Raw genomic sequence first — 72,089 nt, 5'->3', positions numbered from 1 at the left:
TCGGGAAAAAATAAATTTTCCTCGAAGGAAAGTGAAGGAGATAAAACTATTTATTTAACAAACACATGGGAAAGGAAAATAATGCTAAATAATAAAATCTCTCACTGTGGAGAAAAAACCTGGGAAAGTGTTAGAGTCCTCCCTTTGGTCTCCTCAGAGCTGGGGCTTGGCCCAGGACCAGGCCCTCTGTGCTCAGTGGAAAGTCCTCCTGATGTGCTCTGATGTTAAAGCAATCAAGCAGTCTAGTAGAAAAGGGAGAAAATCTGAAATTCCAGGGAAGGAAAAATTAAACTCTCAATCTCTCTCCGGAGAAAAAGCACCTGAACCACTGGCCAAAAAAAACACTGTCCTGGGCACAGCAAGCTGGGTGCTTCCTCCCTCCCCTGCTGCAGCTGGGAAACAAACTATATCTGTGTGACCTTGAACAAGCTGCAAACTGCTTTGAAAAAGTTTTGCTCAGTTTTTTTTCCTTCCCCCTCTCAGGCTCAGTTTAGAGGCATAGAAAGGCACAAAAATTAATTTCTGGGCATAGGCAGCAATATGGGATACACATCATAAGGTCACCCCAAGACAAGTACCTTCTCATTTGTTGTGGTCACTAGTGCAGAAAGAACATGAGAAGATACACTGGGGAATGGATGTTTTGTACAATTATTTGAAATATAGGATTATGGCTAGGAGATTGCAAGTCACAGTGATACAAGTAACTCGCCAGTGTGGTCTCTGCCTCCAAACTAATCCTAAGAATATTCCAAAACCTAAAGTTGGACAAATTAGGAAAGGCTGCAGACCTGGGCAACAATGGCAAATTGATTTTACAGAATTACCCAGGAAAGGGGGGGTTTCGATACCTATTGGTGTTAACAGACACCTTTTCAGGATGGCCAGAAGCCTTTCCCACTAGAACAGCTAAAGCACAAGAGGTGACCAAAGCACTGTTGCAAGAAATAATACAATGTTTTGGAGTTCCAGCCACTATGTCTTCAGATAGAGGGCCACATTTTATTTCAAAAATTGTGCAAGAAATCAGTCACCACCTGGGAATAGATTGGGAGTTACATACCCCATATAACCCTCAGTCTAGTGGCCAGGTGGAAAAGATGAACCATTTGATCAAACAAAAAATTATAAGATTGAGGCAAGAAGCAAATTTGCCCTGGCCCCAGGCTCTCCCATTGGCATTGGTGCGAATTCAAACAAAACCCAGAACAAAGGAAAAACTAAGCCCGTTTGAAACTTTATATAGGAGGCCATATGCAGTTCAGGAGGGAACTTCACCCATTCAGGTGGGGGAAGAAACCCTGCACAAATATATGGTGGCCTTGAATAAACAACTTAGAGAAATTGAAAAATAGGTGGCTGGGGCCCAAAGCAGAGAATTAGATGGGCCAGTACATGATGTACAACCTGGAGATTATGTGTATGTTAAGTCTTTTGCAGAGAAGACTTTGGAACCGCAGTGGGAAGGACCGTTCCAGGTGCTCCTCACCACCTTCACTGCAATCAAGATCAAAGAGTAGAAGGCCTGGATTCATCACTCCTGGGTGAAGAAGGCCCCTGAGAGAGTTTGGGTGGTAACGCCAGGCGATGGTGAACTGAAGCTGAAGCTGACCCGAAAAAGCGATTGATGAACTCAGTTATGATGGACATTATGTGGAAAGTTGGGACTTTACTAATTATTCTTACAATTGTAACGAGTTAAAGCAGTATCACGCCAGTCTAACGCGACTGAAATATACCGATGCTAGGGGAAGGCATATGATCCTCACTCTCGGAAGGCTTTGAACAAAATGCTCAGAGTCACAAACGCAAGCCTGTGGGAAGGAAGAGATGTTTGGGGATGTAGATATGCATTTGTGCAAGATGGGTTTCATGAGGCTTACCATCCGCCCATGAAACTTACCCGATTTAGCCCTGAATGCTGTGACAAATGCTTGAGCAAGTGTCCGGAGTTTAGGCTCAAAATAGAGGGGTGTGCAACAAAAGCATATGACATTGATTTTAATATCACCCAAGTATGTACTGAACATTATAAAGATCAAATTAAAGTGACCCCACCAGTATCTAAGAAAGTGAAAACAACGATTCAGGGAAAAGGAAAACAGTCCATGGCCCCCAAAATCAGCAAAATTGGACCATATGTGATCAAAAAGACAGGGGTTCAAAGACTGTTGACTAGCCCAAAATGGTCTTTGAAACGAGTAGAAATGGGGATGCAGGTAAAATGCACCCCATTTCTCAAAAACCCTTTTATGAATTGGAAGACTTAGCTTCAAAACCATATGTCTTATAATTTTAAAACAAAAAGAGATCGTACCGGCTTATTAGGAACAGGATTGGGGGTTTTAAACACAATGGACTCAGAAGTGCTAATGAACAAATTGACTGCAGTAGGGAGTGACTTAATTAAATTGCAGCAACTGTTGCAATCCTCCTTGCTGGCCCTAGGTGATAACCATTGGAAACTGTCCAAAATATTACCAGATTGGGAGAATACAGAAGGACAAGACCATGAATTGATGATTAATGCACTAGGTACAACCAGTAAAAATGTTTCTTTGGCTCTTGGATGTACTCAAGCACAATTGTGGATGCAGTCAGTGGCTGCCGCAGTCATTAGGGAAAGTGGGGAAGAAATATTTCCTGCTGAAATTTGAAAAATTGTTCGAGATAATGCCTCTGAAATAGAGAGACAGTTTCAATCTTGGCGGATTTGGGTCAATTTCACTTATGACCCCGTAATGAGTGTGATAACAGCCTTTGTTCTGACCATACACAATGCCTCCACCAGCATGATACATCCAATAGCCACTTTAGGACTAAATCATGAGGGAACTGTATTATACCCCTCTGAACATAGAATGTGGGCACGAGAAATTAAAGGGCAGTGGCAAACCATTAACCTAGAGCCCTGTTCTATGAGGGAACAGTTAAAGTACATATGTGAAGAGATTTTAGAAGAAGATAAAGATACTTGTTTGGACACAGACCAAAGCATTTGCCATTTTGAGGTGCATTCCATTAACCAAACAACTAGGCTGGTGTATACCGGAAAAGATTGCCTCAGAACAGCATGTCCCACCATAATGACAGACAATCTAATTGTAAATGAGACCCGGTTTAATTTGTGTATTTGCAATTTTACGAAAACTGAAGGATGTGATTTTTCTTATCAGGCACCTGTAATATCACACCAGTATATAAAGGCGAGCCTGATTACTGTTCAGGAAGTCTTGCCTGTGCCTATAGGAATGAATCTGACCCTAGTGGCTCATCTGCTAAAACATCAAGAGCAGAGACAAATTTTAGAAGAAGTCAAAGATGGAAGAAAGAAGACTTTGATCACAGTGCATCATGATACAGAAACTATCAAAACAGTTTTTAAACTATTTGAAGGACACTTGTCTCATCATTGGTGGGATGTTGTCTTGGTTTGAAAGACAGGTGTCTGCTAAGGAAGGCAGGAGTCTCCCTTAGAATGGTAGATGCAACCCCCCTTCCCTCCGAGTTATCATAATTTTGAAATCAAGGGGCTTTTAGGCAAAGATATGGGAAATAGGAATAACAGTTCTTTACTATTATATATCTATATGTGTATAACAATTCAAACAAACAACAATAACTATGGCAGTAACAGCAAACAATCACAAACCCAGTCACAGCCTTCTCGGCTGTCAGGCCCTTTCCCCTTGGGTGCAGTTCCAGTCACAGCCGGCAGGGGTGCTGGCGGCTCCCGGTGAGCAGGGCAGGTGTGATGGTTCCCCCGCGGCTGCAGGGGGCGCTCCGGAGCAAGCTCGGGGAGCACGCAGCACTGGTGGCCTGGGATCCCGGGGAGGGATGGAACAAAGAAGCTTCACAAACCCCTGGGCAGCCAATCCCAGTGTCCGGCCGGACCCTCGGGAACAGCAGGCTGGAACGGCAGGGACGAGCACAAATCCCAGGTGGTAGACGAGATATATCAAAACTGCGGAGCTGCAGTGGGAACCCCCCGGAGGTCTGGGCAGGCAGGGCCAGCAGGGCTACAACGTAGCGAAGGCTCGAAGCAATGGCGGGGGCAGGGCAGCCGCAGCCCAGCTCCCAGCGGGGCAGGGAAGGCGGGCTTGGGATCCCGGGGTCTCTCCGATAGAAGGAAGGCAGCCAAAGAAGCAGCCTCTCTCTCCGTCCAAACGCTGGGAACTGACTGCCCACAAACCTAGGTGAAAGAGATGCACCCCTCCCTCTCTGGCCAGGTCCTTTGTTTTCCTTAAGCACCCAGCAATTAGTTCCCCTGGCAACATGTATGGGGAAAATTCCTTTAAGAGAAAAACAGGAGGAGAACTAAAACCCCAACAGATGTGCTTTTCAGATGCTCACCAACAGCAACTGGTATACTTAATGCCTTGATTCATCTTATTGTATTACTCAGTAAGTTTGATTTTATCTGTTGTGATGCTTGTTTGGTATTGGAGGATGCTGCAGAGACTAGCAGCCCTAACATCACTATCCAAAGCGTATGGTTTAGTCTTGAATGAAAAAAGGCTGACGGTGCAGCTTGGATAAATGAAGAGGAATCTTTGTACTGAGTAAAAGAACTTACTCACTGTTAAAAGAGAAGTGAGGAATGAAACAGATTTAAAAGAAACAAAGATTTTAGTTATAGACTAGCTGTGTTGAAATTAGTTAGAATAGGAAGGAATTCGGGCCCAGCTAGAGTTAATTAAAATAGTTAAGAGAGCTGGACCTGAAATGGTTTTCAAGATGTTAGTAATTGATTACTAAATAATTGATGATCTGTCATTTGTATGTTTGTTTAGCTGTGCTTAGAACAAGGAACAGAAACATTGATAAGTTGGTCTAGAGAACAAGGACAATTACCAATTTCCTCCCTCTGTGAGAACCTATTCAAAAGTCACGCAAGAGGAAATTTAGAGGTCACTAAAGTGATTAGGATTGTTAAAGGTCACAAAGGCAAAAAAGGTCAAAATGAGGGAGAGGAGCTTACTTCATCTATTTGGGACCACTGACCCAATTCGAGACCACCGACTCAATTCAGAGCACACACTATGCATGCTTAATGACATTTAAGCTCATTTCCATATGAAGCAGAGAATGGGAGGTGTTAATTTTATGAATATGCATTTGTATTTTGGATATTCATGATTTTTGTAAATAAAAAGCTTTGTGTTTGCTTGTATCGGGGCTCTGCGTCTTAGGGAGCTATCCCACGCAGTGCCTTGCGCCAAATAAGCATGCACTTTCTAACTCTAAACCGTTAGAGTCTTTGTCCATCTCAGTTGGATATCGATACTAGATCTATATTCATATTTCAGTAAATCAGAGGTACCTGGGCGTTCCCACCTAGCCTGAGTGTATATTAACCCACAGGACTTTGTGTTTCATGGGCTTTCCCCCACCCCCAATGGGTCAAGACTGTGACCATCACTGACCAATGAACATCGAAATTGCAACAATCAAGTCTCATCGCTGGATCCACAGGTGGTGATTATGTATCTTTTTACTCTTATACTTTATTTTCCCTTATACATTTTCTTAAGCGTTATTTTTATGCTTTTATATTGCATTTCTAACCAAAATGGTTACATTTTAAAATTTGCCAAGCACCTTATTCTACCTTTAAGTTTGCAAGTAAAAGTTTGTTACTGAACCTCCTGACAATGTTGTTGTTTCTCCTGTGCACCGCCCAGAGTAAATCAACCTACCCCTAAACCTGCCAAGCAGACAGGGGCATAACAGTGCCCTACAGGGATCAGCCTGCAGTACTTCTTAAGCTATGATTCAGGCACCTTGTGGAAAATTTAGAGCGAGCATGGGGGGGGGGGGGGGGTGGGAAGAGTGGGGGAAATCTCTGCAAAGAAAGTTTTACTCACTGGAAAAATCAGCATCAATAAAGCACAGACAATTGATGATTATGAAATATTAACAGCATGCTTCACATACTTTGTGTTTCTCTGAAACACAACAAAGAAGTTTTGTTTCTCTGGGTATAAATAATTATCAATATAAAAGTTCTAGGATTAAAAGACCCTAAACCCACATCACACACTTCTTTGTTTATAAATATAAAAATTTTAAAGCTCCTCATTCAAGGTTCATAATGTTCTGAAATGTCAGCCTGCTAATTTTGTTTGAGTGAACAATTTCCTTAACCTCTGATGGCAGGGAGAAGATAAAGGTACTGATGCGTTTTCTTGGTCTTAAAATCAAGAGTCATGCACGGTTAGAAGGGGAAAAGGGATTTTACCTTGGTAATTATTTTAAGGATCCGTAGGTGCACACGTCCAGGTCATATGCATCGAAATGCACCCCGCAAAAAATGCCCCCCACAAAAGATCGGGTATAACATTATAGGTCTTACTAATTAGCATGTCTATCAAAGATTCCCCAATGAGAGGCTCAAGTGAGCCCACTCCCCAAGGAGCCTTCCCCTGGATGGTTCTATCTTAGTTTATAGAATGTGTTCTGGAGAGGACCTTGGGGTCTGGGGCACACTTATCCCTAGCTATGAAGCTTCTAAAATGTTTAGTCTCTTAGCTTGACAAACAAGTCCAAGAACGTAGGGAAAAAGCACTAGGAATACAGAAGTTGTAAAAAGGTATAACAGGGGTATTAAAGAAAAGGCAAAAATCTTCATGGCATCATTTCTCCCCTTTTAGAGACTAACAAAACTCTACCTTGTCTAGTCCTACTCTACTCTATTCTTTACCCGCAGAACCGGTTTACACAACCAGCTGCTCCACAGGCAATTACACAGATAATAACTACAATTACAGCTATTATGAATATTTCTTTTACCCAGGCCCACTTTGGTAACCAGGAGGTGAGGGTATCAAAAATATGACCAAATTTTAAGGTGTTATTTCTAGAAGCTACTTCATGTAGAATTTGAGTTCTTTTTTGAATTTCATCTAAATCTTTCTTAATTCTTCCATTAAAATGCCAATCAATGGCCAGTGACCCCTCCCATCTAGGGGTGGTAACTGAGTACAGATCCAGAAATTGTTATTAAGAATTTTGGACACATTTTGGACCACAGTCTTATGCAAATCATGGGGTGAACACTGAACCATGGTTACCAGTTGGGCAAACAGCAAACATGTAAAAAACAGTTTAAATTGCATCTTTCTAATTTGTATCAGTCTCTGCCTTCTTGGTGATTTCGGGAGCAGAAGCTTTCTTCATCCTGGAGTAGTGAATCCACGGTCCCTTGCCAGCAACATTCACTGCAGTAAAAGTGGTCAGCAAAACTTGGAATGGTCCCTTCCACTTGGCTTGCAAGGGGTTGCTGTCCCACCACTTGATGTAGACCCAGTCTCCAGGCTGGAATGGATGAGCAGGTGTGTCCAATCCTATTGGTTTGGATAACACGACGAATCTCTGGAGCTTCTGCAAAGTGGAAGTCAGAGCCATTAAATACTTATGCAAATCATTTTTACCTCTCATATGAATTTCTCCTGGGATATGTGGAACCTGGTATGGCCTGCCATATATTTCATAGGGACTTATGTTGTCCCTTCGCCTTGGCTGTATGCAGACTCTCAGCAAGGCTATGGGCAGGGCTTGAACCCATGTCATGGATGTCTCTTGACAAATCTCGCAAATCTGGGTTTTGAGGGTCCTGTTCAATGCGTTCAACTTTGCCACTTGCCCGGGGACTGTATGGTGTGTGCAGGTCCCAGGTAAGTCCCAAAATCCTGATAACTTCCCCAACCACCGTTGCAACAAAATGTGGTCCCCTATCTGATGACGTTCCCAAAGGAACCCCAAATCTTGGTATTATATGTTTGAGCAAAGCTTTCACTACTTCTTTTGCTGTGTTGGTGTGACAGGGGAAAGCCTCAGGCCATCTGTAGGGTATACCCAGCCAATGCCCTGGAGGGATGTCTGCTGAGATAAGGAGATGGAGCAATCTCCCAGCAGGACTCCCTGGGAGGGCAGCTAACTTTTTAGATACGGCGAGAAAAGGCAGACCCAGAATCCCCTGGGAGACCCTATGCAGATCCTTTGAACACATTGGCCTTTACCCTCTGGCACCCACCCCCTGTATCCCTATAAAAGCTAGCCCTCAGCCCCTGCGGGAGGGAGAGCTCTCGTCCCTAGCCTCCCCTTCACCGGAGTATGGACCAGGAGTACAGACCAACAATAAAGCAACTTCGTGCAGAACAGCTACATGAGCCTCTCGTCTCTCTCTGGTCTGGCCTGGAGGCTGCCCTGCAGAGCTGAGCTGAAATCACGAGCTGATAATCACTAAAGAGCTGATAGCTTCTGCACAGGCCCTCCTAGCCAGCAGCTGAGGGAAGACACCGGGCCTCAGGAAGGTGATTCCTTTAGGGACCATCTCCCCGGATAGGTCACCTCTTCCTCGGTCAGAGCTACTGACCCCTCACCAGCTGTAATAACTGGGGCCCGAACAGCCATTGGACCCCGGACCTTGGACTCCTGGCCTGAGCTGTGTCTTGACCATGCCAAGACAGAACCAGCCGTTTGTGTGCTGATCCTCTGAAAAAAGTACCTACGTTTTAGTAGGGCCTTTTGGACTGGCACAGTTCGAGACCCTCTCTCCTCATCTAGGACAGAAGTCCCTGAGGATCGAACTGCCAGACCCCCCCCAGCAGACTTTATTGGACTTCAACAGGAGCCAGCCTCACCAGAAAACGGGATTTGTAAGTTTAAATTTGGGGCTCTCCTCTTTTTCTCGCACGCAATACTTAAAGTCCTTTTTGGGTTTTTTTTCTCTTTTTCTGCTGAGGGAGGAACTTCAATGGGAAATAGGCAAGCTAAACCTAGCCTTTCCCAATCTGAGAGAGACCTATCCCTCTTTCTTCTAAACCTTCTCTTAAAATCTGACTTTAAATTCTCTAAAGGTGTTCTCTCTAAGAAAAATCTCAAATCTTTCACTAATTGGATATCTCGAAATTTTCCTGATGCTACCACAGACTCTGTCCTTTCTGATCCGTTCTGGGACAAAGTGGGGAAGAAACTATTCCTCTCACGCCACGGGAAACCTCTCTGTTTCCAAATTCATTCCTTTATTTCATTTAATGTTTAAAACGTGCTGTGCGACAAACCCACCTCAGCCAAACCCGTTCTCTGCCCTTCCCCCCTCCCACTCCCCCTCTCTGCCTCCGGCAACGGCCAGCCAGAGCGCAGACCCCGCCTGCTGCCCCGGCCTTGGCCCGGCCGGGGTTCCGGCCACCCCACTTCCCTACCCCGATCCCCTATTTCCAGCAGTTCTCACATACCCAAACCCCCCCACTCGCCCCCTCGATCCCGCTGCTGTAGATACAAAAATGCTGCTAGCAAGGATTTTCTTGCTATTTTCTAAGTCCGTGAGAGACTTTTCTCTCTCACAGAAGTGGTAGCAGAGTATGTAAACAACCAAGCCACCTGCAACCTTGAAAAGTCTTGTTTATGGTATAGTAGAAAAATATTTTGACAATGAATGTTTTAGGATTTTAGCCAATCACCCCAAGGGGTGGCTGATCCTTTGTCCAATTAGACTATGAAGAAAAAAGTCTATCAAAGAGTTTGTAAAATAATTAAATGAAGCAATCTTGCTGCACAATTCCTGCCTGCTGGATCTTCTCTCCTCCTCCTCCCTATGGCTGTGGGACACGGTGATATACCCTAGGGCCCAGGCCTGCGGTAATATTTGGTGCTGCCCGACGTGATCTGCATGCTGCAACGTGTCCTGCTGCTGCGAGTCAAGCCGAATTTTTCTAGAGGTACACTGTTCCCCTTCCCTCCTGGGAGGTCCGACAGGACTGAGAAATGGCGAACAGCAGCTCACAAACCGACGCTGTGGTAATGGTCTGGAAAGGTGTGTTTAGCGTATTGCAAACCTCCATTTCTGAGAACTCAGTTTGGGAATTATTAGATTGGGCTACCTTAAAAGGGATTTCCATGGACAGAGATACTGCCCTGGACTTTTCCTTATGGCAGGAACTTGGCTGTGCTGTCCGGCATGAACTCCCGTCTGGGGACCCAGCAGTGTTAGAATTATACCAGACCTGGCGTTCATTATTTATGCTGCTGACAGACCTTGACTGTAGCAGCCAAGCTGGCTTGCCTATTTCGGTGATGAGTGACGGAGGAATGTCCGAGGGGGCAAATGATGGTGAATCCAAAAAAACACCCTTGGCTCCACAGGCAGAGCCTGCGCCGCCTCACCCTGCACAGTCGCAGGACTCCGCGGCCCCCAGGGACCCCGCGCCAGCAGAGGCGGAGGTGTCGGGGCAGCGGGAGGGCGCACAGTATGCTTTGCCGCTCAGCTCGGCAGCGGCCACAGTTTATCCAGGGCCGCGAATTAGCGGCTTAGTGAATTGGACCCCCAGAGCGGCTCCTAGCCCGTTTGCGTATGCACCAACAGAGCCAAAATCGCCTGGATCTAACTTCTTAACCGGTGTAGCGCCAGGCGTGCCTGCTCCGAAACTGTCTGGGTGTGGTCCGCTGACCTCCTTGGTGCTGGACTGTTCTGCACCGCTGCAGAACTGAGCCATCGACCTTTTAATACAGCATCTGCCTTTGCTGACAGAGTTACAGAACATATCCCGGCAGCTGGGAGAATTGCTCAGCCTGCAAAAACAGCTGTTGCAGATAACAGAGGCACCCTGCCGTGCGGGATCCACCGGGCCCGCGCCACCAGCACCGCCTGCGCCGCCCGCAGGAGCCGCGGCTCCAAATCAAGGAGCGGCGTGGCCGGCGGTGAACCCGGAAGTAGCGCTGCCGGGGAAAACCCGAACGCGGCTGGGGAGCAAGTGACAAGTGCGGTGCCGGGCGCAGCTGCAGCGCAAGGGCCAGCAACGGTGCCGAACGCTGCCGCGGAGCAAGAGATAAGCGCAGCGCCGGGCGCGGCTGTAGCCCCAGAGATGGCGGCAGCAGCTCCAGTACCGGTTCGGTCAGGACTGGCCGAGACAGCATCCCGTAAAGAGACTGCTGTAAAACCTGCAGCGCTGCCAGCTGTGGTCTGTGCTGTCTGTTCTGGCTCTAGCGAACTTAGATAAAGTGCCCCTCTCCGTCCACCTCTGTTCGCTCCCAGCATCTCAGAGTTGCCTTTGCCTGATGATTCCTTGTCAGGAAGTGAGGCAGATGAGGTTCTGGCCCCAGGTTGTAAGGCGGCTGTAGCCGCGCGGCAAAGGAAAAGGCTGCGCCGGCCTCGCCCCGGACCTTTCAGGACGGCATGGTAACAGTGCGACCGACCCACTACAATCGCTTCTTAGAGTCAGTTAAAATGCGAGCATTGGAGGAGGGTGACTGGAGGTTATTGGAAATACTTAGAATGCCAAATAGATTTGAGGATTCTGGGGGTAATCGAGAAGCTGTTACACTCCATCCACAGGCTGTGCCAGAAGTTCAGGATGGTAGTAGTGACTCCCCAAAAGGGGAGATCCAAGCTTTCCCAGTGTATAAGGCTCTCCCAAATTCAGGGGAGCATGACAAGCATGAGGTGATTGCTTGGAAGGTTGCCCAGGACCTGCAATCCAAGGTGGCACAACATGGGCTAGGTTCTGCTGAGGTTATGCAGATAATAAGGGTGATAAATACAGATTTGCTTGCTCCATTTGATATCAGACACTTAGGTCAAATTCTATTTCAACCTGTACAATTTGGAGTTTTTGAGAAAACCTGGAGAAAGCTGGCCGGCAAGACTGCATTAGCAAATTTGCAGCTCCCTGCTGCTGATCCTAGACAGACAGCAGGAATGGATGCTTTGATGGGGACTGGTCCCTTCTCTGATCCCAGTCTACAGGGTGCTTTGTCCTCTAGCGTCCTGCAGCAAGCTCAACAGGTCAGCATGGCCACCCCGTTGAAAGCCATAGAGTTGTCTGCACCTAGAAAGCGATATACTGAAATAGTTCAAGGGAAATCAGAGTCATTCCTCTCTTTTGTAGAGGAAGTTGCTGCTTCTCTCGAGAAGCAGGTTGAGGATGACAGGTTAAGGCAGTTGTTGTTGAGGCACTTAGTGAGAGATAACGCAAACGAGGAGTGCAGAAAAATCATAGATGCTTTGCCAGGGGATCCTGAGGTAACAGACATGGTCGAAGCCTGCGCTGAGGTGGGATCTGGGAACCAGAGAAGGTCTGCTTTGGCTGCGTTCCTGCAGCCTGTTCACACATCTTCTGATCATGAAGCAAAGCAACCAAAACAGGCGAAAAAACGGAAGCGGCCTAAGCCGAGCCAAAAAGAAAACACACCGATCCCCCAGTGCAATGTTGTGGCAGGCCAGGGCATTGCTCAGACTGTTGTAGATCCCTGACTCATGCCGATGGTCAGCCTTTGTCAGGAAACTTCCGCCGGGGTGCAAGGAGGGAGAATTGCTCTCCGATGCAGTCACTCCCCCAGAGAGTGGCACAGGTACAGGCACAGGCTGACCCAGCCACCCTAAAGACAGTACCCAGGGATCAGATGGTTTTGACGTCCACACTGCAGCAGCAGCCATCTTAGACTCTAGCGGTATATATAAGATTCCCTTGGGTGCATATGGACCCTTAGCCCAGGGATCCAGTGCAATGCTGGTGGGAAAACCTGATGTTGCCCATCAAGGAATCAGTGCACTAAGGAGTTATTGACGCTGACTTTAAAGGTCAGATTTTGCTATGGTGTCCACGCAAAACCCCCCTGTAACTATTCCTGAAAAGACCTGCCTTGCTAAATTAGTGACTTTTAAGTCTTGTGTCCCCAGGATAGAACAATAAACTCACGAAGATAACAGCAGTGGATCTACGGGACTTCCGCAGGCCTTCTGGACTGCAGACATCTCTGACCAAAGGCCACAGATGACATGTACCCTGATCCTGCCAAACGCCCGTCCACCCCAGATTCAGCTTCAAGGTTTGATTGATACGGGTGCTGATGTAACTATCATCTCCTTCTCTGCGTGGCCTCCCTCATGGCCTTTAGCCCCGGTGGGATCGGCCATGGCAGGAGTAGGAGGAACCACACAGAGCTATTTAAGCAAACGGCCTGTGGTGGTGAAGGACTCAGAGGGGCACACAGCTACAATTAGGCCTTATGTTACTACCACTTGCCTTAACCTTTGGGGACGGGACGTGTTGGCAGCTTGGGGCGTACAGATTGGGACAAATTTTTAGCAGGGGTCACTGTGCACAAGGGTGCACAGTAACCTACACTGCCTTTGCAGTGGTTGATTAACACACCAATCTGAGTCAGGCTCTGCTCAGTTAGTTGAATTAAGGGCTGTTACCATGGCTTTTTGATGATTCTCACAGGAACCTTTGAATTTGGTTACTGAAGCTGACTAGCAAAAGCTTTGTATACAATCAATCACCTTACAGTACCACAAAATTCAAATAATCCTGTTATTCTGAATCATTTCTTCTCATTGCAGTTTTCAAGTGAGACACAACTGACCCGGGCAAAAGCCTGGGTATGGAATTTACTCACTAACCAGTGGGAAGGCCCTCATGAGCTTATCATTTGGGGTCCTGGGTATGCTTGCGTTTCCACAGATACTGGGGTACGGTGGCTACCTGCAAAATGTGTTCGCCCTGACCTATGGCACCAGAGGCAGAACAGGGAACCTCCAAATGATGACCAGAACGCCAACCATCCAAATGGCGACCAGAATGTAGATCGTCAGCCTAATGACTCTTCTGATGATGACCAAGATGTCAACCATCAGGCAGATGGTCCTTCTACAAGCAGAGACTGGGATGGTCCTTCCATGAGCAGAGACTGAACTTTAAATTTCTTGTTATGGAGTCAGATAGTTAAAGCCTTAAGGACATATTTAGAATTAATAACTGATGTAAATTTCTATTTGGGATTAATAGTAGAGTTGTTATCTTATCAAACAAAAAGGGGGAATTGTAGATACAAAAATGCTGCTAGCAAGGATTTTCTTGCTAATTTCTAAGTCCATGAGAGACTTTTCTCTCACGCAGAAGAGGTAGCAGAGTATGTAAACAACCAAGCCACCTGCAACCTTGAAAAGTCTTGTTTATGGTATAGTAGAAAAATATTTTGACAATGGATGTTTTAGGATTTTAGCCAATCACCTCAAGAGGTGGCTTATCCTTTGTCCAATTAGACTATGAAGAAAAAAGTCTATCAAAGAGTTTGTAAAATAATTAAATAAAGCAATCTTGCTGCACAATTCCTGCCTGCTGGATCTTCTCTCCTCCTTCTCCCTATGGCTGTGGGACATGGTGATATACCCTAGGGCCTAGGCCTGCGGTAATACCGCTGCCAACACCCAGGCAGTGCGCGCGGGACCCACCCCAGACCCATCCCCCCTCCCCGGGACGGACAACTCTGAGCCCTCCCCCAGCCCAATCTTTCTGTGCCTCTGGTATTTCGCAGCCCTTCGCGCACGACACCACCCTCCCCCCTCTCGCACTGGCTCCCGGTGCCTCTGACTGCCCCCACCCCACCGCGTGCCTGCTCCCCACTCCTGCCACTTCCCTTCTCCCTGCTGCATCCCTGGTCCCCGCAGCGTTGCCCCCCACCCCAGCACCACTGCGGCGGCCCCGTCTCAGCAAGCTGCCCCGCTGCTCCCCGCCCCCGCACCCACGCAGCAGGCATGGTACAACACAGGGCTGGTCCCGCAGAGCCCCGCGCATACAATGTGGGGCACGGAACAAGCGTCACGTCCCCTGCCAGCGTCTGCCCCTCTCGCCGCTGGCACGATGCAGGTATCCGCGCCACCGCCTCAGGCTACCGCCCGTGGAGTAGAATCTCCCTCCCCCCTTCCCCCACCAGCAATAACCCTTCCACTCTGGCAAATGCCAGCAGAACCCCTCTCTCCCCCCCCAGCTGCATCTTGCGCAATCCCTGTTACTCCCTCTCTTCCTGCACTCCCCCTCCCCCTACCACGGGTTCTTGCACAGTCCCCATCTCCGCTCCTGCCCTAGAGCCCAACGCCCCCCCACACCCTCCTATGACGACTCCACACGGAATTGCGAAACCGGCACCACCTGCAACCCGACCTCCCCCAAAACGACCTGCTGCTGTACAACCTCTCCACCCCCATGCTGCCACAACAGAACCCCTTCCCATCCCTCAAAACACCCCCGACCCCCTGCTACTCCTGCCCTGGCTAAAGCAAAGCCGGCATTTCAAAAATGCCGTGCTACACTCCCTGTAGCCCAGCCCCGCCCTGCCACAGCTAACCCCTCATTTTCAGACGACAGTAGCAGCAGCTCTGATTCTGAATCTGAGGACTGATGGGCACAGACACGCATGGAAGCGAACCGGGAGGGAGATTGGGAGCTAGCCCAGAAAATCTCAGCCTTCCCAGTCATTATAGGGAAAGGGAGGAAGGGTGGTCCATCAACTACAAAAACATGGGAACCTATCCCATACAAAAAAGTCAAAGAGCTTTGCAAGGCAGCAAAAGAACATGGGAGAGGGTCGCATTTCTTTAGAAACTTATTGGAAGCCACCTTCTCTGCCTATACATTAGTGTCACAAGATATTAAAAACATTATTAATTGCATCCTTCCCCCTGCCAAATATATGTTATGGGAAAGGCATTGGAAAAGACATTTAAAAACATTGTCTGACACTTATGCTAAAGATGTAAATCAGACAGATTGGACAATAGAACAACTGGCTGGAGAAGGTGACCTCCAAAAACCCTTAGATCAAGCTACAACCTTACCTGAAGTAGCATTACAAGACATAGCTATTGCAGCTAAGACATCGCTGTTTCTCACCCCTGATGATTCTGTTCCTACACAATATTTCTCTAACATCAAACAGTCAGCAAATGAAAGCTTCATTCAGTTCATTGATCATTTAAAAGCTAGCTTAGAGAAACGGATAGAGAGTCCAGATGGACGAAAGGAACTTTTGGGTAAACTTGCCATGGCAAATGCTAACGAACAATGTAAGAATGAGGGCCCTACCCATGGACACAGAACCCACAATAGAACAAATGATAGAGAGCTGTACACGACACACATCCACAGAGAACACAATGACCCAAGCAGTTGTAAAGGGCATCACAGAGGGAGTTTCCGGTGCATTCGCTGCAGCAGTCTCTAAGGAGAATGCCAGCTGTTTCTATTGTGGCAAACTTGGACACTTTATAAAGGACTGCCCACAAAGGTCACCCACCCAGGACCGTCATGCCACCTACCAAAGGCACCAGAGACAGCAACAGCACCAGCAGCGTCCAAATAACTTCTATCGGAGCGCGGTGTCAAGGCCCCACGCTCAGACAACAAATCAAAGGCCATACTACCCCGCCCCGGCTGCTAACTCCACATCGGATCACTGAGAGCAGACAACTGGACCTCACCCGGCACCATCATCCCAGGCGATCCCAGAACACATGAGAAGGATCCAACACATGGAGCGCTACCGATGGGAACCAGACGCCAACTGGTAACAGCACTACCATTTAACTTTGTTGACGAGCATTTTTATCGTATCCCCACAGGAAAGTACGGACCGCAGAACGGCGCATGGGACATTCTTATCCTAAGCAATACCCTCCATGGTCCAGAACAACTCTTTGTATTACCAGAGATACAAACAGTGCACCCTGGACGAGATTCTTGTCCAGCTTTGCTGCACGGACACACCTTTCTTTCTTCCACAAGGAACACCGATTGCACAAGCTTTTTTACTTCCACAGAACCTCCCAGAACAGCTCCTTCTCAATCCTACAGCAATGTGGATAGAGATTGTGGGCTCAAACCAACCGACCATTGAGTGCAGCTTGTTCTGCAAAGGAAAGAGGATCTACCATCCAGGGATGCGTGACACCGGAGCAGACGTGACTATCATCGCCCGCTCCGAGTGGCCAGGGAATTGGGAACTGGAGCCAGTGGCAGGTATGATCTCCGGGATTGGTGGAGCTGCAGTATCCATGAGAAGCAAACGAAATGTCATAATCGAAGGACCCGAGGGCAAGATAGCGACCACCCAACCATTCGTGGTAAGGGCCCCCATCACCCTATGGGGCAGAGACCTTCTATCCCAGTGGGGTGCCACCCTCACCATTCCCAGCCAGGATTTCTGACTGGGGCCACTGAGAAACACGCACTACCATCTACTCCCCTGCTCACCTGGAAGACTGACAACCCAAAATGGACAAGGCAGTGGCCTCTTGAAGAAGAAAAACTCAGCACGTTGGAAGCCCTGGTGCAAGAGCAACTCGCCAAAGGTCACATAACCGAAACCACGAGCCCCTGGAATTCCCCTGTCTGTGTACTGAAAAAGCCCGGCAAAGACAAATGGAGACTACTCCATGACCTACGAAAGATCAATGAGGTCATTGAAGACATGGGCCCCCTCCAACCCAGCCTGCCATCACCATCGATGCTGCCCAGAGACTGGATGCTTGCCATCATCAACATAAAAGACTGTTTCTTTAACATCCCGTTCCATCCTCAGGACGCACCACAGTTCGCCTTCTCCATCCCCTCTCTTAACGAACAAGCCCCATTCAGAAGATACCACTGGCTCATCCTCCCACAAGGCATGAAGAACAGCCCGACCATCTGCCAGTGGTATGTCGCCCACATTCTATCCCCCATCAGAAGCCTGTTCCCAGAAGCAATCATTTACCACTATATGGACGACATCCTAATCTGTGCATCAGATAAACTTATTTGGACAGAACTCTTAAAAAGACAATTGAAGCCATAGAAGAAGCAGGGTTCGAGATCCGTGAGGACAAAGCGCAACACTCCAGCCCATGGACTTACCTCAGCCTCCAGATCCGTGAGAGAACCATCATACCCCAACAACTCGCCATCAAAGAGGACCCCAAAACCCTAAGGGACTTACACAGCCTGTGCGGATCCATAAATTGGATACGCCCCTTACTGGGAGTCACAACAGACGACCTCACTCCCCTCTTCAACCTCTTCCGTGGCAGCAGAGACTTGGACTCTCCATGCGCCCTCACGCCTGAAGCCCGAGATACCATCACCAAAGTCCAGGAAGCCCTGTCTTCACACCAAGTCCATTGCATCAAACCCAGCCTGCCTCTGCAGTTTTGAGTAAGGTTCCCCATTTCCACGGACTGACCTTCCAATGGGACCCTCAACTCAGAGACCCTTTGCTGATACTTGAATGGGTCTTCACAAGCAATCAACCTACAAAAACAATAACCACCTTCCAAGAAGTAATGGCACATTTAATAAAAAAGGCCAGAACTCGTCTCCGCTCTCTTGCAGGGTGTGAGTTCACATGCATATACTTGCCATTGACCACTGGAGAACTGAAGCATTTGCTCCAGACCAATGAGAGCCTCCAGTTCGCCCTAGATAGCTACACAGGCCAAATTTCCGTTCACATGCCAAAACATAGACTTTTCTACCGTGATGCAGCTTTTAAATTGATTCCAAAATTAATCCAAAGTAGAAAACCTCTTAAAGCTCTGACTGTCTTTACCGATTGGTCTGGCTCGTCCCATTGGTCTGTCATGACTTGGAGGCAACCCAATACTCAAAAATGGGAGTCTGATATCCAAATAGTAGAGGGATCTCCACAGATTGCTGAGTTAGCAGCTGTTGTCAGAGCCTTTGAGAAGTTTAAAGATGAACCTTTTAATTTGGTCACAGATTCGGCTTATGTCGCTGGCATAGCTATGAGGGCTGAACATGCTTTTCTAAAAGAGGTCTCCAATCAAAAATTATACCAATTGGTTTCTACATTAATTCATTTAATCTCCCACAGAAAACAACTTTACTACATTATGCATGTGAGGTCACACACTGACCTCCCTGGTCCCATTGCTGAAGGGAACAGGAGAGCAGATGCACTGGCCCTGCCAGCAGAGACTGCAAACGTCCCAGACATCTTTGCCCAGGCAAAGTTGTCACATGCATTTTTTCGCCAAAACCTTCCTGCCCTCGTCAGAATGTTCAAGCTTTCAAAAGATCAAGCAAAAGCTATCATTGCAACGTGCCCAAACGGCCAGAACTACCAAATACCATCTATGGGTACCAGAGTCAACCCCCGCGGTCTGAACAGCTGCCAATTGTGGCAAACTGATGTAACCCACTTCCCATCCTTTGGGAGATCCAAATACGTGCACGTGTCAATCAACATGTTTTCTGGGGCAGTGTTTGCATCAGCCCATGCAAGGGAAAATGCCGTCCACGTCATCAAGCATTTTCTCCTTGCCTTTGCCACCCTGGGAGTCCCTGAAGAAATCAAAACAGATAATGGGCCTGCCTACACCTCTCGTAAGTTAGAAGATTTCTTCAACCAATGGGGAATAAAACACAAGACAGGCATACCTAGCAATCCCACAGGACAATCCATCATGGAAAGGACCCACCAAACCCTCAAAAGAGTCCTCAATCAGCAACGGAGAGAAACAGAACTTTTGTCTCCTGTTGAAAGACTCTGTAAGGCTCTCTACATCATTAACTTCCTAAATGGTACCTCATCAGAGCCTGACCCCCCAATACAACCACTTCTCAAATTCAACCCAAGCTAAGCTCACAGAGAAACCACCAGTGCTGGTGAAGGACCCAGAATCACACCAGGTCTCTGGGCCTTTCCAATTGATTACCTGGGGGAGAGGCTACGCCTGTGTCCAGCTACCATCTGGCCCAAAGTGGTTCCCAGGAAAAAATATAAAACCATATCTAGGCCCTACAAACACTGCTTCCACAAACACCAACAAGAACTCTCCTGAGACAAATACAGGACCTCCCCAAAACCAGACCAGCTCTGCATGGAGACGAAGACGTCGCCGAATGCCCACCAACCAGGAAAAAGATTGTCCCACCACTAGGCAGCAGACGAAACAGAAAGCTGAACAAGAAGCTATGGCAAAAGTGAAGCCGTAGGCCAGACACAGCCTGAAAAAACTGGTCCTTACTTTATATGTTATCACCCCTTTTACCCCAAAATATCCCCTTCCCTCAACCCTTGTCAAACCTCCTGTATTGGGTTGACCCTGAGTTGATGGACAGTCTTTAAGACCAATTACGCTTCTCACAATTTACATATTTAAACCGCACAGACAGGCGGGACTTCCCCTTTGGTCGGAGCTCGCTTGCTGGGAGGTGGGGGCTCCGGAGCCTCCCGGCCCCGCCGGGCCGGGCCGGGGCCACTGCCCCTTTCCCCCTTTCCCAATGCTGCGGCACGGACCCTGGGTGGCTGGGGGGGGACTGCCTCAGAGCCACAGGCAGCTCAAACCAGCCATGGACTGCTCACAGCTAAACCCATCCAGCGCGGCTTCTGGGGACCGGCGGGTCCCTCTCCTCTCCATGCGGAGCCGGCGGAGTCAACGGGAGCCGGCAGAGCCTCCTGTCTGCAGCCAGCACACTTCGTGCTGAACTGAAGAAGACACCACGCAGCCAGCAGCACAGAGGGAGCGAGGCTTTCCCCACCGTAAAGGCCGAACAAGAACACCCTTCAGCATGGCGGCTTCAGAGTCAGAGAGAAAGAGAAGTGAGTCACATGGGACGGAGCTGAGCATGGCGACGGGAGAAAAGAGGGCGGTGCCACGATTCTGGCGCGCAGCTTAAAAGAAACCTTCTTGCATGCTGTGGTAAGAAACTGTAATACCACAAACTGTTTGTCTCTTTAATCCATTTGAAGAACATGGGGGGATGGAGTATCTTCGTGTGCCTATGAAGATTGTGAAGAATGCCTATGCCAGGCTATATAGTAGTAAGAGGCTGTTAGAGGCTTGTGGCGAAGAAGAGCCTTTGTGTGCAGGCCAAAAGAACTTATCCTTAAAAAGATGAATAACCCCATGTGATGGCCCATGTTTTGCAGTGTGAAGGAACTGTGAGATTTTTCATGGGAGAGATGTTCTACACACAGCAGATTGATTGTTTCCGGGCGGATCTGCTGTTAGTGGCAGTTTGGGAACCACGTGCAACTGAAGGAAAAACCTTTTTTTCCCTTAAGCATAAGAGAGAGACTTTTCAAGAACTGGAACGCTGACTAACATCCCATGTTCTGTTATCCCTTGTGTGAGCTAGGTAAAAGGAGAGAAGTGTTGGGGGGGGGGGGGGTGATTTGCTTTAATTTTGTTTTGTTATTGTCTCTTTACTTTTAATCCTATTAGTAATAAAACTCTTTCATTGTACTGCAACTGTTTAAGGTTTGTGCCTGCTTTGCTTTTCTCCTAATTCTTATCTCACAGAAGGAAAACAAGTAAGTAATGAATATTTTGAACCAAAACCACTACACCTCCTTAAACCCCAAAACCTCCCCTCTCACTAGAAAGCTAACTAATCTCGCTTATATTCCGTCTCAGAAGCCTCATTCCTGTCCAAAGATGAAATTTATCTACGTTGATGCCGTCCTCACTGCTGCCTCAATGCTCTTCTCCATACCACATGCCTTCAGCTGGCTTGTCCCACAGCCTAGCCATAATGTTTGGGTGACCCTAGCAAAGACACTCAATCAAGACAATCTGTGCCTGTCCATGGGCAGTGTAGACAACCCACTCTCTACGTGTCTGGTAGGAATTCCTCTAGTAGCAGATGATTGGCCCATCACTAACTCAGAGCTCCTCCGCACCACAAGTAAGAGGCCCAACCCGGTAGACACCTGGGATGAGTGGACAAAGATTCTGCCAAATGCTCGAGATGAACCCCAAGAATTGAACCTGCTGGGGTCCTCCAAAGCAACATATTGTGTCAAATTCTATTTTAGACTGCAAAGCCAACAATGGCCAGGGATTGACCAAGCAAAAAATACATACAGAAAAGACATATCACCATTTAACAAAGCCTATAATAGTCAGGATTGGTGCAATTACACCAGTCACGTACTCTCTGTGTCCACTCTCCACCCAAAAGTGTTACCCCGGGGAGTGTTTCTTGTGTGTGGTGACAGAGTATGGGCTGGGATCCCCTCATGCCTCCAAGGAGGCCCCTGTAGCCTTGGTAAACTTTCTACCCTCACACCAAATATCACATTATTACATAATTGGAGATAGACACATCAATGGCAAAAGAGATGCTTTGCTGAGTTTGACGAAAGTTGTGACAGCCACATTTACAATTGGAATAAGGCAGGACAAGTCTCAGCTTCCATGTTCACCCCTTGGTTAGCTGCACTCAAAGCCCTTGGGGATATCAATCACCTAGGGTGTTGGCTAAGCAAACAGGCCAATGTGACATCTGCTGCTTTGAGTGATCTTTTAAAAGATGAGGAGACTACCAGACACGCAACCCTACAAAATCGAGCAGCAATAGACTGCCTACTGCTTGCCCACGGACATGGCTGACAAGACTTTGAAGGGATGTGCTGCTTCAATCTTTCTTCGCACTCAACATCCATCCAGGCAAACATCCAGAAACTACAAGAACTAGTAAAAGACTCAAAAGTAGATAAGAGCCTAGACTGGGTCAATGACCTTTTTGGATGATGGGGAATAACGGGATGGATTGCATCTTTGATTAAGGGAGCTTTGTGGGTATTCATTATAATTATTATTGTGTTACTTATGTTCTCTTGCCTCCTACGTTGCTGCAGAAAGGCTGCCGGAAATGCCTTTTTAATAAATACAGAAGGGGGAGTTGTAGGGTATGCCCAGCCACTGCCCTGGAGGGATGTCTGCTGAGATAAGGAGATGGAGCAATCTCCCAGCAGGACTCCCTGGGAGGGCAGCTAACTTTTCAGTTACGGTGAGAAAAGACAGACCCAGAATCCCCTGGGAGACCCTATGCAGATCCTTTGAACACATTGGCCTTTACCCTCTGGCACCCACCCCCTGTATCCCTATAAAAGCTAGCCCTCAGCCCCTGCGGGAGGGAGAGCTCTCGTCCCTAGCCTCCCCTTCACCGGAGTATGGACCAGGAGTACAGACCAACAATAAAGCAACTTCGTGCAGAACAGCTACATGAGCCTCTCGTCTCTCTCTGGTCTGGCCTGGAGGCTGCCCTGCAGAGCTGAGCTGAAATCACGAGCTGATAATCACTAAAGAGCTGATAGCTTCTGCACAGGCCCTCCTAGCCAGCAGCTGAGGGAAGACACCGGGCCTCAGGAAGGTGATTCCTTTAGGGACCATCTCCCCGGATAGGTCACCTCTTCCTCGGTCAGAGCTACTGACCCCTCACCAGCTGTAATAGCCATCCACTGAAGGTGTGAACCAGTACCAGTATATACCTGCATCCCTCTTTGCGTGGCATCTCAGCAAAAACTATTTGCCAATAATCTCCTTGGAGATCTCCTGTTTTTGTCACTCCTAACACAACTCTCTTGCTTGTGTCAGGGTTGTTTTTACAGCAGGTTTCACACTTGCTTGTTACAGATTGTACAATATCAGTTATCCCTCTCCCTATCATTACTTTCCTCAAATGTTTTAAAAGATTTTCTGTTCCCCAATGGGTACTTTCATGCTCTCGTTGGGCTATTTCCCGAAGGATCGGGGCGGAACTACGACTTGTCCTACCGGGGTAACAGCCAACCCATCTTCATTGATTTCAGCCTTAAGAAACTTAATTAATTTGTGATCCCTCTGATTGTATTTTGGGGTAAATGATGACAAATCTATCTCTTTCTGTGGTACCACTGCAAAAATGCCTTTTTCTGCAATCCCCCTGGCTGTTTCGTTAGCAAAACAATTTCCCAGTTCGGGGGCTGTTTTCCCTTTTTTGATGACCCTTGCAATGCATAATGGCCACTTCCGTAGGCTTCCAAATGCTCTGTAAAAGTGCAAGAATTTGTTTAGCATGCTTAACCTCATTACCTTGAACAGTCAACAGGCCACGTTCCTTCCAAATAGCTCCGTGGGCATGAACAACACTGAAGGCATATTTGGAATCAGTCCACATGTTCACCTTCTTCTCCTCACTCAGTTCTAGAGCTCTCATTAGTGCAATGAGTTCAGCCTTCTGTGATGATACATCTGGAGGCAAGGCTTTTGCCTCAATGATTTTATCTGAGATGCTTACGGCGTAACCGGTCATCCTCCTACCGTTTTTCATGAAGCTGCCCCCATCAGTGTATAATTCCCAGTCTGGATCCTTCAAAGGAACATCTTTCAGGTCTGGTCTGCTGGAATAAGTTTCCTCTATTGTCTGCAAACAATCATGCTCAGGCACACTGTCAAGTAACGTGGATGATAAAAACATCCCAGGGTTTACCACAGAAGTTGTCTTTAGAGTAACATCATCCTGTTCTAATAACATAGATTGGTATTTGAGCATCCTGCTAGGGGAGAGCCAGTGTCCCCCTTTTTGCTCCAGCACATTTATTACTGCATGGGGAACATACACGACAATGTGCTACCCAAGGGTGAATTTACGGGCCTCCTGTATCAGAAGGACCGTTGCTGCCACAGCTTTCAAGCATCCTGGCCAACCCTGGGCTACATTGTCTAGTTGTTTTGAAAAATAGGCTACAGCTCTTCGCTGGTCTCCAAGGTGCTGTGCCAGTACCCCCAGAGCAACATTCAGTCGCTCATGTGTAAAGAGTTCAAAAGGTTTAGTCAAGTCCAGCAGCCCCAGAGCTGGGGCTGACATCAAGGAATGTTTCAGCTGTTTAAATGCAGCCCTGGCATTCTCTGTCCACATGATTGTCCCTTTTTCAGCTTCTTTAAGGACCTCATATAAAGGTCTCACCAGTATACTGTAGTTTGATATCCACAGGCGACACCAACCTACCATTCCCAGGAAGGCCTGCATCTCCCTTACGGTATGGGGCTCTGGAAGTCGACAGATGGCTTCCTTCCGTTCTCTGCTGAGTTGTCGATGTCCACAGAAAATTTCCAGGCCCAGGTATGCTACGGTTTCCCTGGCAACCTGTGCCTTCTCTTTCGAGACCCGATACACACTTTGGCCTAAAAAGTTCAAGAGACTTACAGTGAGCTCGATACAGTCATCTCGTGTCTTGGCTGCTATCAAGATGTCATCAACATACTGGAGAACCGCTCCCTCTGGTTCTTGTTTCCTCCAGTCCTCAAGCTCCTTTGCCAGCTGGTTTCCGAATATGGTTGGGCTGTTTTTGAATCCTTGTGGTAAAACTGTCCAGGTGAGCTGTGTCTTTCTCCCTGTTTCAGGATTCTCCCACTCAAAAGAAAAAAGTTCTTGGCTATTCTTATGCACAGGAATGCAGAAAAAGGCATCCTTGAGATCTAAAACAGTGAACCACCCTAATTCATTTGTTAGTGTTGTCAAAAGTGTGTAAGGATTCGCTACCACTGGGTGTATGTCCTCTGTTATCTTGTTGATTTCCCTCAAATCCTGTACCAACCTGTAGCTTTTGCCATCAGCTTTCTTTACTGGCAAGATTGGTGTGTTGTACCTGGATTCACATTCCACTAACAACCCCAATTTGAGAAACTTTTCAATCACAGGTACTAATCCCTTGCGAGCTTCTAATTTCAGAGGATATTGTCTTTGCCTTACTGGTGTAGCCCCTGCTTTGAGTGTGATACTCACAGGTTCAGCTTTTTTGGATCTCCCAGGAGAATCATTGGCCCACACTATTTGAATGACAGCCTCTTCAACTTCTTTGGGAATTTCTCCATGGCATTCCTGTACAAGTATAGCAGCTGCCTTGATAATTTTAGATTCTGGGATTATAACTTTCACTCCCTCCTACATGGAAATCTTAATTTCTGCTTCCAATTTTTCCAATAAATCTCTGCCCAGTAATGGCATTGGGGAATTTGGCATATACAGGAACTGGTGAGTGACCCAGTGTTTTCCCAATTTAAATTTTAAAGGCTGGAGAAAAGGCCTTGTTTCATTTACCCTCGTAGCTCTGATCACATCCACAGTGTCGTGACTCAGTTTATCTTTTAAAGTATTTAACACAGAATATGTTATTAACTCAACAACCACCCATTTCTGGTATTGCTTCATCTTTTCCATCTGTTCTGGGACATTGGGATCCCAGCCAGGGTTTGCTAGGGGAGAGATGTCATTAACTGACCCTTGGAGATTGCCAGTTGCAATTTGAGTTTCTATAGCAGATATAGCAGCTTTGTTGACCATTTCTCTCTCTGTTTTATCCAATAATTCATCTAGCATAACATTTAGATCACCCCAATCTGGGTTTTGGGATTTTATGGCCATTTCTACACACATAGCTACTCTCTCTGGGTTGTCCCTGTACTTCCCAATTGAGTTTTTCCACTGCCGTAATTTTCCGAGGGAAAACTGTGTTTTTATATAAATGACTCCTTGCCTTCCCACAGCCTGTCTCCGAGGTGCTTCTAATGCAAGTTCTTCCTTCCCCCCTTTACCTGGTTTGGACCTTGTGTGTTTAGCGAGGCGACTGACTGCTTTCATAGCTTCTCAGGCTATCCTGCCCCTTCTTCTACCACCCTCCCCGTGAGAACCATCTGTATCAAAATCATCCCATTCACTTTTAATTGAAATTGCTCCATTGGTTTTAAAGATTGTTCCAGGCGAATGTTGGTCAGGAACTGTCTCGCTTTTTGCAGCAGTGGAGGGGTAGGGAGGCAGGGGCTGCAAGCAGGTTCTCCCATCCCTAGCTCCGCAAGAGGCTCCTGGGTCGGGGCCATCCTGTCTGCCCTCAGCTTTAACGTTGGCCATGCCGCAGGGTAAGGAGAGCGAGCGGCTCCTCCTGTCTCTGGCTTGGAAACCAGTGGTTCTCCGTACCGGGGAATGCCACCGCAATTGCCCGTGTCCATTTCTGCCTTCACTTCTGTTTTCGGGGTACTTGGGGAAAGGTGGCCAGCCCACCCCTCCCCCTTCCCCGTCTCTGCCTCTGGAAAAGTCAGGGGGTGGTGGCCAGTCTGCACTTTTTCCACCTCCAGGGCGGTCAGGGGTCGGTGGCATACCCACATCTCTCCCACCTCCGTGCCCGCCCTCCGCCCCTGGCAAGGTCGGGGGCGGGGAGGCCCTGCGCCGTTCTGCTGGCTTGGAGCCGGCCACTGGCTCCCCCCTCGCCCCCGCTCGGACACCGGCAGAGACAGTGGAGGCGGCGACAGAGGCGGTGGAGCCACCCCCTCCCCACTCTCTGCCCCCACCTCCACCTGTGTGGGCTGCCCCGCCAGCGGAGGCAGCGGCGGCGGTGGCAGCAGAGCCACCGCTCCCCCCCCCCCCCCGCCCCTACTCCCACCGGCTGCCCCATTCCTCTGTCCCCCACCCCCACCTGTGCGGGCTGCCCCGTCGGTTGAACGGGGGGGGGAGACCCCCACCCATCCCGTCCCACCATATCTGTATCTATCATATCAATTTCTCTGTACGTATTAGTATACGAGCTAGCTTGTTGTGACTTTTTCTTTCCCTTTCTCCTCCTCAAAGTCATTTCCATATTACTTTTGTCTACTACATATGCTTCTTCCCTGTTCAGATACATAGTAAAAAGTTCTGCATATCTTAGTTCATCAAACCTACGTAATGATCGCAGTTTTACCATCAGGTCAGTAATGATGTTACTTTCCAAACTCCCATAGCGAGGCCAATTTCCTTGACTTAATTTTAAAGTCGGCCAAACCCGTGTGGAGAGTCTGATCAATTCTCGGGTGTCCAGGGTAGTTTTTCGCCCTGTCAGCCATTTCCAGCGTTTTATTATCAACTCTAATGGGCTGTTAGGAGGGATTTTTTCATTTTCATCTGAAAAAACACCACCCATGTTTACTCACAGACAGAAAAACTCTGCCAGAGGGAAGCTCTCAACTCCGGAATTCAGCCTGCAATCCGGTCTCGGAATTCCGATTTCCGGGGCAGTTTATCTAGGTTACTACACAAACACTTCAAAATACCACTTTAAAATACTACGAAGCAAGTTTTAGCAAGCAGTAAATGCACGTACGTAAAAATCTGGTCTCAACAGGATTCGAACGCACAACTTCCCGACGTCCCAACCAACCTCTGAGCCACTCCTGCACCTGCGTAGGGTGCAGCCTCTGGGCTCTTGTGGACTCTACGGAAGGCACTCCCTCCTTTCCACAGTTTGCAGGGGAAAAGTTTAAGCTTTCCCCTTTCGTGGGCTTCTATGCCCCCAACCTTTCCAACCCCCTTGGAGATCTCCTTCCCTAGTGCTAGCACAATCTCGGTAATATCGATCCCCTTTTCACTCACCTCTTTCCGTGCTTCTGCCTTTCCGTGCTGGGTCCTAAAGTCCTGGTCACAGTCTTAGATTGTGGCTCCGGCCCCTCTGCAATTTGCAGGCAAAGAGAGGGGCAAAGCAAGATGTGTTCCAACCCAAGACTGTGAGTTTCAAGGTCTTTAGGGTCCCTTCGTGGTCGCCAGCAACTGATGCCTTTTCTTGGTCTTAAGAGTCATACACGGTTAGAAGGGGAAAAGGGATTTTACCTTGATATTTATTTTAAGGATCCTTAGGTGCACACATCCAGGTCATATGCATCGAGATGCACCCCGCAAAAAATGCCCCCCACAAAAGATCGGGTATAACATTATAGGTTTTACTAATTAGCATGTCTATCAAAGATTCCCCAATGAGAGGCTCAAGTGAGCCCCTCTCCCCAAGGAACCTTCCCCTGGATGGTTCTATCTTAGTTTATAGAATGTGTTCTGGAGAGGACCTTGGGGTCTGGGGCACACTGATCCCTAGCTATGAAGCTTCTAAAATGTTTAGTCTCTTAGCTTGACAAACAAGTCCAAGAATGTAGGGAAAAAGCACTAAGAATACAGAAGTTGTAAAAGGTATAACAGGGGTATAAAAGAAAAGGCAAAAATCTTCATGGCATCAGTACTAGGAGCTACCTTTGAACCACACCCATGGATCTGAAGGCAGCACAGTGCTTTCTTGCCACAGCACGCCACGGGACCTGAGGAATTTGAAAATTCTGCAACCAAAATCTAATTCCAAGTTGCTTCTCTCCAAGCCTTTTGACAATAGCACTTACCAATGTAATTTCTTATGGGAGTGTTAATAAAATATTTTTACTCTTCAACAAAACTATACTGTATTTCAGAGTTTAGCAAACAAGTTGCTTTTTCTGATTTACTAAATTATTTTTGCAAAATTGACTGTGCAGCATGTGATCACAGATGTCATGAACTCTGCCTCACCAGTGAGTAAGCTGGGGGTGCATAAGAAGTTGAGTGGGACAGTTGGGACAGCTGACCCCAACTGATCAGAAGGGATATTTCAGACCATATGGCTTGTGCTCAGCAATGAAACTAGGGGGGAGGTTGGTGGGGGTACTGCTGCTCAGGGACTGGGCATGGGGAAGTTGGTGAGCAATTGTTTTCATTTGCATCACTCATCTTTCTTGGGTTTTATTTTTCTCTCTCTGCTATTTTTTCCTTTTCCTTATTATTAAACTGTCTTTATCTCAACCCTCAAGTTTTCTCTCTTTTCTGATTTTCTCCCCCATCCCACTGGGGAGGAGTGGCTGCATGGATCAGTTGCTGGCTGGGGTTAAACCACAACAGTTGGTCACGGAGGTTGTCTTAGGGTGACTTTATGATGTGTATCCCATATCGCTGCCCTATGCCCAGAATTAATTTTTGTGCCTTTCTATGCCTTTAAACTGAGCCTGAGAGGGGGAAGGAAAAACTGAGCAAAACTTTCTCAAAGCAGTTTGCAGCTTGTTCAAGGTCACACAGAGATAGCGACTTTTTTTCCTTCAGCTGCGGCAAGGAAGCAAGGAAGCACCCAGCTTGCTGCTTTCCAGTCAGCTTTTGGCCAGTTATTCAGTTTCTTTTTTTCTCTGGAGAGAGAGACTGAGAGTTGAACTATTTTTTTCCCTTCCCTGGAATTTCAGATTTTCTCCCTTTTCTACTGGACTGCTTCAGCATCAGAGCACATCGGGAGGACTTTCCACCGGGCACAGAGGGCCTGGTCCTGGGCCAAGCCCCAGCTCCGAGGAGACCAAACGGAGGGCTCTAACACTTTCCCAGGTTTTTTTCTACACAGCGAAAGATTTTATTATTTAGCATTATTTTCCTTTTCTCGTGTGTTTGTTAAATAAATAGTTTTTATCTCTTTCACTTTCCTTCGAGGAAAATTTATTTTTCCCAAACCTGGTGGGGAAGGGGTGGTGACCTGCCTTCTCTCAGAGGATATATTTCTAAATTTGGGCCAAAATGTAATTTACAGAAGCGAGCATCTCTATTCATAGAGAGCAATAATATAGATGAGAAATAATTCTACCAAGGAGAAAACAAAACTTTATGCATCCACTTTCTAATTGCTCAAATTCTGCTTTCTCACAGCTAGGCAATGGCTGAGATAAAAACTGAACCAACAAAGAACAGTGAAGAACCATAAACAGATTTTAAATCAAATATTAACAGAAGTAAAGATGCTATCTTTAAAGCAATTCTTAAGGAACATAACTTTAAATCTACACATTTCTATCCAGACAGGTTTCAGTCAAAGGGTCACAGGTCCTGCTAGCAAACCTGCTTCCGCATGGGCTTCTCTCTCCCCAGGTCCTGCCAGAAGCCTGCTCCAGTGGGGGGCTTCCCACGGGGTCACAGCCTCCTTTGGGCAATTGCACCTGTTCCAGGATGTGGTCCTCCATGGGCTGCAGATGGATCTCTGCTGCCCCATGGACCTCTGTAGACTGCCTGGAGCACCTTCTCCCCCTCCTTCTTCCCTGACCTTGCTGTCTGCAGAGTTGTTTCTCTCATATTCTCACTCCTCGCTCCTGGCTGGTGTTGCTCAGCTTCCTCCCCCTTAAATTTGTTGTCCCAGAGGTGCTACCACCATCACTGATTGGCTCGGCCTTGGCCAGCACCAGGTCTGTGTTGGAGCCAGCTGGCATTGGCTCTGTCAGACTAAGGGAAGCTTCTGGTGTCTTCTCACAGAAGCCACTCCTGCAGCCCCTCCAACCTTGCCACATAAACCCCCTACAACCATAAAGTAGTTGTAGAATACAGGTCTCTTTCTTAAATTCAGTAGATTACAAAGTGTCTTTAGGAACAAAGTGCATGTGCTCTGACCCACAAACACTAGGAATTCACCAATTAAATCTTAAATGCTCCATTATGCACTGAAAATTTTTTAGAAGCCAGTTTTTTAACCGAGCAAAAAGGAAGATGCTCTGAAAAAAAGCAAGACCTTTTATAATTGCTTAATAGTTATGGTCAATTTATTTTTCTTGCTTTTCTGACAAAAAGCCACACCAGAAAGTTCATTTTATATTCTTTATTGTATGCCAAAGTTCATCAAAGATGGGGTTTTACTTGTATACAAGTTGCTCAAAATTTGTGTCTAGGTAGAGATTCATTAGCAATCTGACTGATTTCAAAGCATAGGCTTGTTAAACTAGGCCACAAAAACAATACTGTGTACAAGCAATAACTGAAGAAGAGCTGCAGGTTCAGGAGTTTCCAAATATTACACATCTTGAGATCTCATCAGGAAATTAAAATAAAATAAAAGCAGTCACAATATAAAATAGCAGCTCCATGTACCTTTTCAAGTTTTAATTTTATTCACAAAGTGTCACTTAGTTCAGTTTGCCTCATTCTTTGAAGCTTCATCAAAGTTTTCAACAAGATCTAGAAAAAGAAAAATGTTGAAATTCAAGTCTGACCTACTTCAGCTTTGCCAATTCCCTTGCACCCCCCCGCCCCCCCCCCCCCCCAAAAAAAGTTCCAGGTCATATTAAGTGGTTATATGGCAAAAAAAAATCAAATCAGCTTATAAAATACAAACCAAACAACGTTTAAGAGTTTCATGGTTTGTTCTTCTTGTTCAAACAAGTAAGTTTGAAATAGCGAATTATAAAGCACAATTCTAAGAGCATTTAACTTCATCATACCCACAAACAGGGCAAAGTGATACTGAAAAGGCAGTTTCTTAGCACTCTTCTTATTGACTATTAAATAATTATCTTAGCCATAGCTATTATTCCTACATGAGACAAAAATGCTAGCTCAAACCAATGATCCATCTAAGTCTTATATGGTATCTGAAAACAATGCCCACAGAAATTCTATCAAAGAATCACAGAATGGCCTGAGTTGGAAGGGACCTTAAAGATCATCTCATTCCAACCCAGACACAGGCAGGGACACCTTTTACTAGACCAAGTTACTCCAAGCCCCTTCCAACCTGGCCTTGAACACTTCCAGGGATAGGGCAGCCATGGCTTCTCTGGGCAACCTGTGCCAGTGCCTCACCACCCTCACAGTAAAGAATTTCTTCCTAATCACAGAATTACAGAATCATTAAGGTTGAAAAAGACTTCCAAGATCATTGGGGCCAACCTTTGACTGAATACCACCTTGTCAACTAGACCAGAGCACTGTCACGTCCAGTCGTTTCTTGAACACTTCCAGGGATGGGGACTCCACCACTTCCCTGGGCAGCCCGTTTCAATGTTTAACCACTCTTTCTGTGAAGAAATTCTTCCTGATGTTCAACCTGAACCTCCCTTGGCACAGTTCGAGGCCATTTCCTCTCATCCTGCCACTTGTTACCTGGGAGAAGATGCCAACCCTTCCCTTGCTACAACCCCCTTTCAGGTAGTTGTAGAGAGTGATAAGGTCTCCCCTGAGCCTCCTTTTCACCAGGCTGAGCCCCCCCAGCTCCCTCAGCCACTCCTCATAAGACGTGTTTCAGACCCTTCCCCAGCTCCATTGCCCTTCTCTGGACACACTCCAGCACCTCAATGTCTTTCTTGGAGGGGTCCAAAACTGGACACAATACTCAAGGTGCGGCCTCACCAGTGCCAAGTACAGAGGGACAATATTCAATTAATATCTAATGCATATCTACTCTCTTTCAGTTTAAAGCCATTCCCCCATATCCTGTCACTCCATGCCCTTGTAAAAAGTCCTTATCCAGCTCCCTTGCAGCCCCCCTTCAGGTACTGAAAGGAATGACTAATCAATATTCTTACTGTCCTTGGCCCAGTCTTATACTGCATATATTATCTCAGCAAAATTCACTTCCTTTTCCTCCACTGCATGCTTGTTCTTACCTGGAACTTCATCATCATCATCATCGCCACCAGTAGAAAGTGGTGCTTTTCCATCCATAGCTGCAAGAGCAAGCAGTACAAAAGCATCAGTCAAGCTCACCATAAGCATCTTGACTGCAAAGGTGCTTTGCTTTGTTTTTTGAAAATATTATCAGAGTCTGAGCTAAATTGCAATGCTCTATCTAGTTCCCCTGCTAAATAAAAATCTACAACTAATTCTATGTTACTAATCATGCTCAAACAGACCAGCTGAAAAATGAGAAGATGCATGCTAAACAAGTTTACTAGTCACCATCTTGGTTCTAGATATATAGTGTCTTGCATGGTAATAATTTTCAGCTAAAAGCACAGAGACTGATTTTACCAATTTCTCTTAAAAGCAGCTTGGTTTATTGATTACTCAGTGGTTCTTGAGGCTTCCATATTTTACAACATTAGCAAGTTATAAGGAAATCTTAGGATCTTATAACCCTAGGCCTTCAAGAAAACTAAAGTGTAATTGTGAAGCTGCAAGTAGACACATAACTAGAGGCAATTAAAGATATTGTTCCCTGGCAAAGCCAGAGGAATATGGAACTGGATACACAATTTTATACTTCAGTGGTTAAGGTAACCACGTGTCCTGGTCCACATCTCTACTGCCTCAGTAATTTCTTAACTATTCCCATTATATTTGCCAGCGCTAGTGAGACTTAACCCTGTCCATTGTAGTAGACCAATGAGCATCTGTGAAACTGAAGCGGTATAATGCTAAGAATAGATATCCCAAGTCCTTGGGTGCCAATGCCACTACTTTTACTGCTATTCTTAACTGTACTACCTTGAAAATATGATACAGCTTAGCCCATGACCTCCATTTAATTCTAATTAATCCTTCTCAGTTTTTCAAGAAAAGCATGAGCAAAGACATGGGTTTATACTAGACTTCTGAAATGGCTGTATCCTGATTTCTAGAGAATGAAAAAAGATGAATGCATAAACTTTGTTCTGAAAGGGCTTAAGGACAAGGTCACCACTGTCAGTGACCCATGGAGGTCCATGGTGAAGCAGAGATCCACCTGCAGCCTGTGGAGGACCCCACACCAAAGCAGGTAAATGCCCGAAGGAGGCTGTGACCCTGTGGAAAGCCTGTGCTGGAGCAGGTTTGCTGGCAGGACCTGTGACCCCATGAGGGAACCATGCTGGAGAAGCCTGTTCCTGAAGGAATGTATCCCATGGAAGGGACTCACGCTGGAGCAGGGGAGAAGTGAGGAGAAAGGAATGGTAGAGACACAGCATTAGGAACTGACCACAACCCCCATTCCCCAATTCCCCTATGCCACTCAGGGGTAGAAGGTAGAAGAGTTGGGAACGAAGTTAAGCCCAGGAAGAAGGGAAGGGTGGGGGGAGAGGTTTTAAGATTTGTTCTTATTTCTCATTACTCAAATTTGATTGGTAATACATTAAAATAATTTCCCCAAATCGAGTCTGTTTTACCCATGATGGCAATTGGTGAGTGGTCTCCCCCTGTCCTTATCTCAACCCATGAGTCTTTTATTGTATCTTTTCCCCATCTTGTTGATGGATGGGATTGAGAGTACAGCTTGGTGGGTACCTGGCAGCCAGCCAAAGTCAACCCACCACAGCAATCCACAGGCAAGGTTAATGTGTCAGCATTTAGCCAGGCTTTTAGCACAGTTGAAAAAATGGACAAGCTCTGGCTAAACCCTATAAATCCCTGCAACTGCATTTGTTGCCATTAAGATACACTTAGCTTATCTTAAGCATTATAACCTAAATGGCTCAAAGAACAGTTGCTTCCAAAAATGCACCACAAAAGCAGCTTGCCTAGCTACTCTGCATCTGTAGTATGATGTCTATCATTAACAGGCATAATAACATTGCCACTGTATCCAAAAAGGCTTTTGTTTAAAAGTGTTACGTTTTTTTGTTCACATAAAATGACAAGGTTTCAAGTAGATGTGCATCCTCCTCGAAAATATACTGGTGCATTTTTGTGCATGAATAGATATATTTTGAAGCCACAAGTCCCCCTTGGAATTTAACTTACAGCCTGCTAACATAGTTTATCAAATATACTCTATTTCTTAATGGGACTAGAGAGCTACAGAAGTGGGACATAACTGAAAAAGAAAAGGTAAAAGCCATTCCATGTTTTGAAACAAATCAATGCTTAATTTACAAGCTACAAATAATTTAAATGCTTTATATGAGGAGCAAATATAATGGGAGTAGAGGGTCTATTCTACAAATGTGAGCAGGCTGACACACTAAAGCAGAATGACAATCCATCTAGTCTACAGTTCCTGACAGAGGTCTGCCTAGACACCAGTGTAAATGTGCACAAAGTCACATCTAAGGAAGTCTGAATTTTGTATGCTGGTGGAAGAAGAGGACAGTGAATCCTGGGACCTGTAGGCTACTCTAGCTTCTACCAACAGTAAAAACACACATGAAACATCTTTAAGGCTATCACTCTTGGGTAGGAATTACGCGAGCATGAAATGCTGCAGATGTGCATGGGGATTGTTTATCCAAATGCCACCCCCAACATATGCTAATGGCAAACCCTGACTGCATGAGCTAGCTATAATGGTTTTACACTATTCAGAAACTTCCCTAAACCAGAAAGAACTGCACCATCTCCTGATGCCTAACATTAAGTGGTGTAAGGCAGCCAGAAGGGGAATAAATGAATTTTCACGGGGCTCAAGTGACCAAGCAGGGCAAGAGTATCTTGAGTAATAAGCCAGCTGGACTTATAAACAGAGCTTTAAACTAGATTTATTGAGGGAAAGACATGGTTTTCTAAGCACTTGAGAAGAGCCAGGGGCTGCCAAGGCATGAGGAAGAAACAGAAAACACCTGTGAATCGCCTCAAGGGAATTAGGGTGAGCTCCTCTAAAAAGGGGATGTGGCTGATAGCCCAGCTGAAGTGTCTCTATACCTGTGTATGCAGCATGAGAAACAAACAGGAGGAACTGGAAACAGCTGCCCAGATGGAAAACCACCACCTGATTGCTATCACAGAAATTTGGTGGGATGAATTGCATGATTAGAGTGCTATGACTGATGGCCATAAACTATTCAGAAGGGACAGACAAGGAAGGAGAGGTGGGGGAGTTGCTGTCTATGCCAAAACCAGGATTGATTGCATGAAGTGATCTTTGGCGAACAGCAATATACAGGTCGAAAGCTTATGGGTGAAAATAAGAGACCAAGTCAAGAAAGGAAACTTTGTGGTTCAACTGCAGGAAGCATCATGCTCACGTGCCCTGATCCTGATAGGGGACTTTAACCACTCAGATATCTGCTGGAAAAATGGCAGTGAATTGCAAGCAGTCCAGGAAACTAGTGGAGTGCTGAAGTGAGTTGACTGGGCAGACACCAAGTGCCCAACAAGCTGCTCTATCACTCCCCTCTTCAGCAGGACCTGAGAGGGGAGAAAATAAGATGGAACAAAACTCATGAGTCAAGATAAAGGCAGGTTAATAAAGCAAAAGCAAAGGCCGCATGTGGAAACAAAGGAAGACAAAGGATTTATTCTCTACTTCCCATCAACATGCAATGTCTGACCACTTCCTGGGACAAGGGCTTCAGTATGTGTAGCAGTTGCTCCAGGAGACAAATACCTTAATAATGAATGCCCCCCCCTTCCTCCTCCTAACTTTTATTGCTGAGCAGATGTTAATATCCCTTTGGTCAGTTGGGATCAGCTGTCCTGGCTATGTCCCTTCCAAAGATATTTGCCCACCACCAGCCAACTGCCCTTGGGGGGGTAAAGAAGAGGTATTGTTGGAGATACAGCCTCAATGCCAAAGCATTGGTATGTTATCAACACCTTTCTAGCTACCAATACACAGCACAGCACTGTGAGGGCTGCTATGGGGAAAGCTAATTCTGTGTCAGCCAGACCCAGTACAAGTACTTTGAGGACAACTTCCTAGTACAGGTGATGGAGAGCCCAACCATAGGAGAGGCACTACTGGACCTGTTGCTCACTAATGCGGAAGAATTTATGGCCTTAACCTGAGACATGAGATTCAGATTAGATATTAGAAAAAAAAAAATTCACTGTTAGGGTGGTCAGGCATTAGAATAGGTTTCCCAGGAAGGTGGTAGAGCTGCCATCCCTGGAGGTGTTTAAGAGGTGTCTGAATCTGGTGCTGGGTGATATGGTTTAGTGGTTTAGGGGTTACAGTGGTAGTGCTGGGTTGACAGTTGGACTTGATCTTAAAAGGTCTCTTCCAACCTTGATGATTCTATGATTCTAAAGTCTCTCTAACTTATTGGAGAGGTCAAGCTGGAGGCAGCCTGGGCTGCAGCCATCATGCCTGGGTAGAATTCTCAATTTTGAGGGGTACTGGATGGGTAAAACAGTAGTCAGGACCCTAAACCTCAGAGGCAAACTTTCAGCCATTTAGAGCACTATTGCATGGGATTCCTTGGGAAACTGCCCTCAGAGATAAAAGAGCTGGGAGATATTTATGTCATGTTTATATCAGATTGCTGCCTTAATTCAAACCACAGGAGTTGTATGACTTGAGCAAGTTTCTCCACTCTTTCCCAGCAGCAATGACTTACACCATGACAAACATGCTTGTCAAGTTAGACACAGCCCCACCCTTTCCCAGACACAAGTACAACTTTGTCATAACTATAGCAAAGCTATTATTTGGAACAGTATTATTCCACATATAAAAATGTGATGAAGTGAAAAAAAAGGACAATTGTAGCAGAAAGTGGCAGGCACATTGATTTGAGGTGTCCGTTACAAGCGTTTGTCCCTGGGACAGATGGCATCCAAAACAACAGGGAGGAACTAACATGAATCATAGAAACACAGAATAGTTTAGTTTGGAATGGACCTTAAAGACCATCATGTTCCACCCCCCTGACATGAGCAGGGATACCTTCCACTAGACCAGGTTGCTCCAAGCCCTGTCCAACCTCGCCTTGAACACTTCCAGGGATGAGGCAGCCACAGCTTCTCTGGGCAACCCATGTCAGTGCCTCACCACCATCTGAATAAATAATTTCTTCCTAATATCTAATCTAAACTTGCCCTCTGTCAGTTTAAAACTGTTATCCCTTGCCCTATTATACATTCCCTGATAAAAAGCTCCTCCTTTAAATAAATAGTTGTCTCACCTTTTTATAAGAAGAGAGATCTTAACAGGTTCATTTTAAATCCTTCAAGTTTTCTTTCTTTCAAGTCCCACTTCTACCACAAGGAAGCCACACAGCTGACACTAGGAAGGAGGGACCTGAGCTTCATTGGGAAAGCAGTTTACCTCACCTCCTGAACACTACTAGCAGAATTTTTTTCAGTGGGAAGTTGAGAAAAGAGAAGTGTCTTGGGGTGACTTTATGATGTGTATCCCATATCGCTGCCCTATGCCCAGAAATTAATTTTTGTGCCTTTCTATGCCTCTAAACTGAGCCTGAGAGGGGGAAGGAAAAACTGAGCAAAACTTTCTCAAAGCAGTTTGCAGCTTGTTTAAGGTCACACAGAGATAGCGACTTTTTTTTCTTCAGCTGCGGCAAGGAAGCGAGGAGGCACCCAGGTTGCTGTTGCCTGGTCAGTTTTTGGCCAGTTTTTCAGTTTCCTTTTCTCCGAAGAGAGACTGAGAGTTGAACTTTTTTCCTTCCCTGGAATTTCAGATTTTCTCTCTTTTCTGTTGGACTGCCTCAATATCAGAACACATCGGGACGACTTTCCACCGAGCACAGAGGGCCTGGCCCTGGTCCAAGCCCCAGCTCCGAGGAGACCAAAGGGAGGACTCTAACACTTTCCCAGGTTTTTTTCTCCACAGTGAAAGATTTTATTATTTAGCATTATTTTCCTTTTCCCGTGTGTTTGTAAATAAATAGTTTTTATCTCCTTCACTTTCCTTCGAGGAAAATTTATTTTCCCCGAACCTGGTGGAGGAGGGGTGGTGACCTGCCTTCTCTCAGAGGATACATTTCTAAATTTGGCCAAACCGGCACAAGAAGCATCATCAGCTTTAGGAATGGAAATAGAGTCTATGCTGGCAGCAAAGCACAGAAAGAAAAACCGTAACAATCAAGTTCATAACTGCCACAAGAAGTAGAAAGTAAGTAGGAAGACCCTACATGCAGGACATGAAAAATGGTCCCAGTATCAACAAGCCTGTCTTTTGCTCCCAATTCTTACCCTGTAGCACCAGCAGCACCTTTTCCAAACACCACATACTTAAGTCCCTCCTCTACTTTTCTCACATAGTTTTAGGGAGAAAAAGTGTTTGGGTTCTGTTACTAATTTAAGGATAAAATACAAAGTTGGTGTATCTAGCTTAATGATCATGCTAGTCCTGTTCTCTACGCTGTTCTACACACACAGAAATTATATTTCCTTTCAAATGGTGTATAATTCCCTTAGCTATCAAAAAGCCCATGCAAGAAATAATACCTTCACCACACCTGTGAGAGAACAAAGCAGTAGCAATATGTCTGTCCTCAAGTCCCTCTCCCTATTTTTTGTTTCCATTAAAAGTGTCAAAACAGACATACCTTCTTTTAAAACCTAACTTTCTCAGCGTAACTCTATCTAGCTTTAATGAACTAGGTATGCCAAAATATGGTAGCCACAGCAAGTAGCAAACTACCAAGAAATTGTCTGGCTACAACTTTCTAGTCCTAGACCAGCTGCAAGATATGCTGAGAAACAGGTGCCTCTGCTTTATTCTGTTATATTCATTGTTGGATTTGAGCTATAAATAAGATTTGTCTCATTTCTTTAGCATTTTATAATATGCTTGCAGACAGTAAGAGTGCACTGAATTTCACTGCAGCTATACAAATAAGCCCCATAGCTGCCAGCAGGAAATGCATTCAAGTTTTAACTTACATTGCTTGGGTAGGGCTTCTGCCAGTCTCCTCAGGCTAGTCAAGCTGTCAGCTCCAAGCTGATTTAAGATGCTAGGAAGCATTTCTGTCAGCTGCTTTGTCTCAGCATGGCCAGTGATAGTGAAAGTGTTAGCAGCCAGGGATGCCTGAACTTTAGGGTTATTGAAGTGAATGACTGTTCCTTGGTTGGTAAACATATTTACCTGCAAGGGAAAAAACCAAAAACAAAACCAGTATTTCAAGCAGTTTAGCATGATTTTTCAATTTAACAGGAAACTAGCTGAAGTTCCTAAAGCTCAATTAAGCACCTATAGATAATTTACAGGCAAGTTTAAGATGTTACAATGAAATTAAGTTTTATACATTTTATATTTATATATAGAAAAGCATTTTTCCCTTTCAAGCAATTACCTCTTCAATTCCAGAAATATTGTTGACACCCAGTTTCTTCAAAGAAAACTGAAGTTTCTTATCATCTGCTGTAGCTGTTCTATGGACAACCTTCTTCTTTCTGCGGGCAGTACCCTTTGCAAAAAAAAAAAGTTATGAATTAATATTCAATTAGTTCTTTGCAAACTCTAATTCTTGTGGCCATATAACTACTCTGCAGCCATCTACAAATCAACTTTATATGCAAAGTTCTATTTCTGTGTTACAGCACACACAACCCCACTCCAACTGCACTGCAGCAGTCTTTCCCTTGCTAAAGCAAGCTTTGCATGTTTGTGAGAAGTGTGAGATTTTAGGATACAATGCACCACAGAAGCTTTATTTCCTAAGTCTAATGGGGATTCTGCAACATCCTGCTTAGGAAAGAAAAACTTCAAGTGTATCCTTGTCTGTTACCATAGGCATAAAATTGAAAACTGATCATCTCCTGAACTGACATACTCTACAGTCCTGTATGCCTAAAGAGTTGCTAGCTTAATTTGGTGACAAATCAACCACTACAGAAAGATCTATTCAGATGTCATTCCTAGGACTAACCTGTCTTGGGGTGACTTTATGATGTGTATCCCATATCGCTGCCTATGCCCAGAAATTAATTTTTGTGCCTTTCTATGCCTCTAAACTGAGCCTGAGAGGGGGAAGGAAAAACTGAGCAAAACTTTCTCAAAGCAGTTTGCAGCTTGTTCAAGGTCACACAGAGATAGCGACTTTTTTTTCTCCCAGCTGCGGCAGGGGAGGGAGGAAGCACCCGGCTTGCTGCTCCCCGAGTCAGGGGTTTTTTTGGCCAGTTGTTCAGCTTCTTTTTCTCCAGAGAGAGACTGAGAGTTTAATTTTTTTTTTTTCCTTCCCTGGAATTTCAGATTTTCTCCCTTTTCTGCTGGACTGCTTTAATATTGGAACACATCAGGAGAACTTTCCACCGAGCACAGAGAGTTTGGCCCTGGGCCAAGCCCCAGCTCCGAGGAGACCAAAGGGAGGACTCTAACACTTTCCCAGGTTTTTTCTCCACAGCAAGAGATTTTATTATTTAGCATTATTTTCCTTTCCCTGTGTGTTTGTTAAATAAATAGTTTTTATCTCTTTCACTTTCCTTTGAGGAAAATTTATTTTCCCCGAACCTGGTAGGGGAGGGGTGGTAACCTGCCTTCTCTCAGAGGATATATTTCTAAATTTGGCCAAACTGGCACATAACCCCTAACAATATCTTTGACCTTTAAAGTTCTGAGTAACTGAATTCTTAATTCATCTGGTTATACATTCATTGCCAGACAGAGCAGTGTAATTCCTGAAAGTATATGTACTGCACAGCAGGAGGTGCGTGCAAGTGTAACTGCTACAGCAATACTAACGACAATCAGTGTAGTGACAGGCCATGTCTGCACTGCAGTAACTTATACCATTGTTGCAAAGGGGGGGGAGGGAAATCAGGTCCACAATGGTCAGGAAAAACTTTGCTGGAATGCCCCTAACCATCAGCTTCCTATTGAAGAATGCACAACAGATTTTAGTCTACCATCCCAGTAAATACAAACGGTCTCTCTTTTTTTCTATCCCTTATCCTTTACAGTGTCAAAACAATATGGAGTTGCATCTGGTTTATGTTAGGGATTACCTAGAGCTGTGAATGTCAACTGTTTAGGTGGAACAAGTTACCTAGAATTAGAATGAACTTTCATTGTTGCTCTACTTCTGACATTTTTGTTCCAAGAAATTATGAAACAGTTGTGAAAAATAAGTAGCAGTTCTGGCCACAGTTTACAGCTCTTTTCAGGCTGCAACTTATATAGCATCATCAGGGTTTAAAGAAATGAGCTTCAAGATTGCTTAAAGGTTACTGGAACAATGTAAGACTAAGGCATAATAAAACAGCTTTGAAAATCCAAAACTGGTGCATGACATGAGTAGAAGTTTGGACAACATCGTTTCTCAGCCAAATAAGAATAAGGTTAAACAACTGATTCTGATACCGAAAAAGTCAGTTTTTGACTCTGGTGCCACAGGGGAAACACTTCTGAGCCGTTTTCAGTAATTTCTGAAGCCCATTAATTTTCCCTTTGACAATCTTTCTTAAGTTGTAGTCAAATTTTGACAATACAGAGTCAGAGACCATAAAGCTATCAAAAATATAATTAACAAATGAAAATTAGAAAACCCAAAACACTATTTTTTATTCCAAATAGACATCTGTCGCAGGTTGGGTTTGTAACTGGGCAGAAACACCAATTTAGTGTAGTGGTTTGGTCCAAAATACTCATTACTGTTTATCTGCTGTGAGATAAGAATTAGGAGAAACGCAAAGCAGGCACCAAACTTGAAAGAATATAAAGAAGTTTATTAACAGACCTAAAAGAGGGAAAAAAAAATATACCACCTTCAGAACTCTCCTCCTCCCCCCACCTTCCTCCCTTCTCTCACTGACAATGTAAAAAGACAACCCTTAAGATGTTCAGTCTGTTTACCACTTCCATAATAACCTTGTTCAGTCCATTTAGAAAGAGAAGTCTCTTCTTGCTCATGCTATGAAAACATTATCACAACAAGACATCCGCCCACTTCCAAATATTGTTCAGTCCATTTAGGAAGAGGTCTCTCTGCCTGCATGTGAGTCCCTTCCCCCGACTTGCAGCTTTTCCCACAACTGCTTTTGAGGGTCCACTCTTGAAGTTTTTTGGGGTACAATTTTTAAGGTTGAGCCGTTCAGAAACAAAAAAACAGAGGCCCTTCTCCTTCCCTGGGAGCAAAGGGTCTTCCTCATCTTCATCGTTAGGACTATTGTCGGGTGGAGTCGCGGGAGACAAGCACTCAAGGCATGATGTTCAGCAAGTCTCGTTTATTATCATAAACTACACATACTTATAGTACTACTAATTAGCTCATACATATTGCAAAAGTTGAGCTCCTCATTGGTGGGAGCTATTCCGTGGGATCTGCAAACACGGTGGTCTTATCTTTCTCTTCCATATGGTTTCTGTCTTCTTACTTATCTGAATGCACATTCTGTTATCTATGCAACTTCTTGCTCAAGGACTCAGTGTCTGCATCTTTACTAAGCCTCCTGTGTTATCATGACCTTTGCTTTTTAGCCATTCTTCAGAAAGACTCTCAACACTTCCCCTGTTTTCTTTTTGCATGATCATAGTCATATTGACTGACTTCAGAATTAAATTTTTTACACATGACATTATACAGCTAAGCATAAGTAAACCAAGCAAAACAATTATTAGCAACAGCATTAAGGATTTAATCACACTTTTCATCCATCCTTCTAAGCCCATCCACTCTGTAAGTCCTTCTAATCCGAAAAATCCGGAGTCTTTTTTTATTTTTTGGGAGTGTTCAATCAAATTCTTAATTTCGGCGTGGATGGACTTAGAATGATCCTCAAGATCCATACAGCACATTCTTTCAAAGTCTTCACAGCCATGGCCGTGGGCTAAGAGTAGAAAATCTATAGCTGCTCTATTCTGAAGCAGGGAGTGTTGGACTGAACTCAGATCTTCTGCAAGTTCAGACAACACTCGGCTGGTACCGTTTGCCTGTTTTACCCAACATGCCAGTTTTTCTAAGTGACGATGGGCTCGTGCCGCAGCTGCACCAGGAACAAAAAGGGAGGTAAAAAGCACTTCTGATTTGCTCCATAGCGTGAGGTCATCCTGACATTCAGGTGTTATAGTTTCTGTTAAAGACCTCTGCCATCGTGTTCGGTGTGTAGCATTAGGATGGTGCTGTGGAAGTGCAAGACTCAGTTGGCCAAAGGTACAGGGCCCACCTACAGGCCTGGATGGAATACCTGACCAGGCACGATTCCCACAAATTAGGAAAAACCCTCTGGGTAACTTTCGAGGGAAAAACGTTCCAGGGGCTGCAAGAGATCGATTTCTCACGGTAACGTTGCACCATTCTAAATCCCACTGTGAAGCATTGCCAATAGGATAAATCAAGGTGGGGTTGGATTCATTCAGTCGACAGCCATTAAGGCTGCCCTCTTGGCATAAATTACGTGAACTATTAATATAAATACAGGCTGTAGCGTTAAGAGAATCAACTAGTTCTATCTCTTGTGGCTCAGGGCCCACCGGGAGTTTATCATCCCAGCTATCATACTTCAGTAGGCCAGCGGTAATATTCATTGTGGATTTTAATGGTCTAATAATTTTGAACTGGTTCTGGGTCTCGATTACGAAGTTACGCCATGTATTATCTGTTAGTGGTACTCCAACTAAGCATGTCAAAAATGGGGTACTGGGTGTGGCTAGGGAGGCACAGAATGTTGTGGTGTTCAATTCACGTGCCAAGGAGACCCAGATATTATCTCTAGGGTCAAACACTTTAGGAGGATAGGAAAGGGGGTGACCCATTACTGAGCCTGCGATTAGCAGCACGATGCTTAAACCGCCGGCAAACATGATCCCACTTTCTTGGGTCAACTTGCCACTGAATGGGGACCCCGATATTTGGTTGGCATGAGGATTGCAAAATTACAGAGTAGCTATCGGCTAAGATCTTTTTTGCTAAATGCTGTACTGACCACGCTAATTCTCTTAGCCGCAGATCTTCAAGATTTTCAACTAATTGCAAACTGTCAATGATATTTTTGCCTGTGAGTTGTACTAATGCTCCTTGAGCCGTCTCACGGTGCCAGTGAAAACTGCAAGACTGACACCAAAACCCTTCTGATAGATGTTGCTGGTGGACCCACCACTGTAAATTACAGCCTCCGCAAAGCAATCTTACCCACGCCTTATGATTATTACAATTACATGCAAAGCAACTAGACTGGCAAAAGCGCAAAAAGTGTCTCTGCAAATGTGGGAGGAGATAACCCTCTATCTCCTGTTCAGAGTCCACAAGGAAGGTAATGCAAAACCGCTGCTCAACTTCCTGCAGGATCTGTGAGATCTTCCTCTGTACCCTTCTTTTCTTCTTCTGTTGTGGGTTGCTCATCAGTGACAACAGGCTTAGTCTATTTGGCCGGAACCCATAGGGGACCTGTCGGAGTGGACACACATAAGTAACCTCTTCCCCAGTACAAGGTTTTTACAGGATCCTGCCAAAGTCCCGTCTTGGGGTCTTTGTAGCGCACCCAAGGCATGGGCGTCGGGGGTTGAGGATAGGTTCCAAGGTGATGGACTCTGCCTGATGCAGCAGGAGACAACGCTTCCGTGGGCGGGAGGTGAGATCAATAGTGAGTAAGGTCAGAGATCCAGTAGAGCCAGGACTTGGCTGACACCTAGGTGCATCACAAACAGGCGGAATGCTTGAAGCCAGATGTGGTAATGGTACTAGTTGTGCTAACTTTTGTCCTGCCGGGATCTTAACGGGAGGATAATCGGTATGTGCTAAAATAAAAATTTCTCTAGCGGAGTCAGCATCAACAAGACCAGTCTCTACTAGGAGTCCCATTGTAATTGCAGATGAATGACTTACAATAAGTCCTCCCATAGCTTGGCCATTAATGTACACAGGTCCGATGACACCAGTGGGAATGCGATGGATTTCTGATGTTAGCAACTCGGTATCTACTGAGGCTGCCAGGTCCAGGCCGAGACTTCCGCTTGTCGCTGGGCGGGGACAGGTAGAGGTGCTGGAGCGGTTACTTGTGTCGTCGCGCGGCCGCTGTTCGCGCTGGGTCACTAAATTCTTGCGGCTGTACATTCGCGACAAATATGACTGGGTGTCCCACAGCGATAACACTTCATGCGGCCACCTGGAGCTGGGCGGGGACGTGCTGCTGCCGCTTGGAGAGGAGCAAGGGCTGCCATAACCTGATTTTGAGAGCTAATAGCCTGTTCTTTAAGCCCTTCACCTAATTTTGCTAAGGCTTGTGCTAAGAATAGTTGCGAGCCAGTGGGCATGGTCGCAGCTTTCTCTAAAAGTTGCTGGACAATCCAATCCCCTGGGGTGGAGGTAATAAGGGCACGGGTGGCTTGATTGCCATTTTGTAAAAGGCATTGCTTAAGTAACGGGTCATGCATATGCTCTTGAACCCCAGCTTTTGAGATGGCTTCCATAACTTTGTCAACAAAAGAGCCTAAAGATTCCTCTCTGCCTTGCTTAATGTTCATATACATAGGGATCCCACCCGGGGCTCGGACTTTATCCATAGCTTTCTTAGCAACTGCCATAGCTTCCCGCAATTTAGCAGGGCCTAGTGCAGCCTGAGCCTCAACCCTCATATGTTGACCCTGTCCTAGAAGTTCATCTACAGTGATATCTGCTAACGGATCTCCCTGGGGTCTAGCGAGATCTGCACTAACAGCTGCCTCCTCCCTCCAGCGAGCCTCAAAAAGCAGTCGCTGATGCGGGGTATACATGAGCTTAGTAATGCCTTTAATGTCAGCAGGAAGAAGGGTAAAAGCGTTAAAAATATAATCAAGCATCTGTTTAACTGGTTCACTGGTGACACCGTAATTCCCCACCGTTGCTCGTAGCTGAGCTAACAGCTTCCAATCCAGATTAGTCACCTGCGCGATATTGCCGCCCCCTTGCGGATTAGGGACAAATAAGACAGGGAACGCTATGCTGTCCTGAGCAGCCGCTAGCATGTCAGAATCACCCTTTTGTAAGCCCTCACGAGCAACCGCAGCCCAAAGTTCTCGATGGCCCCTAGCCATGGCCTCCGCGAGGTCAGACTCTGCCCCAGGGACAGGCTCAGGGCTAACAAAGGGGTTTCGCGAGCGAGAACAGTCCGGCGGAGACGGGTGAGCCAAGGGCGGAGGAGCAGGCTGCGGCAAGGAAGGCGTGGGAGGAGCAGGAGGTGGGGGGGGGGGGGGGGGGGGAGGCGCGGAAGGCAACTCAGAGGCAAGAGCCTCAGGGGGTACGTGAACCGTAGCAAAGGTGGGGGGATTAGGCGAACCAGAGAAGGGAGAGGGACCATGTTCCCCGTAAAGACGATTACGGTCCTGTGCAACTTTAATCTTTTCTGCGGCTTTCTTTTCTGCCTGTACCATTAAAAGTTCATTATAAACAACTCTCCATAGTTTAGCTATCTTTTTAGCTGGCTTATCGTCATCTAAGACAAGATCCCAGAGTTTGTCACTATACGCGCGCCACTGACTTAATTCATGAATGGAGTGGGGGTCAGCGAAAAAACCGTAAGAGCGCGCATGCGTTAAAAGAGCGGGGAGGTCTTTATCAAGATCAATCCCTTTAAAATTACGCTTAAGCAAAAAAGCCTTAAAAAGTTCCTGTGCTGCTTGCCTTTCCATACTTACGACGGTACCGTTGCTAGCCCCTCCAGGCTTCGGCAGCACGTATCGGCGAGCCCGCCTGTGCGGTCACTCGGGCGCGGAGGAAATCGCTGCAGTATACGAGACCTCTTTCGCCGTCCGTCTAGCTGCGGGACCCGACCCCAACGCAACTCCCCCGTCGCATAAGGCAAGGGCAACTTCTCCTGTTCGGGCGCCAGATGTCGGGTGGAGTCGCGGGAGACAAGCACTCAAGGCATGATGTTCAGCAAGTCTCGTTTATTATCATAAACTACACATACTTATAGTACTACTAATTAGCTCATACATATTGCAAAAGTTGAGCTCCTCATTGGTGGGAGCTATTCCGTGGGATCTGCAAACACGGTGGTCTTATCTTTCTCTTCCATATGGTTTCTGTCTTCTTACTTATCTGAATGCACATTCTGTTATCTATGCAACTTCTTGCTCAAGGACTCAGTGTCTGCATCTTTACTAAGCCTCCTGTGTTATCATGACCTTTGCTTTTTAGCCATTCTTCAGAAAGACTCTCAACAGACTATCTCTGGGAGCATCTCTAGGGACTGAGGTTTTCTCCTTTCCCGTTTGGAGCAAAAGTCCTCATCTGGTCCATCTCTCTCATGAAATTACAGCTGCATCAGCATCTGCCTATCTCGGCGCAGGTGCTTTTGCTTACGAATTGAACACTCCACCCCCCATATCTTCATGAGATTACAACAGGATACTCTGATATATCATAGCTTCACAACAGAATTTCAGCTTTAAGCATCTCCTCTCTCTCTTCCCTCAGGTTTTCAGCTCTTCACAGCAATAAAAGGGTTAATCTCACCTCGGCCTTGCAGCTTTGCAGCTGGAATGTTGAATTTTTCTTATCGAAGTGGAGAGGGGGGAGAGCCGAGCCGCTCCAGCTGCCCACAGCAAGGCAGTGGGGGAGGTTCCACGGCTTGGACATGTCCATCGGCTCCAGGATGGCCGTGGCCCGGCCCGGCCTGGCCCAAGCAGGGCCTGGCCGGGCCCACTGGCCCTCACACGGGGCCCGCAGCCACCTGTCCCAGCGCCGGAAATGAGAGCGAGCTTGGGGCGGGGGGGGAGTTCGTCTATTCTTAAGTGTGTATCACAGAGGCAGTCACAACTTTAAGTGGCTTAAAGAATTGTCCATATTCAAACTGGCCAGCTGATAGGTTCTATCAGTTCCCAGAGGAAACTGTAAGCACCCCTCAGCAAGGACATCCCTTCCGGGACTATGCTTGCTAACCTATGACAATATCTCCATCTGATGGACTTACACACTTGTGTAAAATTTGAACACATATTTTCCCAAAATATTTTATGGACATGATCTTAGAGGTATTTTCAAATGTAAATGATTTTATGAAATATATTTTTTTAAAAAATACTTCTACATAATATTCCAGACCACTCCTTTTTAGAAAGCAAAACAAGCAAAGGTTAAGTTCCCCTACAGATACAGAGCTCTAGATTTCTCCAGGAAAAAGGTTTGTAAGAATCAACATGACATTTACCTGTATCAACATCCTACACAAAAATATCAAATTCCACATAATGAAGTGTTGCTTCCAGGTGGCCGGGGGTGGACAACCCGGTGTGCCATGACCTTCCTAGAAAGAGTGTCCTGCAAGGAACAACTCTTCCAGGGGCGGTGGCCAGCTTCCCTGGGCAGCAAGTGATTTCAGCAAGTGTAGCGATTTCTCAGCTACAAGTGATTCCAGCTCTTGTGATTCAGCTCTTTGTGAAATCACCCAAGGCGAACTCGGGGACAGAGAGACAGAAGCCTTGTATAGCAGTTCCACAGAGGTAGCCTTTATTGTCCAGCAGTCCCTGTGAAGGGGTGGCAAGGGACAAGGCTCCCTGCTGAGGGGCAAAAACAGGAGCTTTTTATGGGAAAGGCAGGGGGTGGGGTAGAAACCAATTAGCCAACTGGGTACAGGCTATTACCATATAGAAACAAGGCATGCTGGGGGTGGTTCACTTTCTCGACATGACCCAGAGGAAGGTTGCTTATCTCTGGGGAAGGTCGTCTTGGCCTCAAGCCTCTCTCCTCCAAGGGAGTGCAGAGGGCTCTTGTGCCAAGGGCTCCCAGCCCTCCACAATGAAGTACTACAATAGCCCTCCACCTAAATATAATATTTATATTCTTATTAAGATCTGCAGGCCTGCAGTGTTATGAAAATCTTCCATCAATGTGCAACCTTTTCTCACAAGAAAGAAGAAAAAAAACCCAAAACAGTAGTGATAAAGGTTAAAGCCCTCTATAGGCAATACACACATGCTAGTAACAGGCACATAATCATCAATATAATACAGCAGTCCTCTGCTTAACTAGTAATCCATATAAAGAATACACAAAATTGCCAAGCCAGTTAATTACTGGATTAATCCTGATTTAAGGCTGCCTAAATATCCATTTAAAGGAAAAAAGCTTCAACACGTGAATAAAAGCTACTGGAAGCTGTCAACAAGAATTCTGCTGAATAGAATCACAGAGGAGTTTGGGTTGGAAGAGATCTCAAAGATCATTTAGTTCCAACCCCCTGCTGTGGGCAGGGACACCTTCCACTAGACCAGGTTGCTCCAAGCCCCATCCAACCTGACCTTGAACACTTCCAGGGATGTGGAAAACACAACTTCTTGGGGCAACGTGTGCCAGTGCCTCACAACCCTCTGTCAGGGACTGAAATGATTCATGCCTTAAACATTGTTATAAAAGAATTTTGCCCATTATAGCAAAAACTGTATAAAGAAGCTACAACCACAGAAACCTCCTTGAAGAGCTTTGGACTGTGAGTTAAGCCACCTAGATAAAGGGGACACTATAGTTCAATCATCTCAGGTCTAAGGAGAAACAAACAAGGATGAGGAAAAGGAATGCATTCACAAGAAAGCCAAACCCAACAGCTGCACTGAGAATCATCTCTCTCTGGGTTTGGGGTGGGGGAGACCACACCCCACAGAAGCCAAGTTTACACAAACTCCCCCCCAACCGAGGGGGGGGGGAGGAGGTTTTGGGTGTGTGGCATAACCTCTGGTCAGAGACACTGAAAACCCATCCTCCCTTACACAATCCAGCCCAGCTGTAAAACCTCCAACCCCACAGGCCACATCCATGGGATATTCATGTGAGAGGCAGCTGAGGGGGCGTCATAATCCATCAAAGACCCCCCCAAAGCACTCCACAGAGGCTTAGCACCACAGGACTGCATGTAATGCAAAATGATGAAACAGATCCAGAGTCTGCTGCAAGAGACTTCCCCCCCCCCCCCCCCCCCCCCAGGGGGAGGTACCTGGGCATTCCCACCTGGCCCGAGCCTACATTAATCCATCGGATTCTATGCTTTTGAGGGAGCCTTCACCACCAAGAAGACCAGCTGGAGATGATCAACGGGAACATCATTGGGATTCACGGATGTTGATATTTTCTTTATTCTGTCTCTGTCATTCTCTTTCTGTCCCCCCACCTATTTTCTATTTCTTTCTCTTCTTTTGTCTTTCTCTCTCTCATATCTACTATTAAATAAAACTCATACTATTGACTTTGGCATATGGTCTCCTTTGCACCTTAATTCAGGCAGAGGAATTTCTAAATAACTTTAAAACCAAATCATAACACCCTCATAGTGAAAAGTTTCTTATGTTCAATCTAAATCTACCTTCTTTCAGTTTAAAACTGTTGCCCCTTGTCCCATCACTCCATGCCTCTGTAAAAAGTCCCTCTCCAGTTCTCTTAGAGCCCCTTTAGGCACTGGAAGGGGCTCTAAGGTCTCCCTGAAGCCTTCTCTTCTCCAAGTTTAACAGCTCCAACTCTCTCAGCCTGTCACCATAGCAGAGGTGTTCCAGCCCTCAGAGCATCTTCATGGCTTCCTCTGGACTCACTCCAACAGGTCCATGTCCTTCTTATGTTGGGGACGCCAGAGCTGGATGCAGTACTCCAGGTGGGATCTCTCAAGAATGGAGCAGAATCACCTCCCTCGACCTGCTTGTCACACTTTTTTTGATGCAGCTCAGGACAACGTTGGCTTTCTGGGCACCCAAGCACACATTGCCAAGTCATGTTGACCTCATCAACCATCACCCCCAAGTCTTTCTCCCCAGAGCTACTCTCAATCCATTCTTTGCCCAGCCTGTACTCATGCTTGGGATTGCCCTGACTCAGCTGCAGGACCTCACACTTGGCCTTGCTGAACTTCATGAGGTTCTCAGGGGCCCACTTTTCAAGTTTGTCCAGGTCCCTCTGGATGGCCTCCCTTCCCTCCAGTGTGTCAACTGCACCACACAGCTTGGTGTTGTCAACAAACTTGCTGAGGGTGCACTCAATCCCACTGACCATGTCACCAACAAAGATGTTAAACAGTGCTGGTCCAAATACTGACCCCTGAGGATGCCACTCATCACTGCTGTCCCCTTGGACACTGAGCTGTTGTCCACAACTCTGAGTATGACCATCCAGCTGATTCCTTATCTACTGAGTGGTCCATCTGTCAAATCCATGTCTCTCCAGTTTAGAGACAAGGATGTCATGCGGGACAGTGTCAAATGTTTTGCACAAGTCCAAGTAGATGACATCACTCTTCCCTCATCCACCAACACCGTAATCCCATCATAGAAGACCACAAAATTTGTCAGGCACAATTTGCCTTTAGTGAGGTCATGTTGCCTGTCACAAATCATGTCCTTATTTTCCATGTGCCTTAGCATAGTTACCAGGAGGATCTGTTCCATGATATTGCTGGGCACTGGATAGGTGAGACTGATGGGCCTGTAATGCTCTGTGTCTTCCTCATTTTCCTTTCTAAAAACATGGGTTATATTTCCCCTTTTGCAGTCAGTGGGAACTTCACTGGACTGCCACAACTTCTCAAATATTATATGGATACTGGCTTAGCCGCTTCCTCTGCCAGGTCCCTCAGGACCCGTGGATACATCTCATCAGGTCACAGGGACTTGTGCACCCTCAAGTTCCTTAAATGGTCTCAAACCTGGTCTTCTCCTAGAGTGGGTGATTCTTCATTCTCCTAATCCCTGCATTCACCTTCTACAACTCAGGTGGTGTGCTGGTGAAAACTGAGGCAAAAAAGTCATTGAGTACCTCAGCCTTCTCCATGTCCTGGTGTCCCAGTTTGAGACAAATTAAGGGAAATGCTCTGAAAGGAACATCTCCTCCAAAGAAGGCAGGTTTCAGCTGTCCCTCCTTCTTGTTTGTTAGCTAAAATATGGAGCCCTGGGACTTTGGCTTCTTGTTCTCCAGAGAGGAGAGAGCCACACCCACAAAGGACTCTGAAATCTACCCAGAATTTTTTTTTTTTTTGGGGGGGGGGGGGGGCTACATCCGCTTCTGCAGCCGGGCAGAAGAAGCCAGCAAGCTATCTCTGTTTTGAACACAAACCACCGAAAGAATTCCACCGGCTCTCCCCCCTCTCCCAGAGCTAGCTTTAAAGGCACAGAACTCATGTCTGGCATAGGGCAGATGATAGGGAATACAGTATCATAAAGTCACCCCAGAACACCTGGGTAACCAGCTCACCCATATCCTTCCAGAAAGGGCACACATTTTCCCTAGTCTTCCTTTTATCACTGACGTACTTATAGAAGATTTTCTTGTTACCCTTGACATCCCTGGCCAGATTTAATTCTATCAGTGCTTTAGCTTTCCCAACCTGATCTCTGGCTGCTCAGACAATCTCTCTGTATTCCTCCCAGGCTACCTGTCCTTGCTTACGCCCTCTGTAGGCTTCCTTTTTCTGTTTGAGCTTGTCAAGGACCTCCCTGTTCATCCACACAGGCCTCCTGGCATTTTTGCCTGACTTTTTCTTTGTTGGAATGCATTGTTCCTGAGTTTGGAGGAGGTGATCCTTGAATAGCAACCAACTTTCTTGGGCCCCTCTTTCCTCCAGGGCCCTATCCCATGGCACTCTACCAAGCAGATCCTTGAACTGACCAAAGTCTGCTCTCCCGAAGCCCAGGGCAGTGAGATTGCTGTGTGCACTCTTTGCTGCCCCAAGGATCTTGAACTCCAGCATTTCATGGTCAGGGCAGCCCAGGCTGCCCTTGAGCTTCACATTCCCCACCAGCCCCTCCTTGTTGGTGAGAATAAGGTCCAGCATAGCTCCTCTCCTCATTGGCTCCTCTATCACTTGGAGAAGGAAGTCATCAACACATTCCAGGAACCTCCTGGATTGCTTGTGCTCTGCTGTGTTGTCCCTCCAACAGATATCAGGGTGGTTGAAGTCCCCCATGAGGACCAGGGCTTCTGAATGTGAGGCTGCTCCTATCTGCCTGTAGAGGGCCTCACCCACTCAGTCTTCCTGATCAGGTGGCCTGTAGCAGATCCAAGATCTGTCTTGGTTTGAAAGACAGGTGTCTGCTAAGGAAGGCAGGAGCCCCCCTTGGAATGGTAGATGCAACCCCCCTTCCCGCCGAGTTATCATAATTTTGAAATCAAGGGGCTTTTAGGCAAAGATGTGGGAAATAGGAATAACAGATCTTTACTATTATATATCTATATGCGTATAACCAGTCAAACAAACAACAATAACTATGGCAGTAACAGCAAACAATCACAAACCCAGTCCCAGCCTTCTCGGCTGTCAGGCCCTTTCCCCTTGGGTGCACTTCCGCTCACAGCCGGCAGGGGCGCTGGCGGCTCCCGGTGAGCAGGGCAGGTGCGATGGTTCCCCCGTGGCTGCAGGGGGCGCTTCGGAGCGAGCTCGGGGAGCACACGGCACTGGTGCCCTGGGATCCCGGGAAGGGATGGAACAAAAAAGCTTCACAAACCCCTGGGCACTATAATGTCACCTGTCCCTGCCCTCCCTTTAATCCTGACCCATAAACTCTCAGTCAGCTCCTCATCCATCCCCAGGTAGAGCTCCATGTACTCCAGCTGCTTATTGACATAAAGGGCAACACCACCTCCTTGTCTCCCCTGCCTGTCCTTCCTAAAGGGCCTGTGTCCCTGTATTCAAATACTCATCACAGGAGCCTCCCACCATGTCTCTGTGTTGCCAATAAGATCATAGCCCTGCAGGCATGTGCACATCCTGTTTATTCCCCATGCTGCATGTGTTTGCATAGAGACATTTAAGTTGGGCCCCTGATGAAGCTGACTTACTGGCTGGAATTCCTTGGTGCTACTATTCAGATGCTCTCCTGCTGACCTGCGATCCCTCTCCAGGCTCTGGGCATCTCTCCCTAGCCCCAGCATCTAACTAGTAGGAGTGGGATAGACTGAGTTTCCCCTCTCTCAGCAATTTTGGTTTAAAGCCCTCTTCACCAGTTTGGCAAGCCTATGACTGAAGTTGGTCTTCCCCTTCTCTGACAGATGGACCCATCAGCCCCTAGCAGACCAGTTTTCTCAAACCAAGTCCTATAGTCTAGGTAGCCAAACCCCCAGCCGTGGCACCAGTCCTGTAACCATCTGTTGATTTGCCAAATTTGACTAACACTTTCAAACTCCTTCCTTTTGATCAGGAGGACTGATGAAAAAACTACCTGCACTCCAGAGTCCCTTACCACTGCTCCCATTGTCTTATTTTAGAATAGCTTGTATTCTAAATATTGTGTGCGCATTTCTCAGGTATAAAAAACAATAAATTGCTAACAAATTCTTGCCTTAAAACTGAAACTGTAATTAACATGTTTACTAGCATACAACTAAACATACTTTTTTATTTTCAGATTATAAAATATCACAAAGCTACATAAATTCAGATGTTATAATAAAATAAAAAGGTCTTCCGAGCATGTTATTCTACAATGATAAGAGTATGACAAGTACAGAAACTCTAGCTTTGTTCTAAAAAGCAAAAAAACAGCCACAGGCATCTTAAAGATTTTTTATGAGAATTTGGAACATAGCCCTCTAGTCTATTATGAAAACTATAACCAAGATAATTTGCTGTAAGGTCTACTTACTTCAAATCCTAATCATAGAATATCCTGAGCTGGAAGGGACCCACAAGGATCATAGAGTCCAACTCTTGACTCTGCACAGGACAGCCCCAAGATTCACACCATGTGCCTGAGAGCGTTGTCCAAACGTTTCTCAAACTCAGATGGGCTTGGGGCTGTGACCACTGCCCTGGGGAGCCTGTTCCAGTGCCCAACCACCCTCTGGGTGAAAAACCTTTTCCTAATATCCAACCTAAACCTCCCCTGGCACAGCTTCATGCCATTTCCTTGGGTCCTATAACTGGTCACCAGAGAGAAGAGATCAGTGTCTGCCCCTCTGCTTCCCCTCGTGAGGAAGTTGTAGACGGCAACTACAGTTGTAGACTGAGATCTCCCCTCAGTCTCCTCTTCTCCAGGCTGAACAAGCCAAGTGACCTCAGCTGCTCCTCATACGGCTTCCCCTCTAGACCCTTTACCATCTTCGTAGCCCTCCTTTGGATGCTCTCTAATAGCTTTATATCTTTCTGTGGTGGTGCATCCCCTCCCTTTTTCCAGGCTGCACTGCGATCTGAGAAACACTTGTTAGGCCTCAGCCTTGACAAACAGCACCTGGGCTGAGCTCTTCTTGAGCTTATCAGAAACACTGTCTGCTCCCAGGAACTGCTGCTGCCTAACAAGCTCCTGTTTTCTTTATGAACAGCCTTGGAAACTGTTTTCCTTGCCTGAATGGCATAACATCCCCGTTCTCACACTTTCAAAGAAAGTGCTGACCCAAACTGTGGCCAGGATGAAACACTGTTATGACTAAAGCCCACTCTCTTGCAACCCTATAAACAGCACTCCAAAATGAGACCCTTTGAGCTCTTCTGGACTGCAGCAGGCTGTGACCAGCAACCTCCCTCTGAGTGGGGCCTCTCAGAGCTAGTGAACTCTCAAGTTTGCTATACTCAGAGGATCGCCAAACAATGACGAGTCCTGGGACAATACCCCCACTCCTTGAGGCCCGACCCTTCACCCGCTGGGGAGATGCAAAGTCATCTGAATATTTCACTTACCCTTGAGGGGAATTTTTCACAGGTAACTTGCACTGACTCTTTATGTCTGTGCATACACGTGCACATATGCTATAGCAAATCTAGGAGAAATGCTGCTTTCTTAGATGTTTAAGTACCTTAGGTATCTAAGTAGGTTAGGCCTGTAAGTAATGTTAAGTCATAAGTTATAAACTGAGTAAAATGCTGCTAAGTGTTGTTCTTTTGCTAAGTTGCTAAGTTTAACTTCAAAGTTATAATTTAGGTTAAATGCTGTTAATTGTTATTCCTCTGTTAAGTTGTTAAGGTTAAGGTATAAGTTAAGTTGAAGTACTGTTAAGTTTGAGCGCTGTTAAGCTTTTAGGCCATATTCCTTTTTATCCTTGCCCTTGCTATCCTTTTGTCACACGTGCACACACACCCCCTCACATCCCCCCTAGATAGTTCTCTGTTCATTTCTGTTTTGATTGCCTGGATTTTGTTTGGTTTTGTTGTTGCTTGTTCTCCTTGGTGTGCCTTAACTGTCTAGTAAGTAGTAGAGTGAATCTTGCCAACAAACTTTGTCATGCTGTCGCTTAATATTAAATCTGTTTTTTACTTATAGCTTAAAAAATCAGCAGCAAGGGTATCTCAAACAGTTATTCATAACACTTTCTTATATTGTGGTGCCCAAAACTGCACACAGTAGTCGAGGTGAGGCTGCACCAGTGCAGAGCAGGACAATCACCTCCCTTGATCAGCTGGTGATGCTGTGCCTGATGCACCCCATCACACGGTTGGCCCTCCTGGCTGCCAGGGCACTGCTGACTCATATCCAACTTACCATTAACCAGGACCCCGAGGTCCCTTTCTGCAGTGCTGCTCTACAATGTTTCGTTCCCTGGTTTGTACATACATCCAGGGTTGCCCCATCCCAGATGCCTTTTAATATAGCCTATATAAGAACATAGGCTACAAGTCAGCTATAATATAACAAATCCAAACAGAAAAGGCTGGAGGTTCAACTCTTACATTTTGCTTCTACTGAACTCACTAGAGATCCCTGCAGCAGTGCAGCTTCCCCCAAGGACAGTCCAACCAAGGCAGGAGTTTTTAGGGCTGCTCCCCACCCGAGTTTTCAGGATCCCACATGAGAGGCCCAGTGTATGGACAGTGACACACAATCCCAAAGGCAGGGATGGGAGACAATTCCTACCTTGCCACCAATGCGCACTTGGGCCTGGAGCTTGGCAAGCTTTTCTTGGTTCATGATTGTTTCTTTCATCTGTGGAAGCAACAAGAGCACCCATGCAAAACAGGTCAGGAAGCACTCGGCGGCCCAGGCCACAACCTGGGCCCGGCAGTAAAGTAGGTGGGCACAAGGGCTCCGCAGCTACCCCTCACCACACTCGCACACCCGACGGAAAGACGGGGCGGGGGTCGATCTGCCACACAGTGCCGCCGAAGCTCAGTTCAGCTCTCCTGAGGCCCTGCCCGTAACTGCCTTGCCTTGCCCCAACCACAGCCGCCCACTAACCCGCAGCCCCTGGTCGCGCAACAAATTCCACCCTAGTCCCTCCCCACCGTCTCCTTTGTACCTCTTAGAGCGGAAGCAGCGGTGCCAGAGCGAGGGGAGATGAGGGTTATGGGAGCGGGATGAGGAGTGAACAGAACACGCGAGATGGCGGCCGGAAGGGAAGCCAGGCACGCCGCTCTGCCACTGCCTAAACCAGGAGAGTGCGCCCTACGCGGCAGTGAAATCTGGAGGGGCGGAGCCACGACCGCGGGAGGAGTTAGAGGCATGAGAAGGCGAGTGGAGGTTACTCTACTTGTAGGGAGCAATGGACTCCAGTGCTGCACTAAGTAAGTTTATTTGTGTGGCTGAGCTGGGGTGCAAGGTAAAGCCCACGCCTCTTCCCCGCCCCCCCTTTTCTTCCCCTCTCCCTTCGGACGTGTTCGTTTCTGTTTGCGATCTGGTTTGGTGTGTGTGGCTTATCTCCATTGCTTCCCTGCTTCTCTCAGCTTCTCTTGCTTGCAGCCTCACCTGGCAGGGGTTTTTTTCCATGAATGGATCTGTCCTTAGTTTGGCTTTTTTTTTTGCCTGGAAGATATTTAAATGTTGTATTTTCTTTCTTGGTTATGTAATTCAAACCTTGTCCCCGTATCTATGGTTTTTCTTTTAGATCTAGTTCTTCATGAGCTGCTCCAGTGTGGGTCCCCCATAGGGTCACAAGTCCTACCAGCAAACCTGCTCCACTGTGGGGGTCCTCCTCTCCACAGGTCCTGCCAGGAGCCCACTCCATCATAGGCTTCCCATGGGGTCAAAACCTTATTTGGGTGCATCCACCTACTTAAGCCTGGGGTCTTCCACAGGCTGCAGGTGGATCTCTGCTTCTGCAGAGACCTCCATGGGCTGCAGGGGGACAGCTGCTTCACCATGGTCTTCACCACGCACTGCAGGGCAATCTCAGCTCTGGTGCCTGGAGCATCTCTGCCCCTTCCTCTACTGACTTTGGTGTCTACAGGGTTGTTGCTCCCACATATTGTCAGTCCTCTCTTCTCTGGCTGCAATTGCTTTTGCACAATAACTTCTTTCCTTTCTTAAATATATTGTCCCAGAGGTGCTACTACCATCTCTGATTGGCTTGGCCTTGGCCAGCGGTGGGTCTGTTGTGGAGCCAGCTGGCATTGGCTCTGCCGTACATGGGGGAAGCTTCTAGCAGCTTCTCACAGAAGCCACCCCTGTAGCCCCCCACTACCAAAACCTGGCCTCGCAAACCCCATACAATTCTTCAGATTCACAGCCTGACATCAGTATAAAAGAAAGATTTCAGAATTACAAGGCAAATTGATGATTACAAACATAAAAAATGTTTTAATAGGCTGAAATACTGAAATGAAAATGAATCACAGAAAGATTATTCCAAGATAGAAGTTGTAGAAAGTGCAGTCCCAGCTGTCAGCCTAGGATTCACTGGCTTGGAGGTATAATATCATATTCCCTCATGTGAGGTTTTGAAGACAAATTATGCTGATAACCACATCACTGAGTTGTATCAGGAATCAATTGAAGCAATTAAAGAACTACAGTTTAAGGGAGTCTGTAAGATTTGGTTACATTTCCTGGAATGAACAGCAGACCTTCCAAAAGCAAACTTTGCATCAGAAAAAAAGCATTTTAGAATGTTACAATACGATTGGCTTCTTTTCTCCAGTCCTTTTTGTGGAATTGCATCATAGGAAACATAAACCTAAAACTGTTTTTACTTGTATCTGAAGAACTTCTGTTGAGAAATGAAACAGATCCAAAGCCTGTAGTACTGAAACAGTGTGAGCTCAGCGAGCATCCTTTCAGTTCTGAAAAAGATGAAACTTAGGATCTTAATCCTCAAAGAATATACATTGTTAAAGCAAAGTTCATTAGCTGCACAGAAGCAGCATAGAAATGGAAAAAGACCATTAAAATAGTTAGTCATGAAAATTGTCTCCCAAATTATGTGAAAGGCAGAATAATGACAAAAGTTGCTGTTAAAGTGCCAGTGGGAAAGCTCTCCTGAAAGACATGTCCAGTGCTGTGTAAGTAATAATACAGTATGTTGAGAAGAGGTGTTAAGTTAGTATCATATTCAGGAAACAAATCACAGGTCATAAACGTAAGTGGTTGGGCTAAAGGGGAGTAATATTTGTCCTGATTGCCAATGATCACAAAGAGCACATATTTAATGTATTTTCAGGCAGTGAAGGAAATCTGCCCAATATTCAGAGTCTCTTTAGGGAATGTTTGTTCAAAAGAATGCTGTATTCAACAGTCAAGAAAGCAGAAGTATATGGCACATCAACAAGGCACCACAGGAAATAATAATGCACCACAGGAAATAATAATGATCTCATTCCTAATGTAGATGCTACAGGACATTGCGGGGGAACTGCTAATTTTTTGTAAAAAATATGAATATATGTTATTAATCTAGTGAAGGAAAATAGCAGCATTATGGGGTCCAGGAACAAAGGTGTTGTGAGAGATATGAATGGAAAAGAAACCATCTCTCAAAGTCTAGACATATGACTCACTAAAGAATTCTTAACTTTTGAAGAGATACTAAATATATAAACATTGAATAGGAGCCCAGGAAGAAGAAATTTAAGTACAGTGCTATTTTCATCTCATATATTAGTGTTGTACTATGTACTGGTGAGTTGTATGGAATAATAGACTTCAGCATCTAGGAAGAGATAGAGCTCCTCAGTAAACAGTTTCCTTTTCTCACCATGCCTGTAACTCTTAAACTCAGCAACCCAAAATACCTGGGCTTCAAGCCACATCACAAACCTTTCATGAGCTATGGGATGTCTCTATAACACCTCACAGAGGCCAATTAGAGAATAGTTAGAGAAATGCTGCATGGAGAATCCCCTAACTTCTTTACCAAATACTTCAGAGTAGATGTTAATCAGATTGGTAAAGGCTTGCCTAGAAAAGCTTTCATGTTAGTCTCTCGTGGTAGAAAGCAACAATTAAGATCTTGCTAGACAATAGATAAAAGTCAAAAGTCACAGTATTCCTCACTGTCTATATGTGAAAAAGATGGTACCTTATATTAATGCACAGATGACAGGATCAAGCAAATAGATTATTCCTGTAGATGTCCTATACCCAGAATCCAAGAAAACTTGATTGCTTAAGCCACGATCACAGAAATGTTTTGACCACTGCTAAGTTGCATGTCGAAAAAGTTGTTCAGATGTGACCCCAAACCATAACAGTCCTACCCAAGGATGGCACATTTATAGCCCAGGATGAACCAGGACTAAATTTGCTACACTTTCAGATGTGTACCTTTCAACATGCTGCTTTTGACTAATGTCTTGGCAGCTGCAAGTGTGAAATTCATTCTGGATTTTGCCTTTGACTTTCTAGGCCTCCTGATCCAGTTTGGTGTTCGATGGGAGGTAAATGATGAGTGCAGGTGGCCAGAGGTGGGGAGGTTGGATGGGGGTGAGGGTCTTCCTCCTTCTGCAGCAGCTATGAATTCATTCTGCTCAAGCCCTGTTAGGAACCTGCCACCCCCTTAGTTTTAGATGAAAAATCAATCTCCTCTATCTTTGATCACAGTATAGCTTATCCCGAAAGATTTATAAGTGAACAAAGAACGTACCTGCCAATCTTCACTGCATTTATGAATGGGTTCATACTCCTTCAGGGCTTATTTGCCTTGCTACAGAATTGTCGAAATAGCGTGCTCCACTCATTGGATTAATTAATTACAAGAGATGGTACTACGCGACTAATCGGATTTATTGCTTAAAATAACAAAACGCATCAGTCTCGAAGCGTAAGATTAACAATACCTCCAAATAATGGCTAATAGTCACAAGATTTAGAGTTCCATCATAATTTATAACTTTCTAATCCAATAGGCACTTAAAACGACACTTTGTTTTGGATTTATGACCTATCACCTGTGCTACTTTTCACTGCAGTGTGGTTGTGTCTTAACCAATAGCTTGTCATGTCACATCCACACAGACTTCTATTATACCATCTACATTCTTAACTTAAACTATATAAAATCACATTATTATATTTAAAAACCCTCCACCAGAACACCCAGTGTACATTTTGACTTATAACTATAGAAACATAGGCTTGTGATCCTCTTGCTTAATGGTCTATAAATCTCTGTCAATTAAGCCAGACCTAGCCTCTTCCAGGGTTGTAAATCAAAACCTCCTTTAATTGCAAGAGTTTCTACTCTGTCTCCCACACAGAATTAAATTGAAAATATCTGAAATATCTGAGACATTAATTATGGGATCTCCCTCCTAATTTGCCAGAGCTTGTCTACAACAAAGAATGTAGGTCTGTGGAGAATGTTAGAAAGGTTTTCAATAGCTAGCGGAGACATGAAATCAAATGTAACCTAAACTAACATTTGTTCATGTGATGAGAACCCTGCTGTATTAGCTACAAGAGCCAGTGTTTCATTTTGAAAATCAAAGATCCCTCCACTAGCATTGTGAATAGACACTATCTTAAAAGAGTAGAAATAATAAAATAAAATCTGGAAAAGCAAATGTAGGCATCTTGTGCTCTTCTAGAGGATTTTTAAGATGTGGCTCTTGTTGCAATCATAGACACCTGGGAACACTTACAGCCTGAGCTGAACAAGAAGTCAGAGAGAAGGATGGCAAGGATTATCAGCAATACAGAATTACTTCCATGCTAATCCAGTGATTCTCAAGCAGAATGCTTCATCCTGAAAAAGAGCTGACCTAGCAAGGTGTGATAAAATCTACAAAATCATGAATAGCAGAAAGAGGATGGCTAAGAACAGTTGTTCATTGCCTCCACCCTTCCTCCTCTCCAGCATCCTCCTTCTTCTCCCCCTTCCTCCTCACAGGACTAGGCGCTCTCCCTCCTGCCCCACATCCATTAATGTCTGGGGGTTGAGGTGAGGAGAAAGAAGAGGGAACAGACTTCCAGGCATGGTGGCACAGCCCCTCCATGTACTTCTCCCCAACCCCCAAAAAAGCAAAAGACAAAAAAAGGAGGGGAGAAGAGAGAGAGAGAAATTTTTTTAAGCAGAAAAAATATCCCAAAATAAAATCCAAAACAGCTGCTACCTCTGAGCAGGTGGCAAGAGCACTTTTGCATCACGGCAGCAGCAACTGGCAGTTCTCTGCGGAGCAGCGCAGGTACCTGGTGGCAGCTAGGAACACACCTGCTCACTTGCCGCACCAGCCTCTGCCAATGCGCTGTCCTGCCATCATGCCATGACCCTGAACTTTGAGACGTCTGAAGTGTCAATATTGCCTGAGGAGACCAATGAGGAGGATGACAAGGAGCCACAGTCCCACCACCCCTGCCACTACTCCTATGCTGAGGACGAGGAGGAGGAAGAGGACAAAGAGAATGTGGGTGACCTCCATGACAACACCCTGCTACTACAGTCGCTTGTGTGTGGTGGCAGTGGGGTGGGCAACAGTTCACAGCCCCCCTTCAGGATGGCCCACAGAAGGCAGTGGCAGTGGGGTGCACAAGGGTGGCAAGAACAGTCTGGTGAAGCCACCCTACTCCCTACATCGCTCTCATCACCATGGCCATCCTGCAGAGCCCTGAGAAGTGGCTGACACTGAGCAAGATCTGCAAATTCATCAGCAGGCACTTCCCCTACTACTGGGAGAAGTTCCCTGCATGTCAGTACAGCATCCACCACAATCTCCCTCAGTGACTACTTTGTCAAGATTCCTTAGGATCCTAGCAACCCAGGCAAGGCCAACTACTGACCCCAAGTGCGTCAACACGTTTGACAACAGGAGCTTCCTGCGCTGCCAAAAGCACTTCAAGCAATAGCAGCTCTCAGCACCCGAGCTTCTGCTGCACACCATGAACCCTGCTGCTGCCTTCCTCCTGCAGCCCCCACCCCAGCCCCTGCAGCAGCCACCCTGTGTCTACAGACCCTACGGCTGTGGCTATGGCCTCCAGCTTCAGTCCTACCACCCCCAGTCCACCTTCTTTACCTTCCACCACTCCTCCCTGCCAGCCCACTAGCCCTTTACTACCCCTGGCAGCGTCCCTGGATCAGCACTGCCTGCCGTCACTGCACTGCTGGGCCCCTTGCTGCCAGCAGCGGAATGGCACAGACGCCCTTCTGCAACATGCACCTGCTGGGCCTGGTGCTGGCGGCCTCACTGCATGCCACCAAGCCCAGCAGTGGCATGGTGCTGGCCCACTTGCCTTTCTCTATCGAGAGCATCATTGTAAGGAGGCCTGGCCCCAGCACAGGCAGGAGCTGCGCCTCACAGCTGGACACAGTGGGGAGCGCTGGCAGCGGCCTGTCCCCGACAACTGCCCTCCCTGCTACCCCCAATTTCATGGCCCAGATCTCTAGCTGTTAAGAATTTTGGAGTTTTTCAGAACGTAGGAGCTGGGCTATCTCGTTTCTTTGCGTCTCAGATGCCTGACAGATGCCACGAGCAGAGGAGATGAGGGGTTTGTGCAGCGGGGCTCAGGGGCCATCTTCTGCAGCCAACAGGCTGCCCAGGACCTATATTTATGCAAAGCCAGATCAAGACGCTGCATGGACAGACGGTCATGGTGTTGGAAAGTTGCTCGTTACTCCTTAAAAAAACAAGCAAGAAAAAAAACCAACCAAAACCACCTCTGTCTCTAAACCATTAAAGTTCAGAAATTCTCAGGTCTAGGTGCTTAAAAACAGTGATGTACAGGAAAAAAATGAAATGCTTGATGGAGCACAGCAAATCAATTAATTTTAGTACATTTGTCTCATGTACTTTATAAAAGAAAAGCTTAACGTGTTTACACAGAAGAAAGTCAAGATTATAATTTCTTATTTTAACCTTTGTTTTGTATTATGTAGGAACCCAGAGTGCCGAGAATATTTCTCTGCCTGTTTTTAAGGGTTCTTACCCCTCTCAACAACACTGTTTTAACCTCCAACCTTGGAAAAAATTACCAACGATCAGACAAGAACTAGAAAATACAGTGGTGTGACTTAGGTGATAGACTACTATGTAAGATTGTCACAGGGTGAAAAAATTTAGAGGTTTTGGGCTTCTCTTTGTAGTAAATAGATAAGAATAAAATGTATCAAAATGGAGGATTGCTGTTGTTCTCTAAACCTTCTTCTCCTTCTTCTACTACTCCATGTTCTGCAGTAAAAGTAGTTTGGAATGATTGGATGGAGAATTCCGCAGTTCCTGCCCGTGTTACTGAATAATTGGTAGGAAAGTGAAAATAATATATGTTTTTAGTAACTATTGGTTAAATTATCTTTAAAAGGCCATGTAAATCTTGATAGTTAGACTTCTCTCCTGCTTTCTGTGCTCTATGCTGTACCTGGGTCACGCTAGTGGCTCTGTTCCTCTGATAAGACTTAATAAACAACTATCTGGCAGCATTGAAACTCCAGGAAAAGTCTTGGTTTATCTTTGAAACTCCTTGCAAGGACTTTTAGAAAATTCTCTCCCATTAAGAGGGATTTGATTTATGGCACGGTTCGCTGTCATTTGGTGCTCCGTGTTTGGCCTCATCGGAACAAAGCAAGCCAGAACGTTTTGGACAGCAGCGGGCGACCAGAAACAGAAGGAAAAAAAAACCCGGGGTCGGCCATGAAACTCCAGGATCTCCTAACCTCGGTGCACAGGGGGGAGGAGGAGCCATGGACTGCTGGATTGAACTCAGACTGGGATTTCATGAGCCGATAACATCTATCAAAAACACAGTAAGCTGTCCAAAACTAGACCAAGAAACAAATTATGGGTGCAGTTCCGTCCCAAGTGGAGGCAAATATATAGTTTTGAAAACCTAGTTTATAACCATCCCTTACCAGCATCTAAAAAAGAAATACGTTGTTTGCTGTCCTGGGTAAAAAGAGAGTTTCCTGATGCATTAATTGGTGATGTGTATTTACCATCTTTTTGGGAGAATATTAATTCTATTCTATATCATTATGCGAGTCTAAGAGATGAAACGGCTCAGAAATTAATACCACCAGCTAGAGTAACTTATGAAACGCTTGTAGAGCTGGCACCTCCTGCTTCTGATGAAGAGGAGATGTTTAAAACTCCCGCGGAGACTTCGCTGACACCCGTAAAAGCAGCGGGAGATTTTAAAACCCTGCTCGAACCCTTCCCACCCTCAGAGACGGGCGGAAAACGCGATGTTTGTGCGAAAGTCCCCGAGGTTCTCAGTAAAAAAGATTATCCCTTCCTGCATGCACTGCAGGCGGCGGTGGGGGGAGTGCGGCCATTCCGGAGGCGGAACGGGAATTTTTGCCGGACCCGAAATTAAAACTTTTGATCGGTCCGACGGAGGAGCATGATACTGCAATTTTACAGTTCCCTTCACGCGTGCATGCCCGGGGGGGAGAGGGGGGGTCCCCGACCATCTCCCTGAGGACGGAGCCTGCCTCGGAGGGAGTGGTATCCATCGCGCCCGAACCACCCGTTACAGCGCAAGTAAGGGGCAGGTCCGTACCGCCCGAACCACCCGTTACAGCGCAAGTAAGGGGCAGGTCCGTACCTCCCAAACCCGGGGTCCTCGCATCAGATGAACCATGCGCGCGGCCAGGGGCGGTCCCGGAGCTTCCATCTAGCCCTCCCGCTACCCCCACACTGCACGGATTCGCGGCCGCTTCCGCGTTTGACTTGGCCGCCGCGGCGGCGGCGGCGCCTGCTTCTGACGTCATCACTCCCGCCGCTGCAGACCCAGCTTTACTTCCGCGTTTGCGAAACTTCGCTTCCACGCCTGCGCAGCGCGGCATAACCCCCCCCATCCGCAGATACCGCGGTTACCCTGGCAACGCCGCTCGCGACTCGAGCCACTCCTAGCCCTGCCCCCAGCCCTGGCCAGGGCATCAGCCACGCCCCTAGCTCCAGCCAAGCCGCGCCCCCGATCCCCGGCCCCAGCGTTTCTACTGCCAGCCCGGCCCCACCCCCGGTCCCGGCTGCAAGCCCCGCACGGCTGCCAGACACGGACGCCTCAGCTGCTACGCCGGCACGGCCGGTAGGCACTGCACCTCCAGTCAGCACTGCAATTCCATCGGCTACTGCAGCTCCATCGTATACACCTTCAGCAGCTACAGCTCCCACCAGCTCTGTGTCAACACAGCCCCTGTCTGCACCGCAGCCACGGCCAAGGGCATACAGCCGAGGCATTTCAGCAACTACCGTGTCACCATCGCATGTACCCCTTGTCATCCCTCTGACAACACCACTCAGAGAATTATCACGACAATCACACGATGTTAAACCACATCTCCCACACAGTTTCAGCGAGACAAAATCAATTTTATCTCCAGAAGAGAAAGAGGACTTTTTCAAATATATACTGACACCTCTTCCATCACAACAGGACCAAGCACGTATTATCCCTATTAAAAGTGAAGTCTCGGAGCGAGACATTCCACTTCATGCACATTCTTCTGGAACTTCTCCGGGACGCTCAGCTGATTTTATGGGACTTTTTCATCCTCAAGCGCCTGTTCAGGACCTCAGTGGGGAGGATATGGTGACCATCACAGCTTCAGAAGGCATTCCTATATCTTCTCAAGCTTCATCTTATTTTTTTACAACGACCAGTACAACTCCAACTTCTCGTATGCCTTCTTCAAAGCTTCGAATTCCACAACAACAGGCATCTGATCCCTTATTTTTCCAACATCGCTTTCAGCTTTCAGATGACTTTGTTCGTCATCTTTATTTCCGACTCAGAGAATGTGCAAGAGATTATCTACCTCAAGAGGTTGGTGCACTGGGTCCCCAGCCCTCACCCATCCCGCATGGTGGCAGTACCCTGTCCAGATCCACTGTACACTTTCCTTCAGTGTCCAGATCAAAGCCACCTGCGATGGCAGGTTCAGCCACTCCTCGTTTATTACCTTACAGTGCACGACCGCGAATACCCTCCCCTATTTCTCATCCAGGAGGGGGAGAAGAAGATAGAATGCATGGATTCTTGGGTGAAGAAGAACCTGCATCCCTGCAGTCCAATCAAGCTGCAAGTTCACGAAATGCTGGTATGGACATGGTTTCACCTGACAAATATGTTTCAAGAGACATCTGCTACAACAGACTGGTCAAGCATTAGGAAAAAAGGACTTAAAGACAGAGATTTCAATATGGCTGAAACAGATAGTATTGTAATGCCGGTTACATATACCAGACAAAATCAAAATCCTCCTGCATGGCAACCTATGGATCATCAAGTTATCAAAGATTTAATGGATGCAGTGAAGAATCATGGACTGGGAAGTCCATACTTCAAACAACTTTTGAGAGGCACATTTAGCAATTATGATTTGGTACCTTTTGACTGTAGAAGTATTGCCTCGACAATACTTACAGATGCACAACTCCTGCTATGGGATGCAAGATGGAGAAGAGCACTTCGTGAACTGAGAGAAAAATATGCAGGAGGACCTCATGCAGCTCTCACATTAAAGCAATTGGTTGGTGATGAACCTCATGATAGGCCAGAAGATCAGGCAGTGCTTTTGTCTCGAAATGTGCTTATAGATATCAAAGAAGCAGCTGTAGGAACTTCGGGAGCTTGGGGTTCAGTCTGGACCGGGCGTAGATGGATGGTGACGAGAGATCTCTGAAGTCAGATCTTGGAACATGCGGTTTATTGCAAAGGGCGTGGGTACAGGGGCACTGCTTAGAGCTGCAGCTGGCAGCTCTGAGCAGGCCCAAGAGAGCAAGAGAGTAAGCGGGTAAGTGAGAGGAATGAGAGTGAAGAAGTAGTGAGAGAGAATGGAAGTAGTAGAGAGAGTATAGTAAGAGTGAATAGTAAGAGTGTCTGAAGTCCTGGTTACAATACAATAAATCATCTTTTGTACTGAATATTCTAATTGTCACTAACCAATCGAATACAAGATACAAATCCTATAGCATTTACATACAGCCTATAAGAGTTCTTATATTACCATAGAGTGTTACATCTTAACTTCTAAAAACTACTCTTTGGACCCCTTCTGCTGAGCTAGTAGGGTCTGCTCTGACCCTTGGACCTGCCTGCAAGCAGAGGGTATTGTTCAATCAAGAGGGGATTACCTTCAGTCAGCCATACCATTGTTTTCCAGTTGTTCGGTAACTAAGACTTGGTATCTCAAAGGTGGCTTTCATTTCGATGTCGCTTATAGTTTTCATATTCCCAAAATCTTTTGTCAAGCAATCATATTTATGCGGCTTTCCTGTTTCATCTTCCCCAACAAGCAGCGCAAAAAGCAATCTTACAAATTCCACCAACTGGAACCCCAGAAGGCGTTTACACAGAAATAAAGCAAGCTCTTGCTGAAACTTTTACCTCATTCGTCGGTCTAACGCAAGCCTTGGACAGACAAGTTAGTGATGAAGCGACAAAACCATATCTGCTACAAGGTCTTGCTTTTGCAAATGCTAATCCAGAGTGCAAACGTATAATCACTGCTATACCTGGTCAACTGACCATAGCTGAAATGATAGAAGCATGCAGTAAGGTGGGCACACCTCAGCATGTTGCAGCAGTCCAAGCAAATGCTTTTGGACAAGAACTTGGAAAACTTCTTAAAGAGCAGGTAGCAGCGCTTAGTTCAGATCTGCAACTAAGTAACTTCAGAAGTAATGGCAGCAGAACTCTCAAGAAGGCCATGCTCCAGGTGTAGAAAATTTGGATACATCTAAAGATTTTGCCCTGAGTCTGCAGAGGATACAAGAGTACCGAATCACTGCGCAAGATACAGTGCTTAGAACCTGCTTCAACAATCTGCAGGATCTACAGTAGCTCTCAGGAACAATAAATTGAAACAGGACAATTTTGGAGAACACCAATGATGGACTTGCTTCAGTTTTTGACTTGCTAAGAGGAGACTGTGACATCATGTCTCCCAGGACTCTTACTCTTGAGGCTCAAAAGACTCTTGACAGAGTGGCAAATGCCAAATGCTCAGTTTTTGGAAAATATAAAAATATCCATCTGCCAGTAGATATATTTTCCAATGTGGTATTTGCTTCCCTGCATAGGGGAGAGACATTAGAACATGCCTGTCAGCATTTTCTGCAAGCATTTGCATCATTAGGTGTACTTTAAAAGATAAAAACATAGTCTAGCTTATATAGCAAAAGAGCTACATTAATTCTTAATGAGTCAGGGTGCACGTCACTCCTTCAGTAGTCCTCATTCTTCTACAGGGTAAGCAATTATTGGAAGAACACATCAATCTTTAAAATCCCCTTTTTGGTTAAACAAAAAAAGGGGGGAGGCAGAGGCTATGCCTCAAATGTGCTTGAATAAAGCGCTGTGCGTTTTAAATTTTTTAAAAACAGGGGATTTTTGCAGAATCAAATTTGCTTATAATTAGACATTTTTCCAACGCCATATAGGCAAAGTTAAAGGCAAACCCTTTGGTTTAGATCAGAAATCCAGAGACAGGGAAAATTGAAAGTGCATTTCAACTAATAACTTGGGGCAAAGGGTATGCTTGTGTCTCAACAGGTGCAGGACCAAAGTGGATTCCAGCAAAAAACGTGAAACCTTATCAAGTCCAGAAACAAGCAGGAATCGACTCTGGGAACAAGGAGGCAAGCACACAGATGTGAATCAGTGTCAACACTACTGTCGATGCCACAGACATCAGTTATCTTTCTGTGCAAGAACTGTGGACTGAGTCTTATGTAAAAAGTGGGAAAGTTAATGGTGTAAATTTTGTATGTAAGAGTGTGGTAGAAGTTCTGTTACAGATCAGAGATTCCTACGTGGGATAAAGCTGTTGAGAATGAAGCTCAATCAGGTATTACACTTGTGCCTTATCATCTCACTGATTGCCTTAAGCAATGCAGCTTTCCCAGTAAAACAACCAAAAGAAAATGTCTGGGAGACTTTGGCCAATGCATCAGGCCTAGATACCATCTGTCTAACTCATTCAAGGCCAAGGAAACTGTTCTCAACATGTTTGGTCGGTCTACCAGCAGACAAATGGCCACCTTCCAAACACGCTAATCTAAAATTTTCACGATTCGGTTCAAATCCAGTGGAAAGTTGGGATTCTGGGACCAAATCCCTTCCGGAGGCTCCTTATGAACCTCAGGAATATGAAATTCTTCATTCAATAAAGATGGAGTTTTGTGTAGTATTCAGTTCTCCAGGGTTGAAACAAAATAAAGACAAGATAACAGATGACACTCCAAATTACGAAATATATAGAAATGCAACATCTTGGTGCAATTCAACAGTAAAGATGAACACACCGTCCAACCAGGCTCCATTGCAATTGCCACGAGGGATGTTTCTCATTTGTGGGGACAGAATTTGGCCTGCAATCCTCTCAAATGTCAAAGGCGGTCCATGCAGCTTTGGAAAGCTTTCTTTGCTAATGCCTAATGCAAAAATGATAAAAGAATGTAAGAGTAGGGAAAAAAGATTTGTTGAGCAATATAAATCTGATTGTAATGATAAATTTGTAGCTTGGAGTTTTGGACAAAGGTTTTCTGCAGCTCTCCTTTTACCTGGTGCTGCTGCAGGAGCAGCCTTAAGACAATTGGATCAATTAGGCTGTTGGCTAAGTAAGAAGTCTCATGCTGTTTCTCTCGCACTGAGCGATATGTTAACTGATGTTCAGAGTGTGAGACAAGCAACTGCAAAACAGAGCAGCAATTGATTATCTTCTATCAGTGCATGGACACGGATGTGAAGAATTTGAAGGTATGTGTTGTATGTATTTGTCAGATCATTCAAAATCCATCCATGAAAGTATATGGCAATTAGAGAATGGAATAGCTAAACTTGGAGAAGAAATCGGATCATTGTTGAACAATGCGTTCAATTGGTTTGACCTTACACCCTTATGGAGAAAAATTTTGAAGATAGGTTTGTATGTTTTAAGTATTGTTGTAATTCTTTTAGTATGTGTGCCATGTATACTTCACTGTGCTAGACGAGCCACGGACAAAGCTGTCAAGGAAGTGTTTTTGGTATGTGAAAAACGAGGTTCACTCTCCTGTTAGAATTTAAAGAGTTTAATATAAAGAAACACATAAAATAAAGCAAAGGGATAACGGCCGGGTACCTTGGCGCTCTGCCAAGAGCACACCTGATGCTCGAGGTGAGTCCTTTTTATACCATTTTTACTGTCTGTTCTCTATTCATATTAAAACCTTTCCAGGAACTGTTCTGCATGGCCACTCCTTGGGTCCGCCTTTTTAGAGCATGCGTAGTCTTCGGCCTTGCGGTTTTATTTCTTTTGATTCTTGGGGTTGGGCCCGCTAGGTAAGAGTCGATGGTGGGGTGGATCTCTTAATTCTCCAGACAGTCAGGGCTGATTGCAGCTTTGGGCCTCTTTGCCCCCCGGGCAGAGCGGTGATAAGGGCTCTCGGACC

At 46.1% G+C, this 72,089-nt stretch overlaps 1 protein-coding gene and 1 pseudogene across 3 annotated transcripts; one reads left to right on the top strand and one right to left on the bottom strand.

Annotated features, from left to right (window-relative positions):
- Positions 1-30,975: 30,975 nt before the first annotated feature.
- On the bottom strand, positions 30,976-66,368 carry LOC309584627 (transcription factor BTF3-like). Of its 2 annotated transcripts, none has more exons than XM_082300761.1 (6): positions 66,259-66,368; positions 57,430-57,498; positions 40,055-40,168; positions 39,645-39,846; positions 32,774-32,833; positions 30,976-31,346 (listed from the first exon to the last, which is right to left on the bottom strand). In XM_082300761.1, the coding sequence occupies exons 1-6, from the start codon at positions 66,325-66,327 to the stop codon at positions 31,300-31,302; spliced, it is 561 nt and encodes a 186-aa protein (XP_082156887.1). In that variant the 5' UTR covers positions 66,328-66,368; the 3' UTR covers positions 30,976-31,299. The 2 variants fall into 2 exon arrangements, with proteins under 2 accessions (XP_082156887.1, XP_082156888.1); XM_082300762.1 differs by lacking the exon at positions 66,259-66,368 and adding an exon at positions 57,812-57,951.
- On the top strand, positions 62,988-64,112 carry LOC309584586 (forkhead box protein D1-like; annotated as a pseudogene). Its single transcript has 2 exons — positions 62,988-63,132; positions 63,230-64,112. The product of its transcript is annotated as a forkhead box protein D1-like (transcript).
- Positions 66,369-72,089: the final 5,721 nt, after the last annotated feature.

This window comes from Coloeus monedula, assembly GCF_965178545.1.
Source record: "Coloeus monedula genome assembly, chromosome: W".
Classification (NCBI taxonomy): domain Eukaryota; kingdom Metazoa; phylum Chordata; class Aves; order Passeriformes; family Corvidae; genus Coloeus; species Coloeus monedula.
Note: the sequence above shows the minus strand (reverse complement) of the source record. Positions and strands in the feature narration are given on the sequence as shown.

Bases quoted from the DNA above. Each gene is read 5' to 3' on its own strand.
- LOC309584627 (XM_082300761.1), bottom strand. From the start codon at position 66,327: ATGGAAGCTCCGGGACCGCCCCTGGCCGCGCGCATGGTTCATCTGATG. The intron at 40,169-57,429 runs GTAGGAATTGTC...TTTTTTGCAAAG, and splicing joins AAGTGCGCATTGGTGGCAAG to GGTACTGCCCGCAGAAAGAA. The intron at 39,847-40,054 runs GTAATTGCTTGA...TTTCCCTTGCAG, and splicing joins ATATTTCTGGAATTGAAGAG to GTAAATATGTTTACCAACCA.